Genomic DNA, 72,089 nt, shown 5'->3' with positions numbered 1-72,089 from the left:
CACGCAGGTAGTTGTGCCATGGAGGGAGGTGTCGTGCAGCACAATCGAAAAGTGACTGTTGGAGTCATTGTTCATGACTTGACAACTAGAAGATGGTTAAGAGGAGTGGGATGACGACATTTAAGGCAAAAATATTTGAAGATTTGTTGCCAAAACAACATTAGTTGTCAAAATTTGGGGGGAACAGTCGGATTTGAGTTCAAAACCCCCTATAAATTCCACATGCCGACTCAATAGAGAACACTTCCCCCCCTTATGAGCCGAGCATTTTGGGAGGAATTATTCACCCACACAGACATTTCTCTAGAAGCCTGTGAGTTGTTTATGGAAAGGATAACTGCCACCAACCCCACCAAAGCCCTAAGTTTGGACGAAGCTGTATTTGATGCTCCAGGACTGGAAGTGTCTAGTGTTGAAGCTATGCCTGCGGTGCCCATGATGCCAAGGTCACGAAGGCCAAAACAGTCCATAGCGAAAGACAAACAACTTGTCGCAAAAGAAAAGCAACCTGCAGCAAAGGAGAAGCAAAAAACACTGGTGTAGATATGCGCTTCCCCAAGGAAGCATACCGCGACACCAACACAGAAGAAAGATAAGCAGCCAACAGAAGATAAGCAGAAGGTTGTAGACCTGGAGGTGGAAGAAGGCTAGGGAACGAAGGATATTGACGCTGAAGGCGTAGAACCTATAACAAAGCTACCTAGGTATATCCCTCCGAGAAAAGGAAAGGCGAAGATCACAAAGGAGCCAGACTCAGAGAAATTCACCATTTCCATGCCCCTGCTACCTGAGTAGGTTCCTTTTGAAGGTCCATGGTGTAGAATTTTTCTACAAATCAGCTAGCTCTAATACCATGTAGAACTTTTCCTACAATTTAGTTAGCTCTGATACCATGTAGAAATTCCCACTATAGGTCACCTGGTAATGCAATATACTAAAGAAAAACACTTGATTTACGTCTACAACCAATTTAGCGGAAGCTTAATCAAACATGAGAAACATCAATAAGAACACATATAACTGATATGGAGAAATCAAACACACATAACACAGAAGATATAACTAGGGGAAAGCACCAGCCTAAAATCCCATCTCTGTATTATCATACAAGTGGAAATATGTCTGGATTACACAAAGCCTTAGCTCGGAAGCTATCCAGCTTTTAGTACAATCCCTCTACTACTCATAGACAGTCAAAGGCTTCTCACAAAGCTTCTCCTTTGCCCTCCAAGCCTCCTATTTCTATGCACAGTTTTCCTGGGTCCTCCAGCTGCAACCTGTGTGATTCTAACCTCACACACAACACTGACCTCTGAAATAACTGCACAAACCTAAAGGATATAAATCCTCATCATGGATGAGCTTCCTTTATAGGAAAAATATTCATCCAATTGATAGTACATTTTCCCTTCTCTGATCTCAACTGGGTCTCTGACAGAACTGACATGCATCAGTTATCCATGAGTGAATACACAATTATCTGAAAATAATAGTTGTCACATGCATGCAAGCATCAACAAACTATATCTCATTAATTTAACAACTTGTTAAATTAATCTAACTGAACTTGACTAATTTAAACCAAGTCAACTAATCCTCTCAATATAGAACTCATCCTTAATTCCTCAATTAGTGGAGAAAATCAAGGACACATTCCCCAATTAGTGGAGAAATAATTGCATGTTCTCACAAAGACTTCAAGTTTGCTTTTCCTTAACTAATTAACTCACGGAGAATTAATTAATCAATATTCCAAACTGCTGGTAAGACCAAATTCGAATTTACTTCCTATAGATAGACTAGGGACTGCTATAAATAGGAAGGGACCTAGAAATGCTATTTTTAGAAGATGCTATTTTTAGTAGTTTCACCTCTCACCCAAGGTGGCCAAAATGCTCATTGGCCAAACTGCTATTTTTAGAAGTGTTATTTTTAGCACTTCCTAAATTTAGCATTTCTTGTTGCACACTTTTCAACACTCCCTCTCAACAAGAAAGGCTTCCTCTTAAACTCGATACTGTAACTATGGAATGTTCTGCATGCAACATATCTACCAAGTGCGGTTGCTCCAACAACACTCAGAACAAAAAATATCCCAACTGACCTCTCTGTTGGGCTAGAAACATACTCTAATGATGAAGCTCTACCTGCTGCTGACAAGTGCTCCCTCTCTAACCTCTGTGCTACTGCAACATCTCCATGCATCTTGCACTGTTGTACCCTTCTCTGTGCTACCCTACACTGTGCAACACACTTGTGCCTCTCGCATTGCAACAGCATACATGCTCTGCGCTGTCCTGGGATTCCCTGCACTGTAGCTCTCTCTGCCACTCCATCCGCATCTATCTCTACCCAATCAGTCAGTTCCTGCTACTCCACATCGGGGCTCCCGTAGCAAGGTATCATCCAAGAGGTTGGGTACCTCAAGGATCCTGCCCCTCTTCATTGGGATGATCACTCCACATCGCCCCACCTCCTACCTTGAGGTATGACTGCATGTGATCCCTCTGCCCACCTGGCTCGAAGTTTCCCCCTACTAGAGGTCTATGCATGAGTGGATGTCTCTACTCGATCTCCACTCAGCTTCCCCTGTTGTGGCTACTCCACAACCTCCTGAAGCTGCTGCACCAATTGTGGCTCCTCCACAATCATCTGAGACTTCTTCTGGCACTGCATGTTGAGAGGTAACTTACTCTCCCTCTCAACCACCAAGTATCTAACCTTTGCCTTGCTCCTCAAGGCTTTGCATGCATCTTGTACCTCAAGTGCATACAGGTTCTTGGATAGCACACCAATCTATTTCCACTTTCTCGCCGTCATGAAATTTTCTAGAAAAAGCGTTGATTTTAAATCAGCGATATCTCCTTCATCTGAACTCCGATTCAACCGATTTTTTTTTTGATTTTGGGTATTTTTCCACAAGGAATCCTATCCTATTTGTTTATAAAAATTTTATACAAAAATTTTCAGATATGCTCTGCAAACTCTTGGCCCAAAACTCAAAACTTTGAAATCTCCTCTAGTATATTGTTCTTCCTTGATCACCTGTGCTCTAATACCATGTAGAATTTGTAGAGTTTTTTTACAAATCAGCTAGCTTTGATACCGTGTAGAACTTTTCCTACAAATCAGCTAGCTCTGATACCATGTAGAAATTCCCACTTTAGATCACCTGGTAATGAGATGTACTAAAGCAAAACACTTGATCTACTTCTACAACCAATTTAGCAGAAGCTTAATCGAACATGAGCAACATCAATAAGAATACATATAACTGATATGGAGAAATCAAACACACATAATGCAGAAGATATAACCAGGGGAAAGCACCAACCTAAAACCCCATCTCTGTATTATCATACAAGTGGAAATATGTCCGGATTACCCAAAGCCTTAGCTCGGAAGCTATCCAGCTCTCAGTACAATCCCTCTGCTGCTCATAGATTGTCAAAGGCTTCTCACAAACCTTCTCCTCTGCCCTCCAAGTGTCCTATTTCTATGCATAGTTTTCCTAGGTCCTCCAGCTGCAACCTTTGTGATTCTCACCTCACACACAATACTGACCTCTGAAATGTTTGCACAAACTTGAAGGAGATAAATCCTCATCATGGATGAGCTTCCTTTATAGGAAAAATATTCATCCAACTGATAGTACACTGACCCTTCTCTGATCTCAACTGGGTCTCTGACAGAACTGACATGCATCAGTTATCCATGTGTGAATACACAGTTATTTGAAAATAATAGTTGTCACATGCATGCAAGCATCAACAAACTATATCTCATTAATTTAACAACTTGATAAATTAATCTAACTGAACTTGACTAAGTTAAACTAAGTCAACTAATCCTCTCAATATAGAACTCATCCTTAATTCCTCAATCAGTGGAGCAAACCAAGGACACATTCCCCAATTAATGGAGAAATAATTGCATGTTCTCACAAAGACTTCAAGTTTGCTTTTCCTTAACTAATTAACTCATGGAGAATTAATTTATTAATATTCCAAACTGCTAGTAAGACCAAATTCGAATTCACTTCCTATAGATAGACTAGGGACTGCTATAAATAGGAAGGGACCCAGAAATGCTATTTTTAGCAGTTTCACCTCTCACCCAAGGTGGCCAAAATGCTCATTGGCCAAACTGCTATTTTTAGAAGTGCTATTTTTAGCAATTCTATTTTTAGCACTTCCTAAATTTAGCATTTCTTGTTGGACACTTTTCAACACATGGCTTACACGAGTCCCACTATTGAAGATGGTGTTTCAGGTGGAAGCACCTGGGCCTTCTCATAGAGGTGTATTTATACCTCTCCCAATAATTTTTTTAGTTGGGAAACAACTGGGAAACAGTTGGGCCACGGGCAATAGGAGGTAATCAATAGGTAAAACCCATGAACTCTGCCCATAATTAAAGATTTTTTTTTTTAAGTGTTTTAATACATATACGCGGGTTGGGTATTGACTGACCCATGTGTACGTGCTTTTAGCTCAGGGAAAAGTAGTGTATAGGGAATAAAACACTGTTTTTTATATATTTGGACCAAGTCTAGAAGGAGGGGATTCCCTAGGCCATAAAAAAAGCATCACAAATACCAAGAGTGGTAAATGATGCTATAACAGATGTCCACTAATATATGAGGTCAGAAGGGGTACATGATGGCCAAAATGTATTAAGTGTATGGAAAGAATCATGTCGAGACTGAGAAGGACTTCACTAGAATTCAGCCTGCCAAGCCATCAAAAGAGATCAGAAAGAAACTGCTATCTAAGGTGGGCATACCCATGCTCAGAGAAAGTAAAGAATGTATGCATATCAAGTACAAGCGGATCCAATATGTATACAAGTATAAAGGAACTGAAAGTACATAATGGATCATCTGATCGTGATCGAAAAAGTACATGTCTGAATATCACATATAAGAAGACGATCAATGATGCTGAAGAATGAAGCTGATCATTGATGTCAAAAACTAATCCCAATAGTACCAAATTAACATGATGGAATAAAATGATACTACATCGCAACTCAGATGCCAGCATATAAGATGTCGCTGTGAAAAACTGCAACATATAAGGTGGATGGTGTCAACTAGCAGCAACAGGAGCAACTGGAAAGTGAACCAAAAGATGCTGATGCAACCCGAGGTCTTCACCGACCATTGCGGTACATTTCTACATAATGGGAATGAATGATCTGAGTTCAACCACGTGAGAAATCGTTTGATTACCGGTCATTGATGTATACTGTTAACAAACGCGAGACTACTCACCGATAATGATAATGAGAGTCAAGGTACCTAGTACAATCTAACAAGTGCAAATAAATGCGCTGAAGTCGAACACTTGAAAGAATCTATCAATCAAGAGACAATGATGGTTTCCCACTGTCGATAGAGAAGGAATCTAACACTGATGACTACAAACCCCAAGGTACTACCAAATGGACTCTAGATCTTTTTCTAGGAGAAAATGAGTTGTACTCAAAAGGAAAAGATCCGCTAGAAGGAAGGCATTAAGGCATCCTTCATCAATCTAGCGTGAGTGTAACCCATAGGCCAATAATGTGGAAGGAATCAGATGAAAAATAAGTAGTAATCCAACCAAAGCACGTTTTTGGCATACAAAAGATGAAGATAGCGCACGATAGAAACCCTCTGAACCAACCAATAATGAACGATGAGATAGAGGCGAGGAATCCACCAATAGGGTAAAATGGAAACCAAGGCACTGCATGAATCCCAATGTGTGATAATGAAAGATGATGTTGAACACAAGGGAAACCACTCAGTCAAAGACCCATGATACTGATCGATGCTGAGCACAAGGTGACCTATCAATAATGAAAATAGGGCCAGGGTGCGGCTCTAGATTTTCCCTCAGAGCAATATGTCGTAGTTGATAAGGACAAGACCCGCTAGCAAGAAGTCAATGGAGACCTTCTCAAACTAGCACGAGAAAAGGACCAATATAACTGATGTGATAACAAACATGACATTGAAAACCAGGGATGGCCGACTAAAAAATAGGTCAAGAGACACTGCAGAGAGGCTGACTGAAAAATAGGTCAAGAGACATCGTAGAGAGGCCGACTCAGGTTTACTGCCCTTGAACAAAAGCATGACTCAATGATTACTATACGGAAGCATATGATAACTCTATATAAGTTTGTCATGCAAGAGGCATAAGCAAACTCTCCATATGATTTGAAGAGATAACCAATCGGAGGAGTACTGACTCAATAATAAGGTGAAGGCACACCTAAGACAAAATAAATCCCACTAAAATGGAGGGGAGACTTTATTTTGAGTGCTTTGTTCAAGGGAGACATGATTGACTCTAGCTGCCAACAAAATATGGAAATGTTGTCCCGTTCCTGCTCTTTTTGGAATATATAATTTTTTTGTCTTTTTTTTTTTTAAGTTGGAAAAAGAATAAAAGAATGCTATAGTATAGTGGAAAGAATGAGTGTCAGAGAAACAGATGATCTAGTTCCTAGGAGGGGAACATTCCTATGCTTAATGCAGGGAGGCGAAACTGGTCAAGGACACTCAAAGGGATTCTCTTTCCATGGGTAAAAGGATGCGTCAAGTTGCAGAAGCTAAGTGATTGCATGGTTGACTTTGCAGAACACATGGTCAAATAAGTGGCTTAAACATGAGTCCAAGTGAAGCTGGCTCAAGGCCAATAGGTGCAAACAGCCAAAATGCAATGCATCAGTACACCTGAACACAAAGGATCCTCTAGGGTATAAGGCCAGAAATTAGCGTGGAAGAAAGGAGAATGTGTCTTCAACAAATCAGTCATGGCGGGACTAAAGAGGACTCCCGAGCCTACTCAGTATAGCAGCATGGGCAACCAATGTTAGCGAGGTTCTAACTATGATGCCCATGTAAAGGATGGGTCTACCATCGCATCATGATTTAAAAATCGACGAGTGAAAATGGTTTTCTAATCAAGATAAGATGGGGTCAACCCTACGGCTAATGTATCGCTGAATGGAGGATAGTATGCAAGATGCAGCGGAAAATAGTTTTCCCTAACCTTAATGCCTGTAAGAGAATGATACCTACCGTGACGAGTCAGCGGTCATGGGACCAAAATAACATCTCGAAGAAGTCTCCAAAATTTCCTATAAAAACAACCCACTCTCGACAATCCAAGCCCACAGGTCAAAAAATCCATGAGACAAAAATCAATTTTTGAAAACATATTTTGCAATTTCAAAGTTATATAATGACTTTTAGACTCACACTTTTTTCATTTCTGTTTGGAGCAAAGAGCTGTGGAGTAAAACAAAGCAAGCTTTCCTCTGAACAGTTGGACTATTCAAATCACCCCAAAGTTTCCAGGTAACCCTCAAATCCTACTTGCAATGTTTTATGACAGTTTTTAGAATTTTTTTCAAAGTTTTGACCGTGGGAAGCTATGCCCAAAAATTCAAATTTTCGTACACACAGGTTGGATGTGAGCAACCCGCGTATACGATGACCCTACACATGACTCTGTGTAAAGGGAACTTGCGTGTACGCAAGTTAAAGTTTTAACATATAAAATAATGGTTGAAACTCCAATTTTTTTCAGGATGACTATCACTTGGAGGGAAAGAGAGCATACCACTATTGATAATGAGGTAATGAATGACCAAAATGCATTGGATGCTCTGAGAGGTTGTGGCTTACTTAAGTTCTTCAAAATGCCAAATATGAAAGCCAATACGTGCTTGCTAGAACTTTTGATCCACTACTGGAGCGCAGAGGATGACGCTTTCATGATAGACCAGATGCCTCTACGGATTGAGGTCGAAGATATCTATTTTATTACTGGTCTCTCCCGAAGAGGGGAGGTTGTGCATTCGACTGGCTGGATGAGAGGTACTCTTTCAGTGGAAGACTATGTCCATATATATTGTCCTGGACATCCAAAGAATATTGGAAGTCAAAATCCAATCAAACATGTGGAAAGTTTATCCCTGAGGATTTTGTTATTTACCATTGCACGGGTAAATGGGTCAGCTTCCCTGCATCAAGCATCACAAGTATCTATGAGCCTTGCAGTGGAATGTCTTACCACAATATTTGATTGGTGCATGCCTCTTTTGACTAACATGAAGAGTCAATTGACCTCTATACAGAAGGGTCAAACGAAGAACTTTGGATATGGAACCATCTTGTGTTCATTCTTCTTCAAGAAGGTACCTGGGCTACGTCCCAAAGTATCAGCATCCCTCAGTAGCCCTAGAGATCCATGAATGGGTAGATGGGTGGACTTGATGAAGTACCTTGGGGACAGAGATGTGCCTAGAACGACTTTTGATGATGAGTTTTTCACCTAGTGGGATCAATAGATCATCGAAGTCGATGACTACCCATATTCCAGCATGGATTTCCGAGGAGATCCAGACTTAATGCTACCACCAAATGCAACATGGGGAGACATAGGTAACAATTTTTAAGTTTTTATTAATTTTTAAAGATTTTTTGAAGTTTTTAAATATGAAATGAACTTAGAAAATATTTTTGATAAGACAAAATACTGACAAAATATAATGACCATGTTCTAGATGTGGGTCTAGTGAGACCTGATGGATTTTCGAGGCACAGGCGTCATGGAAGAGGGGTCAAAGAGGTGGCAGCTGAGATAGAGAGAGTCCCATATGTTGTTCAGAGAAACTTGGTGAGACTAACTCACCAAGTACCTATGATAGCCGTAGAGGATTTGCCTAAGGAGATGCAGCATCATGTGGTAGGGGTACCACAAGACTAGGTCCAGATACTTCGGTGTGTAGCCAACACTGTGGTTAACTTTTTAGCTGCTCATCTTGAGCCAGGTCAATAGATAGATCTATGTATGACTGGACATGATTATGGGCATAAGCCCAAATTTTGAGGGAATCTTGTCCCAATTTTGTATATTATTTTTTGAACACTCCATCTATATACAACTGATTTTATGACATATATACAGATTCGATTTTTTTTGATGTTATTTAATTTGATGAATGATTAATGTGCCAATATAATGTTTGATTAGCAATAGAGTCTGCGAATGAATTCTCAGATCATGGAATGTGAACATATGTGATATAAATAAATGATCGTTGCAACACTCTCACTCTCAAAAATTGGCGATATAAGTAAGGATCACAAACCTGATAAGTGTTATCTAATTACAACACCACCAATTGTGAGTCTAGATAAACTACCAACGAATCAATCCCATAACATATTGCTTCGGATAGTAAATTAAGAATGACAGTATATTTGGCAATGTTGTTCGAAGCAGGGCCAATACATACTCCCCTCAACACCATCAATTGGCCAGATGGATAATAAATCACCCAAGTAGCGGAAGCAAGATTTCGAGTGTGCCTCCTCGCACCATCGTCGAATCCAAAACATATCGAATCATCCATCAATACCTGCCAAAGCAGATAAAAAAATGTCAATATCACAAAATGACAGAAAAATATGTACAATGATACAATATATACAAACAAGCAATTGCTCGGCCGAAGCCTAAGAAAAATAATTCTTAAGGTAGAGCCCATTTCGGGGCTTCGCCAACTTGTTCCCTTCAAAATCAATTAATTCATAAGCCCCTTTTCCCAAAACTCACTTGACTATAAAGGGAACATACCACATAGATTTGAACTTACCTGCCCCTAGGGCGTCTTTGTCTTGGTCATAGACTAAGACAAGGTCGCCTTCAGAAAAAACTCGAGGACGAACAACTTTATCATATTGAGATTTTATCCTCTTCTTATGGGCCTCGTTTATTATGGCTACATCTCGATGCTGCTCATCAATATGTTCCAAATGAATGAGGCATTCCTCGATACTAGATGTCTCCAGAAGGAGTTCTACAACTAGCTTAAGGGATGGAATTTCACATTCGATAGGGAAAATAGATTCCAACCCATAAACTAGTTGAAAAGGAGTAAAACCGATGGTAGTCTTAACTGAGGTTCGATATGCCCAGAGTGTCGGGTACAATATGAAGTGCTAATTGGATCGATTTTTATCAATTGTGCTTTGCAAGATGGTCTTAAGGCACTTATTCACGATTTCAACCTGCCCATTGGCCTGTGGATTATATGGAGATGAATGCTCCTGCTGGAAGGCCAACTTGAGAGCCAATTCGGTCATCAGTTGATTTTGGAAGTGATTGCCATTGTCAGTGATAATCTCCCTTGGGATACCAAATCGTGAAATAACCTGGTTGAAGAGAAACAAGGCTACTATCTCACTGTCATTTTTGAAAGTAGGCATGTGTTATCGAGAAATCTAGTGTCCACACGGAGCTGCTAGTCCCACTAATACTGGTAGCTATCTTAGAAACAAACAAACTAAAACTACTTTCGTTTTCCTTTATGAGAAGTAGATAAGAGGGGAATGAAGGACACCAACCTCAGTCTTACGCTTGGTTCCTTGCTCAGTTCCTCTCCCTCCTTCTGACAGATCCTTGTCACTCCTCTCTCGTCAACACAGCTTCAAAGATCACCTCTGGAATGAAAGCAGCATAATACTATCAAAGAACAGAGATCTACAATCATAAACAATATAGGACCAGATATATATTGACCACACAAAAGCATATATCATCAAACATACAAGAATGTGGAGGAAAACTTGAATAGCTTTATTAATATCAAGAATAGCAAAGAGGATTACAACCAATTATTCTGACCCAGCGTCATCCTCTCAACAAGAAAGCCCTTCTTCACCTCATTAAAATCTTAGATCACCCAACACTGTGATGTTACACCAAGAAACCAACAACACTTCCTTGCAAGATACAAAATTCTAGCCCTTGGATCTCTGGGATGAGGTATCCATATATAGATGATTGTAGGGAGGTGAGTCAGCTTCTGAGATTTGATTAGTGTCCTCTCTCTGATAGTTCTTGATTCCACTTGGAGATTGATGATCTCTTACTCATCCCTGGGCGAATTTAGAGAGGCAAGTGTCACAGGGGAAGTTTTTGGAAGATTCCATGATCATCCACCTCGAAAATTGACTTTGCCATTTGTCCACTCTCGCCCATCGCACCCCATAGAAGGGATTTTCAGTATGCATCACACCTCCTGTGTGCATTTAGGTGGGATGCAGTGCACTTTGACCATGGAGCAGGTGAGATGGTACAACTTTGACCAGTTCCGAGTAGTTTTTCATGGAAAACTTCTGGGACATGATGTAATCAGCTGACCTTGTTATTTTAGGGGATGGAACAACACTTTTAGGGACTTAGGAGTCCTTGGTTTATGGACATGTTTGATTGGGGTTGCAGTGCCCAAAAATGTCTATAACAGTTGCCCCCTAAAGCATGAGGTCGTTAATCTTTTGATGTCGGGTGAAATGCTTTATCATGAGGATCCGAAGTTTTTTCGAGCTGGAAGGAGACTTGTAATAAGATACAATACAATACATTATCTTCATAATATTTTCATGATCTAGCTAAGGCGGGCATCCCCATGCTTAGCTTTATAAATTCATTTTCATGTACATAAGACAGAAAATCGTCTGAGTGCAAACTGATGATTCTGGTAGAGCCATCATCGCTTGGATTGGATGATTATCTGTGCAGCAATGATGTACATTTGATGTCTTTATTTTCCTGAATATATATTGCAGCCCGGATGGATGAAACTAGATCCGGGGTCTTCAATCTCGTTCGGTATTCACTCAAAGTACAAGTCGATCCATGTGAGAGATGTTCTCGAGTCGAACATGGAAAGACATCGCCTGATTACTAGCCAGTGATGTAAGCTGTTAACAGGCACGAGAGGAATCACCGATAATGATGATGACCCTCAAGGTACGAAAGTAAAATTCACGTGGTGTGAAAAAGTGACTTGGTGTCGAACACCACGCAAAATCTTTCGGTCGAAGGCCATTGACGTAAACCTGTTGCCGGAAGTGAGAAAATTTCCATTGAGGCATGCAAGCTTCAAAGTACTGAAAGGGTTGTTCCTAGATCGACTTCCTAGATAATGAGCTAATGTTGATAAGAAGCGATCCATCATAGGAGGGCCTTAATGAATCCCACATCTACAACATGGAACGGAGCAAATGATTTTAATGGAGGTGAAAACGATATGATGATATAAGGTTCAGGGTGGCGGTCATGAAAGAATGGAGCGTAAATGTATTGCAGTGGATGAGACACAGGTGAATTCTCTGAGTGACTTCTCTTGAACATATCGGCGACACTGAAATGATGGATTGGTAGCGTTAACCCCAAATGTGGATGGTGTGATGGACCAATGGTGATATGACCAGTGAACGGAAAAACGAGTCAGATGAAAAGAGCTTAAAGGGGACTCGTTTTTTGAGGAACGAGTGATAAATTTGGGTAGCAGCTGATTCCAGGTAAGGTTTGGAATTTTCCAATCACGACAGTGTCACAAGGATGGCTAACAGGATCACTCTTCGCAGCTGTTCCTCAAAAAGGGTAAGCAATCAAATGGAGGTGAATGATCACCAAAACAGAGTGGAGGTGATGATGAGAACACGACCAGGGCTTCAAAGGCTGATGATAATGCATTCACGATGGTTATTTACCAGAAATTGATTCATTTTTTAATGAATGAGCTTAAACTCTGGGGGAAACATTTGCTCACTGCTTATGTTTAATTTTTAATGAGCTTGAACTCCACATAAAAACTACTCGATCCAGTCGTATAATAAGGATATCTCATCTAAGATGCCATTTTTTATGGACCTTGCACCTCACAAAGCTTTGCCCCGGTGCCTCTCGCATGAAATCTAGGAACGACCAACTACGCCCCTCTACTTAACTACCAAGATCACTACCAAGGTTAGGTAGGAAACTTTTCCTTTACTTTGTCGGTGCCATAGTGGCCCCTACGAAGATGAATGGTCGATTTGACCACTCACCCGACCTAGGCAGTTGAAGTTAGTGGAATCATAGAGTTAACGTTAGCTGGTCATTTCTCACTTGCTTACAAGAGGTTTGCATGCCCCTAGGTATAGCGAAGTAGAGTTTCTGGGTTACCCCTGAATTTGCAGACAAAACAATTGTTTTATCGGGAAAGGCCTACCTTTTCCAGGTTACCCCTCAATTTACAGACAAAACATTTGTTCTGTCAGGAAAGGCCTACCTTTTAACGGAGGTACCTTATCCAGTCTAATCCCTTCTTCCTATACAAATGGGAATTGGACCAGTCATATATCCTTTGTGGAAACCTACCCTATACCCAGAGTTTTCCTGCCGAAGCAGACCAGGGTGCATGCCCCCTGGGTTTTAGTCATGTCCTCCTGAATCACTCGTGCTCATCAGGTGGACGGACTAGAGATTGATGAAACATTCCTTGCGTGAAAAGACCATTTAGGGATGGTATTTGACTATTAGCTATGTGTGAGCTGGGAAACGACAGCTGGTCTACGAGCTTAACCACTCTTCCTTCATGTGGAAAGCACATTACTCTAAAGAGTGAGGAGACAATGGCTCCCATGCTATAAATATAGTCGCACCCAAGGGGTAGATTATAATCTATGGGTCCTTGGACTACCATTACGTTCATGTAAATGGTTTTCCTTCTCAACGTTATGGGCACATTGGGAAGGATCCCTAACGGTCGACTGGTTCATTTGTCGAAACCTGTCAGATTTCTCATGTCAGGCAGAAGCGATGGCGAACCAAGTGTTTCCCAAGCAATTGAGGAAAGGATACTCACAGAAGCCCCTTCATCTATGATGGTACCGGCCATGACCATTCTGTATATTTGAGCAATGATTCGAAATGGTACACTAGCCAGTAAACGGGGTCTGCCTAGTAGATTCCAATCGAAGGAAACAACTAGGTTGCTTGGAGGTGGGACCAAATAGACGGTCGGATATGACTCTGACGAACTTCCTTCCTGCGGTAAAGGAATGGGTAGACTGCCCCCATGTTCATCGGAGTCTGTGTTTACGAAGAGAATTTGAACGGTGTCGTTCTTATTCTCCTCGATGATTATATCATCTGAGGATGGACTTTCTGAAGGCAAGACCAGGTCAACTGCCGTCTCGACCTTTTGACTTTCGTCAGGTATGGATTCAGAGGGTTCATCTTCAATGATAGATGCTTCAGCTGACCACAATGGCGTGTCAGCCGGATTTTCAACTAGCAATGGACTCAGCAAGAGTTTCTTATATCCAGGAGGGAGCCGTAGCGGTGAAGCAGGATGGTTATCCAAAACTCTTTTAGCTTCATCCAGGAAGGGACAACGATGGACAGCATGATCACCTTCACACAGTTTACAAGGAAATTTGCAATTCCTTTTCTGTCCAGATATTTCATTTTCGTTGGTTGATGGTGTACTTTCAACATGATCATCAGAGGTTGACGACACCGGACTGTGGAAACGAGGAGACCAGTCCCTTAAGATACGAGGGATGCAAGGACAATCTCGATGATAGTGGTCTCCTTTGCAAATGACACATGGAGATTTAGGCCTAGATGGTGCAATGTGTGGATTTTCATTAGACGATGCCTGGTTGCCCCTTTTCGCCTTTGGCTCCTTCTTCTTCTTCTCTTTCTTCTTCTTCTACTTCTTCTTCTCAGTTACTTGATTTTTGGCTTTACCAGCTTCATCAAGCGAAGAGGAAGGAGGATAGGGAGAATCAGATGAAGTAGAAGGTTGGGGGGTAGCTTTGGTATCGTCTAGTTGTTGACTCGATTGTTTAGGAATCACGGTGTTCTGAACAACAGAGGTCAAGAAGAGCCATACGGGTAGGCCGATTGTCAATCCTGGAAGCGACAATGTGGCCATATGGGGTGCACCAACATCTCCCCAAGAGGAGAAAGGACTAGGATTTCCTCCAAGGGGAAATCCTTGGTTGGTGGACTCCATTTTTCTCAACCTATGACCAACGTAGGAAAGGTGATATTTATTCTGATTAAAATAAATTTTAGACGCTTTGACACAACTTGTTTTTTCAATTTTTAAGAGTCGAGAAAAAATAAAAGATGACTCTAGTCACCTTCGATTTTTAATGAGCCTGAAGTGAAAAGTGCTCAGATGGACCTTTTCCTTTAAGGAGTTTGAAAAGGAAGGAAAGAGACTACTCTGGAAATCTAGACAGAGGGATTACCAAACCAATCACAAAACTGCAGAATACTTTTTACGGTACGGCAGTCAATCTTCCCGAATGTCGTGTTCAGTGCATTGTGATCGATAGGGTGGCAGACACGGCTTCTTATGGATAAAGGATATAGCCTATTGTGGTCTCTGAATATATACTCGACGGTACATGGGAGCACAAGTCCGTACTGGCACTTGTCGTCTCAAAGTGGAGGAATCACCCAACCAGTAATGAAAACAACAGTTACTAGGCTTTACGATGCCGGAATACATATCTAGCCTAGACTTCTAAATGTTGTGCGTTAGGTTCCAAAGCGTTTTTAGATTCATTAATTTTTTTTTCAGTTGATCTTGTTTAATAAATTTTCCTTTCAGGTTCACCGTGTGATGTAGATATACAATTCCTAAAATGCAATCTAAGATGATAAACAATCGTTTAATCTTCTTTTTGCAATGAAAATCCTAGCTACTAAAGAAAGAGAGATGATATTCCTTCAACATAGAGAAGAGAGCACACACTATATGCACTGTCTTAAATCAAACCAACAAATAGTCTAAATGCAAATGCACATGCATGTATTTGTTTTCAACCTTCTTAATGTGTGAATGATAAAAAGAAAGCTAAGCGCAAATCTGAATTATTTTTCAAAGCGACATTATTAGCAAGCTTCTTTTCAAGACAAAATGAAGACAATGACGACACTTTGCGATTTGGAATGGAAAACTTTCTTTCGAAACTTGAAAAACTACTAACTCAAATCAAATACAAGAGTAACAGTGTAATCGACTATCAAGAACAATCGGATTCTCTTCTATGACTGAAAACGACACTTGCGACACTTCCAAATCAAGAAACGACAGTTCAATTACGTTACTTATTTGTAAAAGAGAACTGAAAATGGCTCACAATACATAAAAAAAATTATAGTTCTTTGCACAATGGAGGTGGAATAATAGCAAGGAAGGGGGTTTCCACAGAGGCATACTGACTACAAATAGCAAAACTCCTGAATAGAGCTGAAAGGAGTGAAGAAAAACCAAAGTCTGGAGGCAAAATTAGCCTTCTCTGACCATCGCACCTGTTACACAGGGATTCCAGTATGCATCCCACCTACAACACACGGGAAGTGCGATGCATACTGATATCCTTGAAGAGAAAGTGCGATGGTACAGTGCGAGACTTTTGATCCAGTTCTTGATCACAGTTTGCAGCACAGTTCAGGGATTTAGGCCGAGCAAGTGGTAATCAGTAAATAAATCACAGGGGTAGATCTAAGGAGGTTACTAGAGCCACCACAAGGAAAATTAGAGAGTTTGTAAATCGATTGTTCAGTTCATAAAAAAAACCCGGAGATAGACTGAAGCAGCATTGATCTACTTTGCACTTGCATAGCAAATGCAGTTCGAAGGCTAGCTGGCTTGACTTCAGGCTCCGTCTGTAAGTTTATAAAGAAAACAAATATAGACAAACAAACAATCTATTCACTCCCCAGTGGAGTCGCCATTTTTTTATCAGGAAATCTAGTGTCCACTTGAAGCTACTAGTCCCACTAAGACTGGTAGCTATCTTAGAAACAAACAAACTAAAACTACTTTCGTTTTCCTTTATGAGAAGTAGATAAGAGGGGAATGAAGGACACCAACCTCAGTCTTGTGCTTGGTTCCTTGCTCGGTTCCTCTCCCTTCTTCTGACAGATCCTTACCACTCCTCTCTCGTCAACATAGCTTCAAAGATCACTTGTGGAATGAAAGCAGCATAATACTATCGAAGAACAGAGATCTACAATCATAAACAATATAAGACCAGATATATATTGACCACACAAAAGCATAAATCATCAAACATACAAGAATGTGGAGGAAAAATTGAATAGCTTTATTAATATTAAGAATAACAAAGAGGATTACAACCAATTGTTCTGACCCAACGTCATCCTCTTAGCAAGAAAGCCCTTCTTCACCTCATGAAAAGCTTAGATCACCCAACAATGTGATGTTACACCAAGAAACCAATAGCACTTCCTTGCAAGATACAAAATTCCAGCCCCTGGATCTCTGGGATGAGGGATCCATATATAGATGATTGCAGGGAGGTGAGTCAGCCTCTGAGATTTGATTAGTGTCCTCTCTCTGATAGTTCTTGATTCCACTTGGAGATTGATGATCTCTTACTCATCCCTGGGCAAATTTGGAGAGGCAAGTGTCATAGGAGAAGTTTCTGGAAGATTCCATGATCATCCACCTCGCAAATTGACTCTGCCATTTGTCCACTCTCGCCCATCACATCCCATAGAAGGGCTTTTCAGTATGCATCGCACCTCCTGTGTTCATTTAGGTGGGATGCAGCACACTTTGACCATGGAGTAGGTGAGATGGTCCAGCTTTGACCAGTTCTGAGTAGTTTTTCATGGAAAACTTCTGGGAGATGATGTAATCAGCTGACCTTGTTCTTTTAGGGGATGGAACAACACTTTTAGGGACTTAGGAGTCCTTGTTTTATGGACATGTTTGATTGGGGTTGCAGTGCCCAAAAATGTCTATAACAGCATGGCCTTAGCCCACTTCGTAAAGTAGTCGACAACCACAATGATGTACTTGTGATTCCTTACCGAAGGTGGATTACAAGTAGTAAAATCAATGCCCCACTTCGTAAATGGACCGAAAGTGATAACAAGAAAATGTGGAGCCGGATGCGCGCGCTTTTTCCAAGTGGTAGCCTCCTGCTACAACAGGTTAATCATCTTTCATGATCGACATTTTTACATGCCAAATATGTCATACTATGCATGTTGCAATGCTCCATATTTGCTACAGATGGCCAGAGAAGTATCCATGAGAGTGTGCTAGTCTAAATTCCACTGCTGTGTTCCAGTTTTTATGAGTAATCCATTTTGATTAGTTTTCAAGTATAGGGAGGTCCAAACAGCTTAAGCTTGGCCTCCCTAGGTTTCAATTTCCTGTTGTAGAATATAGATAATGAACATCTGTCCAAACAGCTTAATCTTGGCAGATTTGTAGATAGGTAGAGAAACAAGGGTGCTCAACAGCTTAATCTGAGCCCCTGGTTGAAATAAGTGTAGAAGTAGATAGGAGCACAAGCAACAAGAAAGAATGAAAAGCTGGGTATGCGAGTTCAAGTGCACCCAAACCAAAAAGAAGAGAAAATGCTAGGTGAATAGGCCGGGTAAGTAGCTTTGTGGTTGCAGAATCATGGCTTGTGATCCATTTCATATTGTCAAGTGTTATATCTATCATATCACAAGTTGAAGGTGATTTTTCAGTTGGAAGACTTCAAGAAATGCATGTCTAACTTTCCCCTTCCTCCTCTGTCCCCAAGTCACTCACTAACTTCCCCTAAAGAGGTCAAGATCTGCTTGATACCTCTTAGATTCATCATTCTCCATATCATCTGCCTTGGTGAAGATCTGCTTCACTAAAGGAATGTTCACACTTCTTCTATCAGTCATTTTCCCCCATTGATAGCCTAAGACTTCATTCTTAGCGCTTTTTCTCATCATTATCATATTAACTACTAACTTTATTATGTAACTCCCTATCTATTTCCCCTTCCCCTACTAAAACTATGTATATAACTCCCCTGTATACTTATCCCTTCCCCTTGGTTGAAAAATAACCATATATATCCTCGGGAATTGCTAAGTTTATCTGAAACTCAGCAAGAACCCTCACTGACCCCTTTAACCATCTTCCAAATGCAAAAGGACTCATTCCTTTGCATAGTTTACCTTCATATGTATAAAAATCATCCCTTTGGCCTTGGCTTGCCTTTATAAGGCATGAAACCCTCTTTGGCCACTAAACCCCTCTCAAAACCACATCACTTTCCCCCTAAGTGCCTTTGGACTCCTTCCAAGGCATAAGAATGCAAAAACCATGAAAAACCTTCAAAAAAGGATAAAATCCTCCCTTTTTTGGCTATCGGACCCCTTCCGATGCCTTAGAATCCATGCCAAACTATAAAGGAACCCTTCCTATTTCCCAAAAGGCTTGGAAGTTCACAAAGACATGGGTCCGATATAATAAAGTTTCATTTGGACCCCCTCCGATGCGATATCGCTATCGGGAGGGGGCAATCATATGTTTAAAACATCATATATAACCCCTCCGAATTCATTTGCCTTGCCTTTTCATAAAAAAAGGTGCTCCGATGAGAATAAAGATCTGTTTGATCTCCCTCCGATGCGATATCGCTATCGGGAGGGGGCAGTGGCATATATAAGCGAAAATGGCTAAGTCTCAAGGCATGGGGCATAGCGCCGATGGGCCGGACCCGAAAACATATAAAGTGGACCGGTAATAGTATATCGGGTCCGCGCAGTTCGGCGATCACATATATGTCAACCCTTTGTCCCGCCGATGGGCCGGACCCGAAATAAAATAAAGAGGGCCTGTATAACTTATCGGGTCCGATGGGTTTCGGCGTTTTTATGTGGCAACCCCATGACCCCGCCGATAGCGAATTGCCGAGTTAATCTCAGCCGCCCATTCAGGCCCAGAGATCAACGACCCATATTTAATCGCATCACTCCTATATGGCTCCGACCAGCAGAGCCAAAAAGTAATAAAGCGCGGCATAAAGGCATATCGGGTCCGAAAGGGTCCGCACTGTGTGCTCCTATATCCCGGAGCTGAAAAATATTAAAGGGCAGTTTTAAAGGATTTCGGGTCCGCATATTGATTTTGTTAAAACCCGCCGATATGAAATCGCCGACCGACCAGACCCGATCTCCATAAAGGAAGGGCATATAAGCATTTCGGGTCCGCGACATTTCGGAGGTTTTATGTGTTGGGACCAATGGTCCGCCCCGATGCGAGTTAGCGCTAGCCGTTGGATCTGCCTTTGCGCGATCCAACGGCTAGGATTTAATCTCCGCTACAGTGCCGCTCTCGCCTATGTTTTTCACGAATTTTACATAGAAATTGGTCTTTTTCTGTGTAAAAGAAAAGGCGGCATTTGTTCATATTTTCACATATATGCCCGCGCCCGGCTCCCGATAAGGGAATTCATGCATCCCTAAGCTTTCTGAGATCGCTCCAAGGCCCAGTTTTGTTTCAGATAGCCAGTTTCGGCCTCGGCACAGTCGGCAACACTTTTTCCTCTTGTTTGCACCATTTTTTAAAGTTTAATGCTATTTTTGTTTGGCCAAGCGCTGATTGCACCCAAAGGCCATGGAGGACCTTAGCAGCAGTTATTTTTGCATTAAAAGGCAGAAGGGGGCGATGGGACAGTTTAAAGAGTATCAGCGGTGAGAAAAGGCCCAGATTCAGTGCCAAATTGTATCAGGATGCGGCAAAGAGTATCAGTCCAGTTTTTCAAAGCAGATGAAAGCAAAGCAAGCCCAACAAAGTCAACAAAGCATCATTCAGCCATTAAGGCTCACCAACACTTCTTTTGTTGCTTTAAAGCCACCTAAAGGCATAGATGAAGGCTTTCAAGGCAGATTTGTTGCAGAGACATTGTTCCCAATCATATTTTTGGAGCAGCGCTGCTTCCTTAAATGCATAGTTATCACACAGAGGACAGTGCGTGGATCAAGGCACTCTTTCAGTCCATTTTTGAAGCTGCAGGACCCTGTGCATCCCTAAAGAGCCATTTTGATGAGGATGCTGCCTTATGTGCAACTGTTTTAGATATTTTATTGCATTTATTTCCAGCACAACTTAGCATTAGAAGCAGTTATTGCACACATCTCTTTCGAATCTGTTTTGATAGATATTTTGAGATATTTTCTCCCTTGACACCTGTTCAAGGGATGTTTGTAAATATTTTCTATTTAAACCACCCTCTGCACTGTTTTAAGGGTTGGTTGGTCGATAACTTCCTCTAGACTTGCATTGTATTTTCTGAGAGTCTCTATAATCAAAGATCGCTGGAATGTTTGGGAGATGAACTGGCTGTTGTGTTTTAATGACTGAAGAGTGACTATGGAATCCTAACGCTTCTACATAGCCCAATAAGTGTTTCTTATCTCTGTTTACAGTTTATATGTGTTTATGCCATCATTGTTTCACTATCTAAATAGTAGAAAGAAGGAATAGTTCAGACCTCACTTAGTTGTATTCTGTTCTCAATTTTTGTGATTTATCTATGTTTTCCTCTGAATTAGTCTTGAATATGAATACAGATTTGCTCATATTTACGCTATTTCCTTCATATATGAATGTTGTTTAGGAATCCTTGACTGCTCCTATATCGATGTTCATTCACCTTCCCTCTGTTAGCATAATTAGAGCTACTTAGTTACCTTTCATTCACTGACCTTCATTCCATCCTTATTCCAGCTTGATATTGTTTTATGTGTAGCCATCCTGCTCTGTATTTCCCTTGTGACCAAGAAAACGCAACAGCAAGCCTAATCCACGACTCCATGCCCAATGGTTTGAATTTCTCACACTATGCATCCCAACTCTGTTTGAAGGAATCCTCCATCCCACCAAAATCAAAACAAAACCCAAGAAAATCATAACTAGCCTAAAATCAACCCAAAACAAAGCTAAATTATAAAGAGAGAGCCCTCTTTGATTGCAGGTAGGCTAGGACCTGCAGTCCAAATATTGGTTTGTGGTTACCTCAGCCGTATCCTTTAAGGAGTTTTAAGGACAACCTGAGTGATAACACCGAGTATAAATTTGACAAGGATGGCAACGTTTGACCGCTTCAATACAGTCTTTGAAAATCAAAGGCCAAAAGTAACCTACTCGCAAAATTTTCTGGGTTGTTGCAAGCCCTAATAGATGACTGCCAAAAGCTCCACTGTGGCAATCATTAAGTACAAACTCAGCTTCTGCCAAAGTTAAGCAACGCCTAAGGATTGAGTCAACCCCTTTGTGATATAATGTATCACCAATAATAACATAGTTTTTGGCAAGGTGACATAACTTTCGACGCTCATCTTTGGAGAAAGCAGGTGGAAACTTCGAAGTCTGGAGATATATAATGATATCTCCGTACTAGGGATCTTGTGAAGAAATGAGGAATAAATGTTTTTCGGGAAAAATTTCATCATAAACAATAGCTTCCTCACAAGGTAGCTCCAAAATCAATTCCACAAAAACTAATGACTTCTTAGATTTAGCTGACAAGAATTCGAGATCGAACTCTTGCAAAATAACAATCCATTGATTATACTTTCCCCCAATCACTCGCCTACTGAGGACAAATTGAAAAGGATTGACAGCCGCTAAGACAAATGTTTTGTGAAGCAGAATGTAATGACGAAGCCGCTAGACAGCATGGACAGCTGCCAAGGACAATTTCACGATGGGAGAATACGTAGCTCAGGTCTTAATAAGCCTTGACTCAAGTAGTAGATTACATGCTCACTGAGAGCATCATCCTCCTGAAGCAGAACCATACAGATGGTTGATTCTTCCGCAGCGAGATACAAAAGGAAATCCCTGCCATAATTTGGTGGAATCAATAATGGAGCAGAGGTTAATGCTTTTTTCAAAGCATCAAAACATCGTTGCATGAAATCGTCCCATAAAAATGGAACTCCTTTCTTAATCAAATGCATAAATCCTTTGGTAATCTCGGCATAATTTGCTATAAATCTCCTCAAGAAATTTGCCTTTCCGTGGAGACTTTGAAGTTGGCAAATGGAAGATGGGGGAGGCAACTGAATTATTGCCTCAACCTTGAAAGGATCAACTCGAATCCCTTCAGTTGATAAAATGAATCCTAACATCCGACCAGATGTGACCCCAAAAAAACACTTATTCGGATTCAACCGGATTTTATAAAAACGAAATCTCTCAAAGACTAACCAAAGGTGGCTAGGATGATCAATTATCTTGTGAGAATGAGAAGCTAAGTCATCCAAGAATGCTTCGATAACATGTTTGATTTCGTGGAAAGCATAAGACATGGCCCGCTGAAAAGTAGCCCCATCATTTTTAAGGCCAATAGGCATCTTCTTGTATGCAAATGTGCCGCAAGGACAAATAAAGGTTGTCTTGTGTTGGTCCTTTGGACGGATAGTAATTTGATTGTAACCAAAGAATTTGTCCATGAATGAAAAAATTTCATTACTCGCACATTCATCAACAATTTAATCAATAAAAGGCATGGGGTAATTGTATTTTGGACAAGCTTTATTTAAATCCCTAAAGTCAATACATACTCAGATCGTGCCTTGCTTCTTATCTAACAGGACTAGGTTGGAAACCCACTCAGTTAGAGGAATGGGGTATATGAAACCTGCCTTAAGCAGCTTTTTAACTTCAGCTTTAATAGTTGTCGCTTTCCGAGGCTTGACCGATGGAAGTTTTTGACGAATAGGTTTGTTTTTTTCGTATGTCTTGATCTCATGCTAGGTTATAGATGGATCAATTCCAGGAATTTCCTCATAAGACCAAGCAAACACATCTTGAAACTCTTTAAAGAGATCGGTATAGATTTGGATTTCGTCAGGGGAACAATCAACTCCGATGAAGACATTTTCAATTACGTTAGGATTCCTAGAGATGTTTATAGGTACAATTCGTGAGATAACCGACATGTTACCTTCGGCAAAAAATTGTGCTGGAGCCAAGGGGTTTGAAACTGTACAAACATCACTAGTAGATAGATTGGACAAACTAGATTCAACTTCATGCAATGGAGGGAGAAAATATGAACGATGATGCAAATTCTCCCATGGTCGATCCACACCCATCATTGCCTCCAAAATTGATTCTTCAGATGGTAAGACTGCATCCAAGCAATCTAGAGCTGAAGTAGAATTCAGGGTCCAAGCCGGAGCCACATCGTCATCTAACTCCTCTTGTGAAAAAGTAGTGGGATGGTTGTCTGTAGAGTTAATGATAGATTGATAAGTGAGTTCCACTGCACACATGGGAAATGCCATTCCACCGAACTTCCCTCCATCTAATGTGGTGGTAGATGAAGGTAAGGGCCAAGGGTACGAAAAATAATGAGTTCGAGAGAACTCTTTTCAAGAAGGTCCCCTAGAGGATTAAATCTCATTAATTCTAGTTGTAGGAGGAAGGAGGTCAAATATGCCCATGAACGAAGAGTACATCCCAACTCCTAAGTTCTCAATAGGTTGATGGGGATTTTCCACCAATGGAACGGTAGAACCCAAAGTTGTGTGGGAGTCACCTGGAGAATAATCCAACTAATCAACTTTAACAATCCTCCCCTCATGAGGAAAATTGAGGATGCAGAATAATGATGAAACTATGCAATCCATCTTGTAAATCCAATTCCTGCCTAAGAGGAGGTTATAATCTAGGTTCACATCTACGATTTCTACCTCAATATTTACTACCTTTCCCCCAACAAAGATAGGAAAGGCTAGGATAATCCCGTGCGACCTATGAGAATGTCCATCAAATGCCGTCAAAAGAGTCGGTGAAGGAACAACTGAAGGTGATCCAATGGCCTTCCAACATGGCATAGACATCACATATGTGGAAGCTCACTTATCTATCATAGTCCAAAAAATATTGGTCTTTTGGTATGTGGACTTTATCTGGAAAGCCATATGGTGTGGAAGTCTCTTTTTGATATTCAACATATCAAAAGAGAGCACTAAAGAATTATTTGGATGTACTACACCGATTGCCGAAAACAAAGCACTTCTCTGAGCAGGGCACGACTGGAGTACCTCCAATGCAGACACAACACAAGGGGTTTGAGCCAGATCCACTACAATTGAGTAGTTCTGGGCTGCCCTAGCATTAGGGTTAATAGTCGGTATCTGAGGTATAGACTCAATAGAGGGCTACTCAATATGAAGTGGTTCAGTGGCTTTAGGAACATATTCAGCCTTAGATGTTTTTGATTCACCATAATCACATGCTCGTGTAGTGACATAGATATGAGAGTTCATCATATAAACATTTGACAAATTTTCCCCTTCCTGGTTGCCCCCGGAGGAGGTACCAGCATTAGCATTCGTGCCAGCAAGTAATTGTTGCCCTTGGTGTTATAGACATTTTTGGGCACTGCAACCCCAAGCATAAAATGTCCATAAACCAAGGGCTCCTAAGTCCCTAAAATTGTTGTTCCAACCCCTAAAGGAACAAGGTCAACTGATTACAGCTTCTCCCAGAAGTTCTCCATGAAAAACTACTCAGAACTGGTCAAAACAGGATCATTTCACCTGCTACATAGGCAAAGTGCGTTGCATCTCACCTAAGTACACTCAGTGGGTGTGTTGCATTTCAAAAAGCCCTTCTATGGGATGCGATGGGTGAGAAGAGACAAATGGCAGTGTCAATCCGCGAGGTGGAAAAGCATGGAATCTTCCAGAAACTTCTCCTGTGACACTTGCCTCTCTGAATTCGACCAGGGATGAGTAAGAGATCATCAATCTCCAAGTGGAAGCAAGAACTATCAGAGGGAAGACACTAATCAAATCACAAGCTGACTCATCTCCCTTATAGATATCTATATATGGATCCCTCATCTCAAAGATCCAGAGGCTGGAATTTTGCATCTTGTAAGGAATTGTTGTTGGTTTGGTGGTGTGAGATCATAGTGTTGGGTGATCCAAGTTTGTCATGAGGTGAAGAAGGGCTTCTTCTTGCTGAGAGGATGATGCTGGGTCAGAACAACTGGTTGTAACTCTCTTGGCTCTTTCTTGAATATCAATAAAGCTATTCAAGTTTTCCTCCATACTCTTGTGTGATTTATGTTTTATGCATTTGTATGGTCAATTTACATCTGATCCTAGATTGTTTATGATAATAGATCCATGTTCTCGTATAGTATTGTGCTGCTTTGATTCTACAGGTACTCTGTGAAGCTGGGTATACAAGGAAGCAAGTAGCAAAGGAATATCAGAAGAGATAGGAATCGAGCAAGGAACCAAGCGCAAGACAGTGGTTGGTCTCCTTTATTCTTCTCTCATCTATCTTTCATAAAGGAAAATGAAAGTAGTTTTACTCTGTTTGTTTCTAAGGTAGCTACCACACCTTAGTGGGATTAGCAGTTCTGCGTAGACACTTTTCCCTATAACAAAATGGAGACTCCACTGGGGAAAAATTGGGAAGAAAACTTGAAGAAACTTTATTGGTAGCAAGTTTCTCTTGAACATGACACTTTCGCTCCACATCCAAGTCGGGTTGGGTTGTTTCATTCACCGGTCACATCACCATGGTCACATCACACCATCCACATTTGGGGTTAATGCTACCAATCCATCATGTCAGTGTCGCCGATATGTTCAAGAGAAGTCATTCAGAGAATTCACCTGTGTCTCACCCACTATAATATATCTTCTTTCATGACCGCCACCCTGAACCTTATATCACCAGATCGTTTTCACCTCCATTAAAATCATTTGCTCCGTTCCGTGTCATTGATGTGGGATTCACTAAGGCCCTCTTATGATGGATCGCTTCTTGTCGACATCAGCTCATTATCCAAGAAGTCTATCTAGGGACACCCCTTTCAATACTTTGAAGCTTGCATGCCTCAATGGCAAGTTTCTCACTTCCGGCGACAGGTTTACATCATTGGCCTTCGACCGAAAGATTTTGCATGGTGTTCGACGCCAAGTCCCTTATTCACACCACGTGAATTGTACTATAGTACCTTGAGGGTCATCATCATTATCAGTGATTCCTCTCGCGCCTGTTAACAGCTTACATCATTGGCTAGTAATCAGGTGATGTCTTTCCATGTTCGACTCCAGAACAGCTCTCACATGGATCGACTTGTACTTTGAGTGAAGATCGAACGAGATTGAAGACCCCGGATCTAGTTTCATCCATCCCGGCTGCGATATATATTAAGGAAATAAAGACATCAAATGTACATCATTGCTGCATAGATAATCATCCAATCAAAGGGATGATGGCTCTACCAGAATCATCAGTCTACACTCAGACGATTGTCTGTCCTATGTACATGGAAATGAATTTATAAAGCTGAGCATGGGAATACCCACCTCAGCTAGATCATGAAATATTATGAAGATAATGTATTGTATTGTATCTTATTATAGGTCTCCTCCCAGCTTGAAAGAACTTCGGATCCTCATGATAAAGCATTTCACCCAACATCAAAAAAGATTAAAGACCTCATGCTTTAGGGGGCAACTGTTATAGACATTTTTGGGCACTACAAACCCAAGCATAAAATGTCCATAAACCAAGGGCTCCTAAGTCCCTAAAAGTGTTGTTCCAACCCCTAAAGGAACAAGGTCAACTGATTACAGCTTCTCCCAGAAGTTATCCATGAAAAACTACTCATAACTGGTCAAAACAGGATCATTTCACCTGCTCCATAGGCAAAGTGCGTTGCATCTCACCTAAGTACACTCAGTTGGTGCTTTGCATTTCAAAAAGCCCTTCTATGGGGTGTGATGGGCGAGAAGAGACAAATGGCAGTGTCAATCCGCAAGGTGGAAAAGCATGGAATCTTCCAGAAATTTCTCCTGTGACACTTGCCTCTCTGAATTCGACCAGGGATGAGTAAGAGATCATCAATCTCCAAGTGGAAGCAAGAACTATCAGAAGGAAGACACTAATCAAATTACAAGCTGACTCATCTCCCTTACAGATATCTATATATGGATCCCTCATCTCAGAGATCCAGAGGCTGGAATTTTGCATCTTGTAAGGAATTGCTGTTGGTTTTGTGGTGTGAGATCATAGTGTTGGGTGATCCAAGTTTTTCATGAGGTGAAGAAGGGCTTCTTCTTGCTGAGAGGATGATGTTGGGTCAGAACAACTGGTTGTAACTCTCTTGGCTCTTTCTTGATTATCAATAAAGCTATTCAAGTTTTCCTCCATACTTTTGTGTAATTTATGTTTTATGCATTTGTATGGTCAATTTACATATGATCCTAGATTGTTTATGATAATAGATCCATGTTCTCGTATAGTATTGTGCTGCTTTGATTCTACAGGTACTCTGTGAAGTTGGGTATACAAGGAAGCAAGTAGCAAAGGAATATCAGAAGAGAGAGGAATCGAGCAAGGAACCAAGCGCAAGACAGAGGTTGGTCTCCTTTATTCTTCTCTCATCTATCTTTCATAAAGGAAAAAGAAAGTAGTTTTACTCTGTTTGTTTCTAAGGTAGCTACCACACCTTAGTGGGATTAGCAGTTCTGCATAGACACTTTTCCCTGTAACACTTGGGGAAAAGGGTTAGTTAGAACAGCTTGGGAGCTAGAGGACCCTTTCTGTACTAATAAACGCTAAGCATCTTGCATCTTAGGGTAGAGGTGAGTTAGATGATCTCCATTTCATCACTTGCATGGAAATTTTACCTTTTTCTTGGAATCTTTCCTACCCTCTCTGGCACCATTGCCGAGTTTGTTTGCATTGCCTTTCCCTTCCTGGTTCTTCTTCTTACCTTGTCCCTTCCTCTTCCCATCGGATTTTTGATTTCCATTGGGGTTAGAGGTTTGGACGACGTTTATAGAGGTAGGTTGGGAAGGTGTAGATACAAATGATGCTGCCTGGTTAGAAGAAGCAGTTTGTAGAGGCAACTGCTATAATTGATTCAATAAGTTCACTGCGTTAATATCAATCAATCCGAATATACCATTGGCATGGGGGCTTGGTTTTGGTTTGGATAAATTGACCTTAGATCTAGGAGCATCAGGTAGAATTTTCTGAAGAGTCCCAGACTGAGAATATATCAGTTCAATTGTTGGGCTCAGAAAATAGCCTGCTCTTCTGAATAAATGCCGGAAAGAGACACATCCTTTGAGATCTCAGGTTGTAATGATTTGAGAAAACATTTGAGAAGGAATTCTGGTGGGATTTCAGCTTTGATAAGCCTTTTCATCCTCCTCCATTCCTAGATGTGATCCATAATGTGAGTTGTGGTGTCTTGATAAAAGTTAGCCAGAATTTTAGTTCAGGCTTCATATTGGACAAGAAATTGAAAATAGTTAAAAATGATATTAACCAAATCACAGAAAGAAGTAAAGGTTCCCCCTGGCAACTCTATATACCATTTGGCCACATTCTCGATTAGGGTGTGCTGAAATAACCTCAACTTGATCGAATCATCTATGAGGGAGTTGGATGAGCACCATAAGTGAAATGTGGTTACGTGGTCTCCCAGATCTTCACCACTCTTCCCTTCGAATTTTGGAATATCTGAGGGAAGTTTAGTTGGGACTGGAGGCCAAGCCAGATTGTGCCAAATCATATCAGTTATCAATTTAGTTAAGTCTGGCAAGTTCAGCGTGGCCAGAAAAGGGAGTCGTGGCGGACTTTGGGAATTCCATCCAGTGTGGGTGGGGTTCCCAAAGGTCTGAAAAGAATGACCTGGATTTTGAAAAACACCAGGTTTCCCAAAGTAACTCGTAGAGCCTACTGAAACAAAAGGTGGTCCTTGTGGTCCAGCAAAATTTAGAGTTTGACCAACTCCTGCCGAAATCCCTCCATAACTAGTGAAGTTACCCCCTAACGAAGTGTTGAAAGTAGCTGACAACCCCTGATAAGGATTCCATGCATTAGAAAAGGGTGGAAAATTTTGAAACGAATTAATTGAAGAATATGACACATTCCCTTGTTGGCCAAAAAATTGATTCCCAGCTCCTATCCCACTAACTGTAGGGTTTGTCCAACTCTGGAATGGGTTATTACCTTGACTTGTAAAAGAAAAAGGCATTGACCCTACTATCGGATTGGAATGTGGTATATGACCACTTCCAAATGGGAAACCCTGAAAAGAAGCCGATCCACTCATCATGGATGTAGAGGCAGTCGATGGTATGTTCAAAGGAATTGAAGGAATCCCGTGAGATGACATTCCAAAAGGGATAAATCCAAAACCGGATGCAGTAGCCTGAGAGCTTCCACTCGTTGACGGAATGGAAGTAGACCCAAATATAGTTGTGCTGGGAGTAATAGAAGGGATGGAAATAGTTCCTCCTCCTTGTACAGATATGGGAGTCTGCATGCTTGCAACACTCGTCGTAGATGCCATGCTTCCAGTAGTGGTCATTGAAGGAATAGATGGATGTAAACCTGGGCTCGAAGGCCTATGAGTCGGAGTTCCAATGTACAATAGAACATCTGGATGATTAGGAGGAAGAGGAGAATTCGGAGCCGCAACTGAATCTGAAAGCTCTTCAACTTCGATATTATCTTCCGATTGAAAAATTACTCGAGAAAAAACTAGTGTGTTCCTCTCTAACTCTCTATTGGTGCGAGTTCTATCTTGTGAATCAATGACCCCAAGTCGAGGATCAATCTCTGATGCGCCTGCTGCCACTGGTTGATAATCATTGGTAGAAATTCTCCTACGCCTTCTAGGAGAAGGCTTAAGACTCGTAGGTGATAGCCCACGAAGTCTCCTAGACTGTCGAGATGGTCGGTCAGCCATTTTGAATTATTTAAAAGATCTACTTAATGACTCAAAAAATTATAAAGCTAGGCTGACTAGGAGCAACGAACACTCACTAAAAAGTCCCTAAAGATATCATCAATCAAACAACTTTCGAGTATTTCCACTCCCGGTGATTAGGACCGGACACTAAAATACAAGAAATTTAATAACAAGGGCCTTCTGAAAATAGACTGGGGTAATTACACCCCGGTCCTACTAGCGAAGGTATCAGAGGTAGTTACGCTAACATCCAGACAACAGCCTTTGTTGGTGCAAGCCCCCAAGCTTCACAAGGGTACCCTCCAGAAGTATTGCTGAACGTGATACATCATCAACCTCAGGTGCCACGAGATTCTCCTTCGCAACCACCTGTGTGGTTCCTAGGATAGGCAACTATGGTCACTAACTCGTATTAGAAGCCAGGTGGAACAGTCGTGAGGCGGGATCCGACAAGTAAGAGAGGGGGTATATCTTGTTCTTATCTTCACTCTCCCTCATTCTTTACTCCTAGTTATGGAGCTTTCCTGGAATCCCTAATGGTATTGGATTTCGCTCGTTAATCAAACTTGTATGTTTTGTAATTTGGAGTGGCCTTGGAGAGTTAACTCTCCTCTCACCTAATCCAAGGCCCTAATAAACCTAAACTTGTTGGTGTATTCTGATGACAATAGAAAAGTTCTATTTTATTTTAATTAATCGCTTGATTTTAATGGTTGTTCTTTAAGTCAAGGGTATAGATGGGAGTGAAACCAATGATGTTTGTATGACACAAAAAAAATCAATGAAAAACTAACTACATGAATGCAATCATTTTTTCTTCGATGAAAATAGATCTCTATATGGGTTCTACGAAATTTCTACAAAGAAAAGTACTTTTTCTCTTCTTTTCTTGAAACGCACTTCGCACACTCAAAAACTAAAAGTCTATGAATGCTTTAACAATGCAAACTACCCTAATGCAAGGTATAATGGAGATGCAAGATCCTAAATAAAATTCAAAAAGAAAAAACAATTGTTTATGATTAATATGAGCCAACTTAAGTACTGAAGAGGACACAAATTTTGAACACAAAATTCTCTCCAAATAAGAAGGAAAAATCGTAAAAGATCGCAATTTACTTTCAAGAACAAAAAGAAACCAAAAACCAAACTTGGCAAAAAAAAAACAAAAACAAAGTTTTTTGAGATCTTTTCTTTTTAAAAGAAGCAACCAAAACAACTTTTTGAAATCACCAAAATGCTACTAAAACTAAAAAGATAGAAAAAAGAGCACAAGGAGTCTTTGCAAGTTACAAACTCGAAGATGAATGAAAACTTGAGCAAAAAGACTTCAATTTGTACAAAACGACCTAAATAGCAACAAAGAACTTGACAAAACTAACCAAGAAGCTAGGAAAGAAATACTTCCAAATTCATCAAAAAGACTTTCAAAAAGCAAGAAAATCTATGATGCCACTAAAAAAAGGAGAGCAAAGCAAGTAGATTCAAAATCCGAGCTTGACACTGAAACTGAAAACAATCTCATGTTCTGGAAGACTAGAACAATCAAGAACTTCAGGACGAAGTCTTGTGTGCCAAAAAACAAATAACAAACTTGCTAAAGAAGAAAAACTAGGCCAAATCTTTTCAATGAGGAAGAGACTTCGAAACAGTAATCTTGCAGAATAATTAAATTCTTCAGACAACAATTGACCACACAGAGACTGCAAAGACGAGGCAACATATCTATCTGGGCAGAGAGATTTGAAAAAACAATGAAAATTTTTGTATATGTGACTGTATTCAAACACAAAAGCGTGCACACGCGCTTCTAACACAGGAAACTCGCATATACGTGGGTTCACCTTACAGAAACAAGCATGTATACTCTATTGTAAACAAAGTAAAGAATGTATACAAATATTTGCAAGAAAAAATAAAAAACAAAGTCTGATCCAAATGATCAGACTTAAAGCCTGAGACTCTAGTAGACCAAATAAGACTGTAACAACAAGCAAGCCAAAGACTGAGCCCTATTTGATAATGAACAACCCAAACTAGGAATAACAAGATTGTTATCCCAGTGGAGTCGCCAATTCTGTTTTAGGTGGAAGCACCCTAGGGCTTTGGGTTAGAACCCCAATGGAGCAGAAGCAAACTACAACAAGAAATACTCATACAGCTCAGGCAAGATGCTTATATTATCAAACTACTTAAGAGAGACCGTACCCGGATTTCATTCGTTCGAGTAGGTCCCACAGGGTTCAGACCCTCTGCAACTCCTGATGTTCTTGAAACCTAAAAATCATTCAATTCGAACATACATAGCAGTATAGAAGTAAAGCATATTCACGGAATTGACTTTATATCATATAAACAAATGATTGATCATACATCAAAATGAAATTCATATATGAATTAAAACATAATTTGATGCATAAACATAGTTAATTTCGGAAACAAGACAACATTTATTTTATTGCAGTAAGCTATAAATAACATGGAGAGAATTCACCTGAGTCTTCTTCTTCTGGCTCCAAGCGGAACTATCTTCTGGATTCGTCCTATCCCAACCTTCAACAATCTTCTTCCATCACCAACACCATGATATCTCAAGCAAAAGGGAGGATATCTATAATCAAGGAAACAAGAGTTTCTTGAAGCTTGGAGAAGTGCATGAGGCACAGGGATTCATCAGACTCAGTCAGGGATAATCTCAGTATAATAACTCTATCTCTTATCCTCCTTAAGGACTTCCCATAGAGGTGTATTTATACCTCTCCCAATTATTTTTTTAGTTGGGAAACAGTTGGGCCAACAACAATAGGAGGTAATCAACAAGTAAAACCCGTGAAATCCACCCATAATTAAGGAAATTTATTTTTTTAAGTGTTTTAATACATATATGTGGGTTGGGTATTGACTGACCCACGTGTACATGCTTTTAGCTTGGGGAAAAGTAGCATACAGGGAATAAAACACTGTTTTTTATATATTTGGACCAAGTTTGGAAGGAGGGGTTGCCCTAGGCCATAAACAAAGCATCACAAATACCAAGAGTGGTAAATGGTGCTATAACAAATGGAGGATTGGGACATGCTAAGTTCCCACACTTAGAGATGGATAAATACATGAAAAGAGCTTATTATGATGAAATGGGTGTTACAACACTAAAAATAGAGGAATGGGTCAACGGTGTTGAGCAATCAGGATTGCACAACTTGCTATGGGTGCCACATTACCATCGCACCCTCGTTAACACAATTTGTATATGCCAATGGCTTACATTGGTGCACGACGGGTTCCTATGGCTAGGAGGGCCTATACCCATCACAAATATGCTCATTCATAGGATTACGCACCTGCCATATGAAGGTATGAACCTGGACAAGGAGTTTGGTAGAAAGGTGGGGGAGAAGGAGCTTGCAAAGCGAATGAAGAAAGATTACAAACTCGTAAAGAAGTCACGTGGGTACTCCATTTTATCTATCTCAGACCCCGTAGTTCAATTGGCTGCACAAATATTGATAGGAAAGGTGATGAGGAAGTACCGCGCAGATGACGTTCCAACTTCAGTAGTGTCCCTACCTGCTCAGTGTGCAAAAAGCGTACAGTTTAATTGGTCTAGATACATGTGCTAGGAATTTCTCATGAATTGCTGTGAGGCCTAGGATGAAACCAAGCCGCTTCATTACGGTTGGTTATTTCTATCTATTATGTTGGTTGCATTTGAACTATCAAAGGATAGCTAGTTTCCTTCATTGGAAGAGGGATTTACAGAGACTGTAGAGTTTGCCTCCTTATGGGCTCCAAAGGACCCCACGTGGATCATAGAGACGAAAATATTTTGGGTCTTGATGGAATCAAGTCTACGCATGGTTATTAACCAGTGTCCAAGGTTGCCCCCAAATTTGTACATGTATTTGTCAGCCTATGTAACCTTTAAGGCTAAATTTCACAGGGTGTATATCCATGCACGGAAGGATCCAACACAGAAGTGGCATGACTTGTTGTTGGGAACAAGATTCCCCAAGGACAATTTTGGGGCTAAAAGGCCATGTTTTGGGGTCAATTTTGTAATAAAGTTGTAAAGCTTCCACATTTTGTGGTCGTGGAGTTCGAAGGTGTCATGAGTCATAAAGGGTTGTCTGCCCTTATTTTGTAAAGTGTAAAGTTAGCTGTAAAGATCCACCCATGGTCCACAAACCATGGGATTGTATAAAAAAGGAGCTAAGTAAGTAAGCTCTAGGTAGTTAAGTAAGAAGACAACCTGTATTAAGATGTTATTGTCTGAAAAACGAGTTATGCAGCTACCTTGATGTTTAGAGCTACGCGATGTGGAAAGATGTACATAAAGGAAGGAAGAAAGGGTCTTGAATATAGTCCATTGATTTCACCTCCATTGGGTGATGAAGAGGGAGTAGCGCAGGCTTCTATGTGAATTGTAATTCAGTTAATAAGATAGGGATTCCCACGATTTCCACCTCCACCCACACCACCTCGAACTTCACCACCATCACCTGCGACTTCACCCATACCACCACCACCTCCACCGCAGTTCACCATGGAAAATTAGGACCCGGACCAGTTTTTGTTCGTCATGAAAGTTGTTTGGGAAGTATCCATGAAGTTTTTCTGACCAATCTCTGCTAAGAATTAAGCCATAAAATTCTAGAATATCAACAACTAAAATATCGATAACTTGACATACCTTTGGATTAGATGACAGCCTTATGGTAGCCTGATTTAGTTCGCCGATCACTTCAACTTGCGACTGATCCAGCTGCACTATGCACACAACAGATTTTTGAGGTTGAATGTTCAACTTTGCACATATCGATTTAGGTAAGATATTGGATGAAGCTCCTGAATCAACTAAACAATTATGCAAATTTTTATTGAAAATTTCATAAGTAAGAAGAAATGGCGGAGTATGAGATCTTGACCTTCCTCCAATTAGAGCGACGTCGTTAGGATCAACTTTATTGGTCATAGTATTTGGAGTTCTTCCCATCTCGTGGGAAGCTTGCGAGATTACAGCGGCGGGCAGAGGTGCAACTAGTATTGTGTGTAATTCTTTCAAAAGGAGCTTTTGTTGATTTTTTAACTTGCTCAATTCATAAAAAGTGATGTTAGCCCTAGTCTTCTTCATGTCTTCTATGATATTATACTCCATTTCATCCAAAACAACCAATGTTTTAGATGGAGTTGGTGAATCTGTTTGGATTGGGCTTGTTTGAGTCGCTTTGGATGATGTTTTCTTGGCTGCGACTTTATCCTTAAGCATTGAGCTTGCACTCTTTGGCTTAGGAGTAGGTTGAGGAGGATCGAGTTGATTTCTACTTCAAGTACTAACCGGCGATGCCTCTTGATCCTCTTCATCTGGGAGGATTAAATCCCACATACCTTGTACCTCTACAACTTCTTCTTCATCGGTAGGCTCTTCGGTAGCAATTTCCTCTTCTTCTTCTTCTGATTCAACATTTATAATAGCATTAGGAGGCTTTGAATCAGTCGAAGGATTTCTTCTATAAGGCTTGTATGGTTTTTTAGAAGAAGTCTTTGCTTCTTGTTTCTTTATATCAACCATTTTGTTAGACATGGTTTTCAAAACTTTCTGCAATCCCTCTAAATCAAATGGGTCTTTGGGTTGTTTTTTCTTTGGATCTTCTTTGAAAGAAACCTTCTCAGATTTACGTTCTTCAACAACTTTTTTCTTTTCTAAAGCTATGATGTGTTTCTCTACCGCTATTTCTTCCTTCATATTATCAGCTAATGTTGTTTTATTAGCCCTATCAACGAAGATTTCTATGTTTGATGGTAAAGCATAGATGTACCATTCACTTCGCACTTCTTCGCTAGGCTTAGAAGCAGTAGGAATTTTGTTCAATAGTTTATTGAAAGGTGAGTTAAAATCTTTGATAGGTTCCTTTGACTCAGCCCTAAGGTTAGACAGGTCATTGATTAGTGTCACAGTGGACCTAACATCGCCAAACTTAGTCAAGAATTGTTCTTGGAAAATATCCCAACTAGTAATAGACCCGGATGGTAATGAGAAATACCATGATCCGGTTGCTCCTTGCAAAGTGTAAGGAAAGAGCTGAACGACAGCGTCTTCATTAGTAAACCAATTGAGATTTATGGATAACATGAATTTGTTTATGTGTTATTCTGCTAGCATGCTTGCTTGAGGATTAAACTTAGGTAGCCATTTTTCGGGATGGGACAGTAATTGACTCAAGGGCACAGGCATTAAGACTGCCCCTGGGTTATTCCATGGCATTTGGGCCATCTCTGAACTACTAACAAAGGAAAGAACAAAAGATGATCCCTGCTGTTGGGAAGATGAGGATATTACAGTTCCAGAGGATTGATAAGGAGATGTTGAAGTTCCAGTGGATTGGTGGACAACAATCTGAAGTGGAGGGGTGGATGGTTGACTTCGCGGTGGAGAGGTTGAGATGGATGATGATGTTGAAAGAGTCTCGCTATCAGACCCTTTAGGTGATTTCCTTGCTCTCTTCCTTGTAGGTAGAGGTAACTCGGTTGGCTCAATACCAAACTTTTTGCTCTTTAATCTGGTGAGAGGATGAGCAGGGTTATATTGCGAAGTCACACTGCCTTGAGATTTATCAGATCTTTGAGGTGATATAGAAAATTGCTGAAGTTTATGAATCAAAGATTCAACTTCAGGAGGTTCAATAGTAGATTTCTCTGAAATGTCAGGGTTTGTGGCAGTGGTTGTTGTTCTTTCGACTTCTTGCTCAAGATTTAAAGATTCTAAGTGCGATGGAGAAGTTGGGGGAGATGGTGAGGGTGATTTACTCTCAGAATGGTATTTAGATTTAGACTTACTTGCCATTCATAGTTCGGGGCCCTCCTTCTAGCGCCAAATATGTTGAAGCCCCGAAAATCGGGTCTACAACAAGGGGGATACCCACCCGGTCCAGACCTTGGTTAGCAACTCCTTTTCCGTTTGGTATAGTGGGTCCGACTGGGGATATGGGACCAGTTTCCCAATATATGTGTGTGTGTGTTGAGAATTGATATTTCCTTTCTAATAGTTCCTAAGTAAAATTCTTTTATTCTAAATCTAATCTAACAACATGCAATTGCATTCTAATAAACAGAAATATCTAATTCTAAACTAACCCGGGATGTAATCTTTCCGTTATGTGATCTAAAATGATTTCAAATAATAGTTGGTAATAAATATCATTCAACTACTATGAGAAAAGAATTCAATAAAGATAAACCATTTCGTATAAAAGGTTAGATGAAATAGTTGTGAAAAACATATTGCATAATAAGCTACTCATATATTAAGCATAAATAAATTGCTATCATAGTACAAAAGTGCCAAATGTTAACTCAAGCATTTAAGCATTCATACATAAATAACTGAACATGAATATCACCTTAACACATAAGCAGAAATAGTTAAGAGATAAAAGTACCATTTATAACTAGTTCTACTCATGAGCTTCAAGCAATAATGATCTATCTCTTCTTAATCCAACATCCACTAAGAGTACAAAAGTGCAACATCAGTAGTAGACATTAAACGCAGATATCAATAAATCATGTTCCACTCATTCATCAAAACCTCTTCGGAGGGTGCAAAAGTGCATGTTCTGAGGACAAGTTTTTGATAAATTTATGGACCCTTCTCTAAATGCATGAGAAGGCTTTAAATACTACTAACTAAATCTAAAAATAATTTATTACAAAAATGTAGGATATGGTTTAAATGACCGTCCTCATTTTAGGCAAAAATAAAGAAAAACTAAAACTAAAACTGAATCTAAAACTAAAACTAATAACCAACTTTCTATGTATCTATTCCTTGTATTCGCAAGCATTCAACATTTGCTTGAGGAGAGTTGGCTAGCCGACTTCTGACTTTAGCTATCCTGTGAAAATAGAATCGGTAAGAGATGGCGCCATCTTCTCAGCAGAATTGATGATACATTTGAGAGTCATGCACTGGCTGTGTGGTTTTACCAAGTATGCCCAGTAAGAATCCCAATTCAACTTGGTTAACCTTTTGATTGACTCTGCCCTTTTTTGAGCCTTCTATCTCCAGTCTGTCTGTAGATGTTGTACATTTAGTAGATATCCCGGAGTGGTCTCTAAGATCCGATTTGCCCTGTGTAAATTTTCATTGATGCAGTCAATGGAGAAAATTGCATTTGGGCCAAATGTAGAACTTCTTTAAGTGTACTTTTCTATTGTAACATATCATAAAAAAGATCATCTTCTTTAGAAAACACCTTTATTTTTACTGCAGTAGTGAAATTCTTAACAATATTAGAAGGGTCGAACGGTCTTCCTGGAAATTTGAACAATCGTAGACATAACATGTTGTTTACTTCTTTGAATGCATGGCCTACATCAAATAGTGAAAAGGCCCCACAGGCCATAAGAAATTGTGGCCAAATGGCCTTCTTCTTGTCCTTCAAATCTTTACTCATACCTCCTTCTCTTTAAGTCTGATAAGCAATCTCTCGTGCCAGTAGTTTATCAGGAACATATAAAGGTAAGACATGAGGGGAAGCAAGACTTCCGAATACCCTGACATATGTGAAAAGTTATTCTTTGAACCATCTCGCGACAGGGAGCATATAGACCTCTGCTTCGGGAGAAAATCTTGGAGGGTCTTTATCATACAACATTTTGTATAGAGGTAACATGATTCCATGAAAAATCTTGTAGAAATACGGAGTGAACTTGGAATCCCACAATTCTTTGTGATAAATATGAATGGGTAAGGTATCTTGAGTAGTCCATTTCCAACCCATTAGAGGAAACTTGGAAATATAACAGATTGCATCTATCACATATGTAGATAAGTAGAAAGGGGGTTAAATTATCTGAGAAATAGTTCTTTTAGACCGGTAATTCAAAATGGTTGTGGCTAAATTGTTAGACAAGATCTTAGCCCAATCCACAATAGTAGCATTAGTGGTGGCATCCAATAATGGTAGCCATTCAGATGAAAATTTGTTAACATCTGGCTTTCCAAAAAGTCTACAGAGCATAGCAGCAGCAAAGCAATATGGGGAGGTGAGAGAACCAGTACTATACATATCGTGCTTATCCTTTTTTAGTGGTTCATCCCTTCTTGACCAGTCCTTGGTGCATTCTGCTAAATCTTCATTTTCTTTAGCGAACTTCTCCATGAACTGTTTGTTATAAGTTGCCTATGGATTTGGTAGATGATACATGAGCCTTAAATCTTGTGGAGTGAATGAGCCAATGAGTCCTTGACCCTGAGTCTTGAATTGTTTGTTTGTGATATCAGCACTATCTAGTATCCATTTAACCATGTCCGTGTACAGAAGAATTTGGGCCTCGTCGCTATCCTATGTAAGAATGAACATGCTAGATTTGTAATAGACGCCTCAAAAGACCCGTGTGAGCCTGCAGTAGCCGTAACCTCCATTACCTTGGGATCTTCTTCCTCAAGTAGACTGTACATGCCTTCCAAAGTAGTGATACCGGCATCTTTGTTACAGGTGGTGTCTGTGTACAAGGGTGTCATTTCTTTATCTTCAGAACTCGGAGTTTTACCCTTCTTTCCCATAATATCCTGAAGTCTGCTATGTATACTTCTCTGCTCTTTGCTCCTGCAGTTTACAAATGAGGTGAGAATAATGATAAGAAGATGGTGACGAAAAAGTTTTAAATGCGGAAAACATATAAAATATACCACCTTACGTGAAATGGCTCTTCGATTAGATCAAAACCATATTTCATTAATGATTGCCAACTAACTCATTGATTAACATTAACGCGCATAACTGGGCCTCGGTTTATGGAAAAAGGCTTTCTTGAACAACGAGCCCTGCAGATCCGCGATAAGGTGATTTTGCGATTTGCTTCGCAATATCGCAGTCACTGTATCGCAGATCGCAATATCGCAAATCCGTTGCGTGTGGTAATAATCCGTTACAATGTGTTTTCTGCGAAATGTGATTTGTGAGATTCGCCATCGCATATCGGTGGTTTAAGGCATTTCAGCGTAAGTGATGTTTGAGGCATGCGATGTGATGAGGGTCTTTTGATGCGTGATTTCACACTTTTAGAATTCCACTTATAAGAAGGCATCCATTACTTTTTTTGCAATGCGACGCACTTTAAGGAGTGATTTTATTCTAACTTATCATAAAACTTAGGTCTTTTTAGATTTTTCGAGGGTATTCTCCTAAGTTTATGATAGTAAGTTTTCTTGAAAAAGGAAATACAAGCATTAATCGATTTTTTAAATTTTTGAATAAGGGTCCCCACTTATTTAGTATTAGTGATAAAACTAAATAAGAAGGGGGGTTGTTGCTGGTCACAACAATTGGCGATTCACTTGGAAGAACCAGTCATCTCTACTTTTCTTTTGAATTTTCTAAACTTCCAAAACAATTTTTTTTTCTAGAAAATCAAACTTTATTATAGAAAGATAAAATACATTATGCTTTTCAGCCATTAATGATAGTTTGTTTCTTCTATGTTAACTTTGGTTATTTACTTCCTAGATCTAGTCATTGTATCTACATGAGTCACTACTTGGTCTATAAAGATAAAAACAAAGCCTTATCTGTAAGTCAGTTTTTTATTTGCTCATTTGTCATAGGTAGAGCCTCTACTGCCAGCAGGCGTTTATAGCCTCAACAGGGTTACCTGTTAGCCAACAATGATCCTGTATCCCACTTGGAGAAATATACAATTTTCAAAGAGAAATCCATATCTACACTTATTGTTTTCATTTTCTTTTAATCCTTAAAGAACAATGCCTTGGTTTGGTAGCCAAATTATGACAGTGCCACTCACTTGATTTATAGTTTTGCTGAACAAGCTGGCTCGTGATGAGACCCCTTGTCTTTTGATTGCAACAATCTTGAGTAATTTCCCTGTTGTGGTATGCAGTTTTGGCAAAGTCAGCAAGCTATAATATCTATGATCATGATAAGTTGGCTCGTGATGAGACCTCTTATTCTTTAAGTTTAAAGTGTATCACTGGATTATTCCTTGAAGCTCGTAATTCCTTAGGTGGGGATGAAGTCATTGTTTCCTTAAGAATAGCTCTGGACGACAATGGTAGAGTTTTTGGAAAGAGCTTTTCTACAGAGAATCTTCGTTTTGTTATTGATACCTTTCATTTGACTGATATAAAACAAATTCCTACTAAAGGTAATTTTTTATCAAAATTTACAAGGTTGAAACTAGTATCATTTTCAATCTTATAGCCCTTTGACTATATCTTTCAATAATAATGACCAATTTTTTAAATCATTTCTATTTATACAAGCGAAAAAACAAAATCTAAAAGAAATACTTGTATTTTTCGCGAATTCCAAATGTAACCATTTACAATTGGTTTTATTATGAAAATAAAGGAAAAACTAATCTACAACAATAGAAGAATGATCTCCTATGGAAAGTATTTTTTGAGGATCTGCCCATTAACAGGTAAAGATTCTCTTTTTCCTGTTAAATCCTCTAACATAAAAGTAGATGGGCCTATGATTTCTGCAATTTGGAAAGGGCCAAGCCACATTCGTTGAAACTTCGTATGTTTGCCCTTTTTCTCATGAGCCTTGTCCCATTTTAAAACTAGATCCCCTATCTAAAAGTCCTTTCTGGATATCATGTTTGAATCAAAATAAGCTTTTACTAATGCTTGGTGATGAGCATGAGTTATTTTAGCCTGTTCTCTTTGCTCTTCTAGCTTAAGGATTTGCAGCTACCTTAGTTGTAAGGAATAAGTTGGTGTTTCATCGATAAATTGAAGTAAGGCCAAAGAGGGAATCGCTAGATGAGTTGGAAGAACCACTTCTTTCCCATAAACTAAATTAAAGGGAGAAGTGCCAATAGAGGCTTTCTGCATTATTCGGTCTGCCCATAAAGCATATATTAAACACCTGTGCCAATTTTTGTGAGTTTGATCAATGGTTCGCTTAATGATTCTGATTAAGTTTTTATTCATAGATTCAGCTAACCCATTCCCCTGTGGGTAATAATTGGTAGAGTATTTAAGTTTAAAACCTCTTTTGAGTGCAAATTTAGTCATAGAATTGCCAGAAAAATATGATGCATTATCAAACATTAAAGCAAAGGGTAAACCAAACCTAGTGATTATGAACTGATCTATGAAATCAATGATATATTCGGCATTAGCTGTCTTGAGAGGAACTGCTTCAACCCATTTAGTAAAATAATCTGTAGCTATAAGGATATACCTATGCTGTTTAGAAGAATGAGGAACGATATCACCTATTATATCCAATCTCCATTGATAAAAAGGTTGTTCAATGTTGACTGGTTGTAAAGGCAACGATGGTTTCTTTTATCTCCCAGCAGCAGTTTGACAAACTTGACATTTCCTTACGTAGCTATGCACGTCTTTGAATAGTGTGGGCCAGTAATAGCCTGTGCAGAGGATTTTATGTGCAGTAGCATCTCCAACATAATGTCCACCTGCTGGTCCATCGTGGAGTTCCTGCAACACCTTTTCAGCTTCAGATTTCTCAAGACATCTAAGGAGAACAGAATCATAATTCATCCTAAAAAGTACATCATTTACGAGATGATATTGCTTAGCCTTCAACCTTACAACTCTTTTCTTTGTATAATCGAGGTTTGAAGGGGCATATCCGTTCTTTAGATAAAATATGATATCAATGTATAATGAATGAACATCGTTTAGGCTTACCTCATACATTTTTATCTCTGCAGATGGTATTTCGGAAATAAGCGATGCTCCAGCCAGCATTTTGCAAAAGCCTTGACCTTTTACAATACTTGCTGGTTTAATTTCAACGTCATATTCTTGTAATGAGGTAACCCAATTGGCTCTTTTCTCACCCACATCTTTCTGTACTAAGAGATTTCTTACCGCTGGAAATGGTACTATGATTTTTGTATGGGTTTTAAGCAGAAAGGGTCTGAAATATATTATCGCTTTGAAAACAACATATGCTTGTTTCTCTATGTCTGAATAATTTAACTCAACCCTTTGTATATTTGAACTGAGAAAATCAATTGGGGCTTCTGCCTTGTCTTGATTTGCTTGAGTGAGTATCGCAGCATATGATTTATCAGAGGCAAATGTATATAAAATGAAAGGATCGGAAAAATTTGGATTTGCTAAAGATGTAGCGTTAACAATCGCTTGTTTGATCAGATTGAATGCTTCATATTCGTCTTGCCCCATTTGAATATTGAGTTCTTTTTAATCATTGCTTGTAAATGAGATATGATTCTTGAAAAATCTGGAACAAATCTCTTTACAAAATTAATATGGCCAAGGAAAGATTGCATAGCTTTCTTGTTGTGAGGCAAAGGTATTTCGGAAATCTCCTTGATTCTGTTGGGATCGATATGGATTCCAGATTTTGACACTATGAATCCAAGAAGTTTTCCTTTACTTAATGCAAAAAAGGGATTTTTTGGGTTAAGTGAAATTCCATAACTTTGACAACGTTGGAAGATCTATTTTAAATCTCTGAGATGATTGCTTCGCTTCTTGGAATATACAGTTATATCATCCAGGTAGATTACTACTTATTTGTTTACTAATCTCTTAAATGTGATGTCCATGGCCCTTTGGAATGTGGCACCAGCATTGATCAGACCAAAAGGCATCTTTTGATATGCATAAGTACCCCATTTGGTTCTGAATGTGGTCTTTAATTGATCATCGGGATGGACCAAAACTTGGTTGTAGCCAGAGAAACCATCCAAGAAGGACATTAATTCTGATCCTGCAACTGCCTGCAATATTTGCTCCATAGGAGGCAGAGGAAAATTATCTTTTTGGCGGGCTTTTTTAAGATTTCAAAAGTCAGTGCAAATTCTAATGTCTCCGTTCTTCTTTCTAACAGGAACCATATTGCAAACCCATTTAGAATGTCGAACAGGAAAAATGATTTTGGCTTTCAATAACTTATTGAGCTCATATTTGATCTGGTTTTCTAGATTAGGGTGGATCTTTCTCAGCTTCTGCTGGACTGTTTTTTCATCGTTTATCATTGGGATAGTATGTTGGATGATAGAAGTGTCGTAAGTCTTAAGTTCATCGTAGTTCCAAGCAAAGACACTTTTGAATTGTTTCAAGAGACGAACATACGCTAATTTTTCTTTAGGAGCTAGGCCAAGGCCTAGGTTGATATTCTATGGCTTGGTATCAGTTCCTAGATTTACTAATTCATAGTTCAGAGTTGAAATTTGAAGTTTTGAATTCGTAGATCTTTTGAATCGATCTTTTAAATCATATAGGTCTTCTAATTTGACTACTGACTTTGGCATAGCATTATTAGTGCTATCTTGTTGCAATTGTCTGTCATGTTGGTCCTCATCAATTATCTGATTGGTGTAACATCCCTCAGAGGTGAGGAAGCTTACAATATTAGGATCATCGTTGAAAATTCTCCAATTGGTAATGTTATCAAGAATCGAGGGTCTAAAGATTAATTCGATGGAAAATCTATCGGGGATAAAGTCTTCTGAGGGAATAAGCTTAAAAGCTATGTTTGCCAAGAGATTAGCACTAGCATTTTGGAGTCTGGGAATTGATGAAATATTGAATGCTATAAAATGTTCAGTTAGATCTTGTACTAATGATTGGTAATGCTTTAAATGACCTGATAGACAATGTATAGTATTCTGTACCTGTCTGATAACAATTTCAGAATCTCCGAAGACTTGTAGATATTTGATGTCTAATCCAATTGCTTTGTATAATCCTTGGACTAAAGCCTCGTATTTTGCAGTATTATTGGTGCAATCAAACTCGAGTCTAAAAGTTAACATAGTTTTGTTTCCCTTTGGACTGATTAATATGCATCTTGCTCCTGCTCCTTCGTTAGACTTAGAACCATCAACAAATAACTTCCAAAATAAAGATTTATTTATAGGATTATCTATAAAATTAATACATTTAGAACTATCAATTTGAGAAAAATTTTCTACTTGAGATAAAACAGAATGTTCTAAGTAAGGTGAAGTGTGAGCATTAAAATTTCCTAAGAAAGAATCAACAGAGTAGTTGCCAATAATATTATTGCTGTATGCTACTGGTTCATTTTCTCCTTCCAATTCTGTTACTATGTATTTCTGATGTCTTTCTTGCTCAACCTTTATTTGATTTGGTTTACCATTGTAAGGGAGCCACATGTGCGATCAATCGGTTGCAAAGTATCCATGAAGTTTTTCTGACCAATCTCTGCTAAGAATTAATCCATAAAATTCTAGAATATCAGTAACTAAAATATCAATAACTTGACATAACTTTGGATTAGATGACAGCCTTATGGTAACCTGATTTAGTTCATCGATCACTTCAACTTGTGACCAATCCAGCTGCATTATGCGCACAACAGATTTTTGAGGTTGAATGTTCAACTTTGCACATATCGATTTAGGTAAGATATTGGATGAAGCTCTTGAATCAACTAAACAATTATGAAATTTTTTATTGAAAATTTCATAAGTAAGAAGAAATGGCAAAGTATGAGATCTTGACCTTCCTCCAATTAGAGCGATGTCGTTAGGATCAACTTTACTGGTCATAGTATTTGGAGTTCTTCCCATCTCGTGTGAAGCTTGCGAGATTACAGCGGTGGGCAGAGGTGCAACTGGTATTGCGTGTAATTCTTTCAAAAGGAGCTTTTGTTGATGTTTTAACTTGCTCAATTCATAAAAAGTGATGTTAACCCTAGTCTTCTTCATGTCTTCTATGATATTATACTCCATTTCATCTGAAACAATCAATGATTTAGATGGAGTTGGTGAATTTGTTTGGACTGGGCTTGTTTGAGTCACTTTGGATGATGTTTTCTTGGCTGCGACTTTATCCTTAGGCACCGAGCTTGCGCTCTTTGGCATAGGAGTAGGTTGAGGAGGATCGAGTTGATTTCTACTTCGAGTACTAAGCAGTGATGCCTCTTGATCCTCTTCATCTGGGAGGATGAAATCCCACATACCTTGTACCTCTACAGCTTCTTCTTCATCGGTAGGCTCTTCGGTAGCAATTTCCTCTTCTTCTTCTTCTGATTCAGCATTTGTAATAGCGTTAGGAGGCTTTGAATCAGTCGAAGGATTTATTCTATAAGGCTTGTATATTTTTTTAGAAGAAGTCTCTGCTACTTGTTTCTTTATGTCAACCATTTCATTAGACATGGTTTTCAAAACTTTCTGCAATCCCTCTAAATCAAATGGGTATTTGGGTTGTTTTTTCTTTGGATCTTCTTTGAAAGAAACCTTCTTAGATTTACGTTCTTCAACAATGTTTTTCTTTTCTAAAGATATGATGTGTTTCTCTACCGCTATTTCTTCCTTCATATTATCAGCTAAAGTTGTTTTATTAGCCCTGTTAACGAAGATTGCTATGTTTGATGGTAAAGTAGAGATGTACCATTCACTTCGCACTTCTTCGCTAGGCTTAGAAGCAGTAGGAATTTTGTTCAACAGTTTATTGAAATGTGAGTTAAAATATTTGATAGGTTCCTTTGACTCAGCCCTAAGGTTAGACAGGCCATTGATTAGTGTCACAGTGGACCTGTCATCGCCAAACTTAGTCAAGAATTGTTCTTGGAAAATATCCCAACTAGTAATAGACCCGGATGGTAATGAGAAATACCATGATTTGGCTGCTCCTTACAAAGTGTAAGGAAAGAGCCAAACAACAGCGTCTTCATTAGTAAACCCATTGAGATTTATGGATAACATGAAGTTGTTTATGTGTTCTTTTGCTAGCATGGCTGCTTCAGGATTAAACTTAGGCAGCTATTTTTCGGGATGGGCCGGTAATTGACTCAAGGGCATAGGCATTAAGACTGCCCCTGGGTTATTCCATGGCAATTGGGCCATCGCTGAACTACTAACAAAGGAAAGCACAGAAGATGATCCCTGCGGTTGGGAAGATGAGGATATTACGGTCCCAAAGGATTGAGAAGGAGATGTTGAAGTTCCAGTGGACTGGTGGACAATAATCTGATGTGGAGGGGTGGATGGTTGACTTCGCGGTGGAGAGGTTGAGATGGATGATGATGAAAGAGTCTCGCTATTAGACCCTTTAGGTGATTTCCTTGCTCTCTTCCTAGTAGGTAGAGGTAACTCAGTTGGCTCAATACCAAACTTTTCACTCTTTAATCTGGTGAGAAGATGAGCAGGGTTATATTGCGAAGTCACACTGCCTTGAGATTTATCAGATCTTTGAGGTGATATAGAAAATTGTTGAAGTTTATGAATCAAAGATTCAACTTCAGGAGGTTTAGTAGTATATTTCTCTGAAATATCAGGGTTTGTGGCAGCGGTTATTGTTCTTTCGACTTCTTGCTCAAGATTTAAAGATTTTAAGTGCGGTGTGTTATCACTCAGGTTTTCCCAAAAGTTGTAAGAAAGGGAAAGGAGGCCGAGGTAACCACAGACCAATATTTTAGATACAGAATCTAGCCAATTTGTATCCAGAGAGGGCTCTCTCTTTATGATTTAGCTTTATTTTTAAAGGTATTAGGCTAGTTATGAAGTTCAGGGGTTTTGTTTGAGTTTGGGTGGTGAGATTCAATAGAACAGAGAGGTAAGACAGAGTAGTTCAATCCATTAGGCTAATGGAGTCAAAGAAGATGGCTTTGTGGATTTGGTTTCTTAACAGAGGATGGCTTCACAAAGCAAGGTGGTCAAACAGGGAACAAATAAAGACTGGAAACGGATGGAATGGGCTCAAATGGGGTGAAGGGCAGTTGAGAATCCTTCAGCCTATTTAAAGAGGGAAATTGGATGATTACTAATAAGGAGCAATGAAGTATTCTTTAATAAATAATCAACATGAAAGAATTAGGAAACAGGAGCAATTAAGATTTCACTGTTTATCCTAATTCTGAAGAAAACATAGAGAACAATAATGACTTGAAAACAGAGTGCAATCCAGCATATTCTAAAATTAAATATTTCTTTATCATTCATCTTGTGAAACACAGATGATATAATAAACTAAGAAAACTTTAAAACACAAGATATAGAGGACTTATTGATCCAGTGGTTGATTCAAGAAGTCTGTGACAAGTCCTCTGCTTCAATTCTTCATTCAGTAAGCCATGCAACAGTTGATTCCAACAGCTCTTTATTCCAAAAATTCAATATTACAGCAAAGTCTAGGAATCCACACCGAATACTCCATTTGAGGGGGTATTTATGCAGAAAATTATACAACAAATATCTTAGTGAGATAATATCTAGGATGACTAAAAATAGTTTACAAAAAATAGAAACAACTAGCCTTGAAAATAGGGAAAAGATGAACTGATGTTGTGCTGGTCCTATTTTTGTTGAATGTGCTGGAGCTAGGCCCTAGGATTCGGCTTGCAGTTGTCTTCTTCAGTTACTCTATGCTGGCTGTCTATCTTAACTGAAACTCTTTAGCCCTTGATCTGACACACTTTGACCATGTTTACCTATGTTCATCTTTTTTTACCTTCCTGTGGTTGATTTCCCAAAATTCTCCTTTTACCAAGGGTAACCGCGCAGCTCTGGATAAATACCTATTGTAGGTTGTTTTGTGCCTTCCAATTCCTTTCCTTTAGACCTTTCTGTGGCTGGTATGCTAATTTTCTGTGGATATTTCTGAGAAGTCCTGGAAATTGATACATCAATAACTGATTGTTTGAGATAGTTTGAAAGGTGCCTGTGTTTATAGAGGAAAACTGTATATTACAGGTTGAATGGCTGGCTCAGAGTTCATCGTTGTAGCTTTTTTGGTTAGGTGATGTTGGGAAACTGGAGCAGATCATTTTTTGCACGAGAGTGCGATATGCAACAAAATATAGCAAAAATGACATTTTATCCTTTTATTTGACAAAACGAAGGTTTGGCGGGATTTTTGGTTTGATTGGCAGATGATGTAAGCAGTACCAGAGTGATGTCAATGGAATCAGGATGATGTGGCGGAGGGTCGGATGACGTCGACGGATGATGTGAGCAGATGATGTGAGCAGATGATGTCAGTAGATGATGTCAGCTTCAGGCAGTAAGCGGTTTTGCCCGCACCGCTTTTGGGATTGGGTGGTTTTGGGCGGAGGGCGAGTGAGCAGGTGGAATGAGCAACGCGTGGCATTTTTACAGGCGGAAAATTGTCTGTGATCACGAGTTAACGCGTAGTCAAAAGGTGGTCACGATATTGATATAGGCCATTGGATGATCAGGCATAGATCAAATGGCTGACGGGTGTCGGAGATGGCGGGGAGTTAACTGCCGTGGGCCCGGTACGATAAACCACATTTTAATTGTTTTGGGTGCATTTTGATTGGTTTGTGGGTTTGGTTATTAATTAACCCAGGTGGTTAATTAACCCCTTATAGCACGTCGCGGATGGTTTATTAACGAATTTATAATAAACCCGTGAATTTTTGTTAAACAGTGCTATGGTCGTATTCGACCGGGGGCGGGATTAAATAATATTTGGTTTTTTTTTAATATAATAATATAATACGGGGAGGGTAATAAGGCACGAGGTTTATATAATAATAAAAGTAAAAACAATTTGAATTTATGAAATGAAATGAAAAGCGCCAAGTTTAAATGTTAAAAATTTTCACATTCAAATTTAGGCTAAAGTGGGAAAAGGGGTTTATGGGTGAGATTTGTAAATTTTCCTAAGTAAAATAGGGTTTTACTTAGGCAATGTTTATGAAATGAGATGAGTGATTTATAAATGTTATTAAGAACATATCTTAATACTTTGGGGAAATTAGTGAAATCTTTAGGGAAAAGTATGAAGGGGAGTTAGTTATTGAATCTTGTCTTTCTTGAGCTGCATCAATTATAATGTCTTCCGTGTACTTGTGATAGAGATAAGATTAACACATTTAGAGACATAATCTATCACAAGTGTCATTCTGCAACACCAATCTACCTACCCCGCCTACTTGGGCCTAGCATTTTTTCCTTCTTTACTTGGGTGCACTTAGACTGGCAAACCCTTTTCAACTTTCATTTTCTTTTCATGGTAAGCCTACCTAAGTCTGCACTTATTACATCCAAGGGCCCAGATTAAACCGTTGAGCTCTTTTTTATTTACTTTACCTATCTACTTATCTACCAAGATTAAACAGTTTGGTCAGATTTTATTCTCTATCTCTAAAACAGGAAATTCAAATATGAACTAGCCAAGATTAAGTTGTTTGGCCATTCATCAATTGTGGCATAAATTAACAAGCTGCACACAATGCTTATTGCAGAAAATGAAAAAGTAGTGGCATTTTTGACTTGCACACTTTCCTGGTCTATTTTTGTTTGGGGTTCATTTCTTTCACTTTTTTGACCATTTTATTCTTTTTTACCCTTTGATTTTTCTTTTAGGGTATACCCTCTTTACATTTTTTACATTTTTTGAAATTAGTGATAATATGGAAACCTTTGCAACAAGGAAAGGAATGAACATATTATAGAGCTCAACAAGTCGATCATCACCTATTGGTATAGGAGTATATCAGTGGCTCCACTTGGGGATGGCTTTTCCTGGTGGAAAGTCAAGAACAACAGGTCAGATGGCCTTCTGAATAACTTAGAATATGCTCTGAAATCTCCTTTTGCTGGTTGCTTTATTGTATATATGACCGCACACTTGTGAAGCTTAGGGCCTTATCTTTGGGCTTCAACTGCGGCAAGTTACTATCCAATCCAAACTGTGACATTATTAAGGATATAGTATGTACATGTTAGAGTCAGAATACATTTAAAAACTAGATCAAAGTAATGTTTCAAAATTCGACCATTCACTGGTCCTTCTTCTGTTTCTATACCATCCAGGCTCTTCTGAAAGTAAGTATTGTTCCCTTGCAATGCCTAGATGATAAATGGCCCTTTCCACAAGAAGTCAAACTTCCCATGTTTTCCTTTGTCTTCTCTCCTGGAATCCCATCTTAGAACTTTGTCTCCAAGGTAGAAGTCTTCTGCTTTGGTCCTTTTATCAAATATTTTCTTGAGTTTTTCTTGTAACACTTGGGATCTTTGGTGCACTTCCTCTCTAGTCTGCTGCAAATGGATGGTCTGATTTACTCTCCTTTGAATGTCATTTGGTTCCACTTGAGCTTCTTGCAGTAATTTCATTACAGGAACTCCTAAATATGAAGGAAATACAACCTCCATGCCATAAACTAACTCATAAGGGTCAGTTCCAATAGATCTCTTTGTAGTAAGTCTGTCTGCCCATAGTGCATTTGTAAGTTTCTTGTGCCAGTTTTTCTTGTTCTCTTCCAACAATTTCTTAATAATATTAATCAAGCTTTTATTGGAAGATTCAGCTAGACCATTACCTTGAGGTTAATAGGCTGTGGAATGGCCTAAAGTGATATGGTATTTGTTACGAAATTTATCTTTTTCTTGGACTTGAAGGCAGCAACATTATCGGTTATGATCTTTTCAGGACAACCAAATCTAGACAGTATGTTAGTTTCTAAGAATCCTATAATCAATGTATCATTGGCTTGTCTAGAAGGAATGGCTTCTATCCATTTGGTGAAATAGTCTGTGGCAGTGAGGATCCATTTATGTTGGCTAGAAGAGGAAGGATGGATTTCTCCAATGAAATCCAAACCCCATTGTTGAAGGGATTTTCAGTGGAAATTGGTCTCAAAGGTAAGGGTAACAGTTTCCTTTTGCCTTCAAAAATTTTCCATTTGTGGCAAGCAGTGACAAACTTCTTTACATCAGCGAACAAGGTTGGCCAGTAAAATCCAGCCCTTAGGATTTTGTCTGCAGTTGATTTCTAGTAAAGGTGTCCATCGTAGTCCCCTACATGAAATTATTTGAGAACCTTGTTAGCTTCTTCTTTTATTAAACAATTCAATAGAATACCTTCATGATTTTTTCAAAAGAGAGCATTATCTAAAATACAAAATTTTGAAGCTTTCATCTTTAAAAACCTTTTCTTTGTTCTGGATAACCCTGGAGGAGCCTGTAGGTTTAATAATACATGAGTTATATCAGCATACCAAGGTGATTCTAAGAAGGCCTGGTTGATTTGTGGAGTCGCCATCTCCTGTTCATTATCCATTTCATTAATATCCAGGGCTTGAAATTTTGTTTCAGTCATGAGTTTAGCCAATCCTTGTCCTTTTATAAGCTTTGTAGGTTTTATTTCAATATCATACTCCAATATATTAGCTATCCATTTACCTCGTTTGCCTTCAATTCCATCCTGAGTCAGGATGTCTTTGACAACAACATTTGGTACATAAGCTATTACATGGGAGTACAATATATAGACTCTGAAGTCTTTAATAGCTTTCACAAGTGCAAAAGCCTGTTTTTCCATGATTTTGTAATTTAGAGGTGCATCTCTAAGTGCTTTACTGAAAAAGGCTATGGGTTTTTCACATCCTTGATCATCTTTTTGCAGTAAAACAGCTGCTATAGTGTGTTCTGATGCAAATGAAAAAATTATGAAGTCTCTATCGAACTTTGGACTTGTAAGGACTGGTGTTCTAGTCAAAGCCATTTTAATTTCTTCAAATGCTTGTTTGGCTTCTACTGTCCATTTAACCTTTGAATCCTTTTTTAACATATTGTTCAACAATCTACTTAATTTAGCTAAATTAGATATGAATCTTCTTAAAAGGTTAATCTTTCCTAGGAAAGCTTGAAGTTCTTTGACATTTCTGGGGTGGGTTATTTGCAGAATAGCTTCTATTCTAGCAGGATTAATTCTAATGCCATCTTTGGAGATGATATGGCCTAACAATTTGCCTTCTTTTAGACCAAATAAAGAATTTTTAGGATTTAATGAAATACCATACTTTCTGCATTTTAAAAACACTTGTCTCAAATGATCTAAATGTTGTTGATCTGATTTAGAAAATATAGTCAGGTCATCTAGATAAATAACCAGAAAATCATGAATTTCTTTTGCAAAAGCTATGTCCATTGCTCGTTGAAAGGTTGCCCCTGCATTCTTAAGTCCGAATGGAATTTTAAAATATTTGAATGTACCCCATGGTGTTGTAAATGCAATCTTTTCTTGGTCATCAGGATGAACCAGAATTTGATTATAACCTGAAAACCCATACAAAAGCGAAATCCTAGAAGCACCTACTACCCTTTGTAAAATATGATCCATCTTAGGTAAAGGGTAATTGTCTTTCAAAGAAACTTTGTTTACATTTCTTAAGTCAACACATAATCTGATTTCTCCTGTTTTCTTCCTTGTAGCCACTAAATTAGACACCCACTCTGAAAATTTGATTGGAGCAATTATCCCTGCATCATGCATTCATTTGATTTCTTTTTCAATTGAAAGAAGAAGTACAGGGTTAATTCTTTTGAGCTTTTGTTTGAAGGGTTTTTGATTTTCCTTGAGGGGTATTGTATGTTGAATTACAAAGGTGTCATAAGATTTCAGGTCTTCATGGCTCTAGGCAAAAACATCCCGGAATTATTTGATTAGTTCAACATACTTAAGTTTTTGATCAGGGGGCAAAGATTTGGATAACTTTACCATTTTTGGGTTTTCTTCGGTTCCTATGTTATAGTCTTCAATGTCTGCTTTTAGAGGTTCCATCTTGGGTTTCTTTGGAATATCATTGAAATTAAAGAGATCTTCCAAGGAGTTAATGCTTTGGGCAAATGATTGTCTTTCAAATTGATAATTTCAGATTCTCCTTCAATAATCTCATCAATGTCTATTTCTTTAAGATCCTATATTTCCTTTTTGGTAAATTTCATTGGATGGAGCATTTGAGTTGCATTTTCTGCTGAAATGTCTGTTTCTATCTGATTTGTTTGATCAAACTCGCTAACTGTATCTACATCTATGTTAGTGCTAGAAACTTCTTCTTCTAGGGTTAAAAAATTGTTGATCTGATTATCACTGTCAAACACTTGCCAGTTCTTTACATTATCAGGTATGGCTGGCCTGTGTCTAATCTCAGCTGTGAATTGATGATTTGGTTCAAATGGTAATTTACAGGTGCTGGCAAACATTGCCAGGCTATGAGCTTGCAAGTTATGTTTTCTCGGGATTTTGGTAAGTTGAGTTTCTAGAAATGTATTGAGGATCTCTATAGTTGTTCCTTTGTACTCTCTTAATCTGGGATCATTTGTTAAGAACTTCCCTTTATCTGTCGAATGATTAAATCAGAATCTCCTAGGACTGACACTCGAGTTGCTCCCAATTTCTTGACCAGTTTAAGACCTGGAAATAGAGCTCCATATTCAGCCATATTATTAGTGCACCTAAAGTTTAATCTGTAGGCATGGCCTTCAGCATGATTGTTTTCAAGATTGTGCACCCAGACTCCTGCTCCTGCTCCTAATTTGTTCACAGAACCATCAAATTCTAAGTACCAAAGGATTTCATGTTCATAATTAGTATCCGGAGTTTTAGGGATCTGTTTAATAGGGAGATCTACTTTTTTAGTTTCTTCTGGTTTATCTGGCGTTTCATGGTTTTCAGAAATTTCTTGGATTCGGACACTAGACTTTTCATTTGCAATTTTTTCTGTTTCATCTGCTAAAATTTTTATTTCATGTGGGGGATCAATTTCAGCATTGTAAAGGATAAAAGAATCCATATCTGAATGTACTGAGTAGATAGGGAAATTTTGAGGTTTCTCTTGACTACTTACTACATACTTCATTAAGGTTTCTCTGTATAGTCTCTTGGGTTGACCAAACACTGAAATAGTAGCGTAAGACATGTCTAACTGTAGAGATCCTTGAAGCTTTGCACCCCAAGATCTAGACAATAACATGCCATACTTTGGTGGAATATCAGCTACTACTATGTCCATTAGGATGGTTTTGGCAGGATATTAGACTAGTGATACACATAAGTGTTTGATTAAACCTAAACATCTGACCTGACTTGAATCAAAAGAGAAAAGGTCCTTATATGGCCTGGTGATGTCAAGGTCTAGTCTCTCCATTACAAATTTAGGCATTAAGTTATGAGAAGCACCAGAATCAAACATGGCATTATGAAGTATTTTATCATGTATGTTTAAACTTACATAGAAAGGAGGAACTTCTCCCTCTACTGTTTTTCCATTTACTCCAGGGCCAAATATCAATTCAGGATGGTCATCAAAAACATTTATTGAATCTTCGTTCACAGAAATTTTGAGTGATCTGCTGATTTGACTTCTGTAGACATCATGTTTAGCTAATTCTGATAATGGAACAACTATCTTTAGTTTGTCTACTTCTGTCTCAAGATTAAAAGGTTTTTCAGTTTGAGTTCTTGTATTTCGGACAGCTGGATTTTCTGTGTTTCTCTCCTCTTCAGGAGTGGGTTTATGGACTGAAGTTGTTTCCAAATCAAGTTCTAGAGGCTCTTCTACATTTCCTTTAGAAGAAATAGAAGTGGAAGGTTGTCTGTTAGGTGGTTGATTATCTGATACATCTTCAACAATTGGGTTATTAGGGTTAGGATCGGTTCTAGAAAGAATATGTACAGGGGGCACTGATATTACCTTTGTTTTATTGGTTTCAGGGACATCTATTCGTATGCTCCTCAGATTGTATTGTTTGTGGACTTCATAAATGGCTGTATCATATCCCTCCCTAAAGTCAAATGATTCACCTGACTGAGTTTGGAATTGTTTAATAATGTGAGCTTCCTGATCCTCTTGGGTCAAGAAAAATTGTTGTTCATTGTTGAGTCCCATCAGATTAATTTGAGTGTCTTCTGTTGGTTCACCAAAATTTGAGGCTTCAGCATAATTTTCTTGAAATGGGGGCCTAATATTTTGGTCAGGCCCTATCTTTCCAGTGTTAGGATTTTGGTTCTTCCTGAAATTTGGATTTCTCCCAATATTGCCTGGTTGACCATCCTAGGGGGATTTTCTCTCGATTTTTTCTACTCTATCTCTAAGTCTATCCATTCCTTTAATAATAGCATCTAATTTCTGTTCAAAGGCAGAAGGTTCTTCTTTGAAAGGTGTCCTCCTTTCGGCTCTGGCTCTAGATCGTTTAGATATCAGGTTGGCCTCAATACTGACAGTTATACTTTGCATCTCTTCTAAGTTTCGAGGAGCTCTTTCTCTAAGTTGGTATACCATATCAGAATCAAATGCATCAGGGAATTTGATCAAGGCCAAATCTGGAGGAGGTCTGAGATTTTGAGGAATAGCATTGTAGACATTATTGAATCTGGTACAGTAATCTTGGACAGTTTCTTGTGTGCCTCTTCTTAGGTTTTCATATTATGATAAAATGTGGAGAGGATCTTTCTTTGCTTCCCATATGTTCAATAAGGTATGATAAAGAGATTGTGGGTCATTGACAATGTTTGCAAGGATGGCTCTAAAGCATGTTCTAATATCTTCAGTCAAACTTTGAACAAATACTTTCATTCTAACATCATCAGCATCAACCTCATATATTTCAAAATAGTCGGTCATTTTCTTGGTATGTTGTTGAGCTGTGTAAGTGCCAGTACCTTCAAAAGAAGTGATTTTACTTTGATAGTCTTGGGGCATAGCCCCTGGATTGGCAGGTAAGTGCAAGGGAGTATATCAGTTTTCCATGGTTGTAGAAATAGATGTGACAACTGGAGGAGTAGGGATAACAATGGGAATGTGTGCTATAGATGGAAGAGTGAAAAGGGTAGTTTGAGGTGCTGATGATGAACTTGGAGAAGCTGTAGTAATCACAGAAAGGTTTGGTGTTCTTTTAGAGGTAAGCTTAGATTGAATGGTGTTCTGCAAATGTCTGTCAAGGTGTGAAGTAACAACTTCAATCTGCAAATTTTCAATGAATATTGGATCTTGAACTGTGTGGGTTAACCCAGATTATGAAAAGGTCACAAATAAAGAGTTTTCAAAATGCTCATCAAAAGGTTCGTTCTCAGGGTAGATCCACTTCACAGGACAGGGCCTTGATTTGTATAGAGGCCGAGAACTAGCATAATTTTCTTGGCTCTCTTGTCTTCTAAGAATCCTAGGAATCAGATTAGGGTTTTCAAACACAGGTGGGGGATTTGGGTCCAGATTCGATCTGGTGTAATGAATACTTTCTGAAGCCAGGTTTCTAGATGTGTTTTTGGTTTTTTCTTGAAATAGATTTGACAATACAACTTTAATAGTGTCTTTAAGAGGTTTTAGATGTGGGAGTTTTGAACTTTCTTAAAGACTTATTTGAAAAGAGGATCTGATCAAGTACTTGAAACCAACTGTCCAATCTATAAGCTAGACTAGAGATAGACTGAAGTAGCATTCATTTACTTCTGCAATTGCAAAGCAAAAGCATTTCAAAGGCTACCTGGCTAACTTCAGGCTCTGTCTGTAGCTTATACAAAAAACAGTAGTAACAAACAAATTATTCAGGTCCCCAGTGGAGTCGACATTGATGTTATCACTAAGGTTTTCCCAAAAGTTGTAAGAAAGGGAAAGGAGGCTGAGGTAACCACAGACCAATATTTTAGATACAGAATCTAGCTAATATGTATCCAGAGAGGGCTCTCTCTTTATGATTTAGCTTTATTTTTAAAGGTATTAGGCTAGTTATAAAGTTCAGGGGTTTTGTTTGAGTTTGGGTGGTGAGATTCAATAGAACGGAGAGGTAAGACAGAGTAGTTCAGTCCATTGGGATAATGGAGTCAAAGAAGATGGATTTCTGGATTTGGTTTCTTAACATAGGATGGCTTCACAGAGCAAGGTGGTCAAACAGGGAACAAATAAAGACTGGAAACAGATGGAATGGGCTCAAATGGGGTGAAGGGCAGTTGAGAATCCTTCAGCCTATTTAAAAAGGGAAATTGGATGATTACTGATAAGGAGCAGTGAACTATTCTTTAACAAATAATCAACATGAAAGAATTAGGAAACAGGAGCAATTAAGATTTCACTGTTTATCCTAATTCTGAAGAAAAGATAGAGAACAATAATGACTTGAAAACAGAGTGCAATCTAGCATATTCTAAAATTAAATCTTTCTTTATCATTCAGATTGTGAAACACAGATGATATAATAAATTAAGAAAACTTTAAAACACAAGATATAGAGGACTTATTGATCTAGTGGTTGATTCAAGAAGTCTGTGACAAGTCCTCTGCTTCATTTATTCATCCAGTAAGCCATGCAACAGTTGATTCCAATAGCTCTTTATTCCAAAAATTCAATATTACAGCAAAGTCTAGGAATCCACACCGAATACTCCATTTGAGGGGTATTTATGCAGAAAATTATACAACAAATATCTCAATGAGATAATATCTAGGATGACTAAAAATAGTTTACAAAAAATAGAAACAGCTAGCCTTGAAAATAGGGAAAAGATGAACTGATGTTATGCTGGTCCTATTTTTGTTGAATGTGCTGGAGGCAGGCCCTAGGATTCGACTTGTAGTTGTCTTCTTCAGTTACTCTATGTTGGTTTCCTGTCTTAACTGATACTCTTTAACTCTTGATTTGATACACTTTGACCATGTTTACCTTTGTTCATCTTTGTTTACCTTCCTGTGGTTGATTTCCCAAAATTCTCCTTTTACCAAGGGTAACCACACAGCTTTGGATAAATACCTATTGTAGGTTGTTCTGCGCCTTCCAATTCCTTTCCTTTAGACCTTTCTGTGGCTGGTATGCTAATTTCCTGCGGAGATTGCTGAGAAGTCCTGGCAATTGATGCACCAATAACTGATTGTTTGAGATAGTTTGAAAGGTGCCTGTGTTTACAGAGGAAAACTGTATACTGTAGGTTGAATGGCCAGCTCAGAGTTCATTGTTGTAGCTTTTCTGGTCAGGTGGCATCGAGAAACTGGAGCAGATCATTTTTTGCACGAGAGCATGATATTTAGCAAAATATAGCAAAAATGACATTTTATCCTTTTATTTGACAAAACGAAGGTTTGGCTGGATTTTTTGATTTGATTGGGTGGATGACATAAGCAGTACCTGAGTGACATCAGTGGAATCAGGATGATGTGGCAGATGACGTGGTAGAGGGTTGGATGACGTCGGTGGATGACGTCATTGGATGACATGAGCGGATGACGTCAGCGGAAGGCGGTAAGCAGTTTTTCCCGCATCGCTTTTGGGGCTAGGTGGTTTTGGGCGGAGGGCGAGCGAGCAGGTGGAATGAGTGACACATGGCATTTGTACGGGCGGAAAACCGCCGGCGATCACGAGTTAACGTGCGGTCAAAAGGTGGTCGCGATATTGATATAGGCCGTTGGATGATCAGGCATAGATCGGACGACTGACGGGTGTCGGAGATGGCGGGGAGTTAACTGCCGCGGGCCCGGTACGATAAACCACATTTTAATTGTTTCGGGCGCATTTTGATTGGTTCGCGGGTTTGGTTATTAATTAACCCAGGTGGTTAATTAACCCCTTATAGTACGTCAGGGATGGTTTATTAATGAATTTATAATAAATCCGTTAATTTCTGTTAAACAGTGCTATGGTCGTATTCGACTGGGGGCGGGATTAAATAATATTTGGGGTTTTTTTTTAATATAATAATATAATATGGGGAGGATAATAAGGCGCGAGGTTTATATAATAATAAAAGTTAAAAATTAATATGAATTTATGAAATGAAATGAAAAGCGCCAAATTTAAATGTTAAAAATTTTCACATTCAAACTTAGGCTAAAGTGGGAAAAGGGGTTTATGAGTGAGATTTGTAAATTTTCCTAAGTAAAATAGGGTTTTACTTAGGCAATGTTTATGAAATGAGATGAGTGATTTATGAATGTTATTAAGAACAGATCTTAATACTTTGGGAAAATTAGTGAAATCTTTAGGGAAAAGTATGAAGGGGAGTTAGTTATTGAATCTTGTCTTGCTTGAGCTGCATCAATTATAATGTCTGCCTTGTACTTGTGATAGAGATAAGATTAACACATTTAGAGACATAATCTAGCACGAGTGTCATTCTGCAACACCAATCTACCTACCCTGCCTACTTGGGCCTAGCATTTTTTCCTTCTTTACTTGGGTGCACTTAGACTGGAAAACCCTTTTCAACTTTCCTTTTCTTTTCATGGTAAGCCTACCTAAGTCTGCACTTATTACATCCAAGGGCTCAGATTAAACTATTGAGCTCCTTTTTATTTACTCTACCTATCTACTTATCTGCCAAGATTAAACAGTTTGGTCAGATTTTATTCTCTATCTCTAAAACAGGAAATTCAAATATGAACTAGCCAAGATTAAGTTGTTTGGCCATTCATCAATTGTGGCATAAATTAACAAGCTGCACACAATGCTTATTACAGAAAATGAAAAAGTAGTGGCATTTTGGACTTGCACACTTTCCTGGTCTATTTTTGTTTGGGGTTCATTTCTTTCACTTTTTTGACCATTTTATTCTTTTTTACCCTTTGATTTTTCTTTTAGGGTATACCCTCTTTACATTTTTTACATTTTTTGAAATTTTTGATAATATGGAAACTTTTGCAACAAGGAAAGGAATGAACACATTACAGAGCTCAACAAGTCGATCATGAAATATGACATCTATTGGTATAGGAGTATAACACAATGGAGAAGTCGGGGGAGATGGTGAGGGTGATTTACTCTCAGAATGGTATTTAGATTTAGACTTACTTGCCATTCATAGTTCGGGGCCCTCCTTCTAGCGCCAAATATGTTGAAGCCCCGAAAATCAGGTCTACAACAAGGGCGATACCCACCCAGTCTAGACCTTGGTTAGCAGCTCCTTTTCCGTTTGGTATAGTGGGTCCGACTGGGGATATGGGATCAGTTTCCCAATATATGTGTGTGTGTTGAGAATTGATATTTCCTTTCTAATAGTTCCTAAGTAAAATGATTTTATTTTAAATCTAATCTAACAACGTGAAATTGTATTCTAATAAATAGAAATATCTAATTCTAAACTAACCCGGGATGTAATCTTTCCATTATGCGATCTAAAATGATTTCAAATAACAGTTGGTAATAAATATCATTCAACTACAATGAGAAAAGAATTCAATAAAGATAAACCATTTCGTATTAAAAGTTAGATGAAGCAATTGTGAAAAACATATCGCATAATAAGCTACTCATATATTAAGCATAAATAAACAGCTATCACCGTACAAAAGTGCCAAATGATAATTCAAGCATTTAAGCATTCATACATAAATAACCGAACATGAATATCACCTTAACACATAAGTAGAAATAGTTACGAGATAAAAGTACCATTTATAACTAGTTCTACTCATGAGCTTTAAGCAATAATGATCTATCTCTTCTTAATCCAACATCCACTAAGAGTACAAAAGAGCAACATCATTAGTAGATATTAAACATAGATATCAATAAATCTTGTTCCATTCATTCATCAAAACCTCCTCAGAGGGTGCAAAAGTGCATGTTCTGAGGACAAGTTTTGATAAATTTCTGGACCCTTCTCTAAATGCATGAGAAGGGTTTAAATACTACTAACTAAATCCAAAAATAGTTTATTACAAAAATGTAGGATACAATTTAAATGACCTTCCTCATTTTAGGCAAAAATAAAGCAAAACTAAAACTAAAACTGAATCTAAAACTAAAACTAATAACTAACTATCTATGTATCTGTTCCTTTTATTCGCAGGCATTCAACATTTTCTTGAGGAGAGTTGGCTGGTCGACTTCCGACTTTAGCTGTCCTGCGAAAACGGAATCGGTAAGAGCTGGTGCCATCTTCTCGGTAGAATTGATGATACATTTGAGAGTCATGCACTGGCTGTGTGGTTTTACCAAGTACGCCCAGTAAGAATCCCAATTCAACTTGGTTAACCTTTTGATTGACTCTGCCCTTTCTTGAGCCTTCTGTCTCCAGTTTGTCTGTAGATGCTGTACATTTGGTAGATATCCTGGAGTGGTCTCTGAGATCAGATTTGCCCTGTGTAAATTTTCATTGATGCAGTCAATGGAGAAAATCGCATTTGGGCCGAATGCATAACTTCTTTAAGTGTACTTTTATGTTGGAACATATCATTAAAAAGATCATCTTCTTTAGAAAACACCTTTATTTTGACTACAATAGTGAAATTCTTAACAATATCAGAAGGGACGAACAGTCTTACTGGAAATTTGAACAATCATAGACATAACATGTTGTTTACTTCTTTGAATGCATGGCCTACATCAAATAGTGAAAAGGCCCCACAGGCCACAGGAAATTGTGGCCAAATGGCCTTCTTCTTGTCTTTCAAATCTTTACTCATACCTCCTTCTCTACAGGTCTGATAAGCAATCTCTCGTGCCAGTAGTTTATCAGGAACATATAAAGGTAAGACATGAGGGGAAGCGAGACTTCCAAATAAACTGACATATGTGAAAAGTTCTTCTCTGAACCATCTCGCGACAGGGAGCATATCGACCTCTGCTTCGGGAGAAAATCTTGGAGGGTCTTTATCATACAACATTTTGTATAGAGGTAACATGATTCCATGATAAATCTTGTAGAAATACGAAGTGAACTTGGAATCCCATAATTATTTATGATAAATATGAATGGGTAAGGTATCTTGAGTAGTCCATTTCCAACCTATTAGAGGAAACTTGGAAATATAACAGATTTCATCCATCACATATGCAGATAAGTAGAAAGGGGGATAAATTCTCTAAGAAATAGTTCTTTTAGACCAGTAATTCAAAATGGCTGTGGCTAAATTGTCAAACAAGATCTTAGCCCAATCCACAATAGAGAATTAGTGGCAGCATCTAATAATGGTAGCCATTCAAATGAAAATTTGTTAACATCTGGCTTTCCAAAAGGTCTACAGAGCATAGTAGTAGCAAAGAAATATGGGGAGGTGAGAGAACCAATACTATACATACCGTGCTTATCCTTTTTTAGTGGTTCATCCCTTCTTGACCAGTCCTTGGTGCATTCTGCTAAATCTTCATTTTCTTTAGCGAACTTCTCCATGAACTGTTTGTTATAAGTCGCCTGTGGCTCTGGTAGATGATACATGAGCCTTAAATCTTGTGGAGTGAACGAGCCAATGAGTCCTTGACCCTGAGTCTTGAATTGTCTGTTTGTGATATCGGCATTATCTAGTATCCATTTAACCATGTCCGTGTATGGAAGAATTTTGGGCCTCGTCTCTATCCTGTGTAAGAATGAACATGCTAGACCTGTAATAGACGCCTCAGAGGACCCATGTGAGCCTGAAGTAGCCGTAACCTCCATTACCTTGGGATCTTCTTCCTCAAGTAGACTGTACATGCCTTCCCAAGTAGTGATACCGACATCTTTGTTACAGCTGGTGTCTGTGTACAAGGGCGTCATTTCTTTATCTTCAGAACTCGGAGTTTTACCCTTCTTTCCCATAATATCCTAAACTCTTCTATGTATACTTCTCTGATCTTTGCTCCTGTAGTTTACAAATGAGGTGAGAATAATGATAAGAAGAAGGTGATGGAAAAGCTTTAAATGCGGAAAACATATAAAATATACCACCTTACGTGAAATGGCTCTTCGATCAAATCAAAACCATATTTCATTAATGATTTCCAACTAACTCATTGATTAACATTAACGTGCATAACTGGGCCTCGGTTTATGGAAAAAGGCTTTCTCAAACAACGAGCCCTGCAGATCTGCGATAAGGCGATTTTGCGATTTGCTTCGCAATATCGCAGATCGCAGTATCGCAGATTGCAATATTGCAAATCCATTGCATGTGGTAATAATCTGTTACAATGTGTTTTCTACAAAATGTGATTTGTGAGATTCGCCATCACATATCGGTGGTTTAAGGCATTTCAGCGTAAGTGATGTTTGAGGCATGCAATGCGATGAGGGTCTTTTGATGCGTGATTTTGCTTCATGATTTCGAACTTTTAGAATTCCGCTTGTAAGAAGGCATCCATTACTCTTTTTGTGATGCGACGCACTTTAAGGAGTGATTTTATTCTAACTTATCATAAAACTTAAGTCTTTTTAGATTTTTCGAGGGTATTCTCCTAAGTTTATGATAGTAAGTTTTATTGAAAAAGGAAATACAAGCTTTAATCGATTTTTTAAATTTTTGAATAAGGGTCCCCACTTATTTAGTATTAGTGATAAAACTAAATAAGAAGGGGGGTTTTTTTTGGCCACAACAGGACACTAGATTGAAGAAAAGCACAACATTTCATCCACAAACAAATGGTCAAATAGAGGTGGTCAGCGAGACAGTGATCCAGTTGCTCAGAGGCTATTGCAACAAGCATCCCAAGCTTTGGGATGAACATTTGTGTTATATGCAACATGCTTACAACCGTTCCAAGCACTCTTCTACTCAGAGATCTCCTTTTGAGACTTGTTTTGGTTTTATACCAAAATCTTCCTTGTATTTTGTCTTTAGTAAAGACATAGCAGTTGATGGACATAGTGATGTGGACAAAGCAACCAAGTTCATTGAACAGATCCATGAAATTCACCAGGTAGTGCAGGAACAACTGAAAAGAAGCCAGGCCAAGTACAAGGTAAGGCATGACAAGCATCGAATTGAGGATAGCTTCCAAGTTGGTGATCAAGTCTGGCTGTACATCAACAAAGACAGAATGCAAGGTGAAGGTAAGAAGCTGAAACCAATAAGGTATGGGCCTTTCAAGATACTTGAGAAAATTGGTGAAAATGCTTTTCGCCTTGATTTTCCAGCTTATATGCATATCTATTCAGTCGTTAATGCAGAGGACTTGAGACTATATGAACCTTCATTGATTGAATATCTCGAAGAGCAAAGTTAGTTGCCTTCTATTGATGATCTATTGCCTGAATATCTCAATGAGTTGCAGGAAGACACAGTTCTGGACAGGAAGGTGAGAAACACATGCAGAGGGGATGTTGAGTACTTGAGAATTGGACTCAAAGGTTCAAAACCAAGCAGTGCACGATGGATAGAGATTGGACAAGTGAGGAAGATGTATCCTCACTTGATCGATGTTTAAAAACCATCTTTTGGTGGTACAAAAGCTTTTTCAATGGGAAGGCGTGATCCAAAATGGATCCTAAAACCCTCTAAGTCTTCATATATTTAAAAACTATCGCAAGGGGAAAACATTAGAAAATAGCGAAAAACACTATCGAAAAGGAAAAACAAGAAAAAATGGCGAAAACAGAGTTAAATGGAGGCTTGAGCAACATCACACAGGATCCATCGGATCTGACCAATAAATGGTCCAAATCCGATCAACATATCGCAATCGAAGGTGGCAAGCAGAGGCTATTGGAGGCTACTATATGAAAGTTGCGACAGTGATCAACACGAGTCAACAAGGACCATCAATCAAGTGCACAGATCGATGGCCAAGGTTAACTCACAATATCGCATCGACAAAATACAAGGGAGTGCTTACCAAAGGCTTGGGGACTATGTGATATGTGATTGTGATATATCGCATTGGAGTGATACAAAGGAACGGGGCCGATACATATGCGACTTGCGATAAAGCTGGACCCGACAGGTTTTATGGGTGTTGTTGGCTTATAGGGGCCTGACCCAGGTTTAGAAGAGTTATATAGCCAAACAAATACTGTAGCTACCGACCCTTTCGGCAATAGCCCGTGGAGCGCGGACTGAGTTCTCACTCGAGGTAGTAGGGGAGGGTGTTGGAACTAGGTTTCTGCACCCTTGGGATGTCGTGATGTGGTCTGGAGGAGTTGTGCGCCATTCTATGGCCTCGCACTACTCTTCTTTCGCGTACATCCAGAGTAAGGAAATTCCTTAATACTTAATATTAATGAGCTGTTATAGATCAGATCTACTTTTTACGGTCTTTAAGAAAACATTTAATAGAGATAACCAGTTCTCACACCCAGAAAAGTTATAGATTTTCATAGACTCATAACATAAGCATAAGCACACAGATTAAACAGATATATCAACCATAAATTAACCAGATCCATAATATTTCAAATTCAACACTGTATTTTAGAACCAACTTATCTTTATTCAACTCTTTCGCTAATACATCCAGATCCGCCCTGCGCACTCAGCTGCCGGGGTCCGCGCACACAGCTGCGGACTCTACTAGGCCTCTACGCACACAACTGCAGAGCCTCTATCTACCCAACAACACCCTTGACTCGAACTTACAGACACAGAATATATTATCTTCACAAACCCATAGCACTAAGATTCATTCAAACCTAAGAAAAACTATTTTCTACCCTTAGAGCCTCGCTCTATTTATACATTCCCATGGTCCGCGGACCATGGGAAAGCCAACTTACTTCCTATTATTCTATACTATTTCTTGGGCGGACAACCCTTTGACTCGACCTATTCCATTTCGCGCTCCATATATTTAAGAGTTTTACAAAATTTTCATCCTAACTTATAGGCTCTAAGCCCCAAAACTGTTACGTGGGACCTCTGCTACCTAACAGGCCCCCAACACAATCATCATGACTCGTCCCAAGTCACTCGTCGGTACGGTGAGACGCGCTGCCTAAGCTTCACGGTTCACCTCCCTAGGAGTGATGCCTTCTTTGTCTCCTGCAACACTTCTTCCAGCTCTTGCTTCGTTGTTTCTACCAATTCTCGCAATCGATAATGCTCCTTCTACTCTGCTCGGTTAACACAGAACACCCCCTCATAGGATTTTAGCTCTAGCTGGGGTGCCGCATACAGGACCTCCTCATACCAACGCAGCCAATTTCCAATTTCGTATCTTCTCTTTGCACTGTCTGCTGCAGCTTGTGTTGCAATTTTGCAAGACCATTGCTTCTATCCACGAGATCCCAATCTTCAAGATACATCAGAGATGACTTGTTAACTGCAATTCCACCATTTGTCTCCGTATTTATAGCCTTTTCCTTATCCTTTATGGTTCTTCGACCAGCCCATGGGTGAGGCCACGATATCCGGACCAGTTATGCTTCGTGTCTACAAATTTCTGGCACATCCCCTCCCGTCAATTCTGAACTCTGCGTGGTGACCACAGCTGTCAACACTGTATTCTTCAAAAAGCCCTGCATCATTGGCCATATCACAACCCTTGGGCTTACTCCTTGAGCGTAGATAATGAAGAGTCCCATAGCGGCGTGAAAGCACAATAGCTTACGGTTCCCAGAAGCGCAGCTCGTTCGGTGGAGGCCCCCCTGTGATTTATAAGTGTTTTGAAATTCAAATTCGTTGGCTCCCGCCTTTTCTAGTGCCCTCATGTTAAGCCCGCAGTAGATTGTTCCAGATCTGGCTTGAACCCCGTCTCTTAATTTCCCGCCGCCCGGTCCCTTTTGCCATAACTCAGACATCTTGTCATGAATAGTGACAACAATGGTTACCTCTTTGCTTGTCAACGCAGCAACACATCCCTTTCTGCGCAACTACAACCCTTGTGATAGACCACATCTATGTGCACCCCGGTGGTCGCGCAACTTCCCCCAGACTGCTTTATCATCCTGCGCTCTCTTTCAACTGGCTAGAGCGGTGATACTGTCCTTCGGTCGGTTAGTCAGGCAATCAACCCACCCATGTAGAGCTTCAGGCGACTGCCATTTACTCTTCCCAGGAAGGGGTCTCCATTGAGCTTGGCAAGCTGAACTGCACCTCCATCTGTAACTTCTTTGACTACATAGGGACCCAACCAATGCACTCAGAGCTTGCAAGGGAATTTCTCGAACTTGCTATCATATAGTAATAGTAGATCATTCTCGTTGAAAGTGCGCACCTTGATATGGTGATCATGCCACACTTGTGTTGTTTCTGTACTAGCTGATGGAATTCGGCCAAAAATGTTCCTCCTCAAGTTCCTCTAGTTGCGTGAGCCATTCCTCCAAAGCCCCGCGGTCTGCCATGCCTATTATTGCCATGATTCACAAACTAGGTATGATGTATTCCATGGGCATGACGGCTTCCTTGCCTTAGACTAACCAGAAAGGTGTCTGGCCCATCAACTTCTTGCACGTGGTTCAGTAGGCCCATAACACAACAGGGATGCGCAAGTCCCAATTGTTTCGCTGCGCATTACAGACCTTAGTCAACGCAATATCCAAAATTTTGTTGAACGCTTCGACGGTCCCATTCACTTGTGGATGGTATGGCATGCTCTATTGATGATAGATATGGAATTCCTCAGTAAGCGTGCTGATCTTTTCATTCAGAAGTGTGTTACCCGGTCACTCATGAGAATTTTGGGTTTTGGAACAAAAAATTTGTAGCTGTAGCAGTCGTGCAGTCCTTAATCGGCTGTGCTTCTGCCCACCATGTCAAATATTCTGGCGCGGTGATGATATAGCACGCGCCCGTCTTCCCTTGAGGGGCGATAGGTCCCATGAAGTCGATTTCCCACTTCTCAAATGGTTGTAGCATCTTCTGTGGCTTGAGCGGCATTTCATCCCTCTGCGATGGTTTCCTAGTCCATTGACATACGTCATAGGCCCGACAGTACGCTTTCGAGTCTTGATGTAGAGTTGGCCACCATAGTCCTACACGAAGAATCTTCTGTGCTATGGCACGACCTGCATAATGTCCTCCAGCAACCCCCCATGCACTTCGGCCAGGATATGTCCTTGCTTGAATTCAGGTACATATCTGTGTAATATTTCATCGTTTCCCATTTTGTAGAGGTGTCCTGTAATAATAGTAAAGTTTGCTGCGCGTATCACCAATTCTTTCTTTTGCTAAAAGGAATATCCCTGCGGCGCGGTTCCTATGGTTAAGAAGTGGATTATATCCTCATAATGGCCATCTACGACGCACATTGCATACAGCTGTGCATCTGGTAGTCTTTCCTCTAAGTTTGTGGGCTCTTCGTCGTTCTCAATTCGAGATAGGTGGTCTGGGCCTACGTTCAGACATCCTGGCTTTACTACAACTTCGAAGTCATATTCTTGAAATAATAGAATCCACATAAAAATGCGCCCCCCCCCCCCAACATAGGCTTATTCACTAGGTATTTTAGTGCAGAGTGGTTAGTATACATCTTAAAGTGTCCTCCGAGAAGATAGTGGTGGAATTTCTGGAGTGTGTATACCATCGCCAATCCTTCTCGCTCAGTAGTGGAGTAGTTCTTCTTAACTTTTGACAATTGTCGACTTGCGAATGCGATCGGATGATCAATTCCCTCCACTCCATCTTGAGTGAGTACCACGCATAACGCGATACATGACACGTCAACGTGCACATGAAATTCGATGTCCCATTTCGGAAAGACCAATATAGGGGCTGATGCCATCTTTTCCTTAAGCGTTTCCAGAATTTTGTTGCATTCCTCATTCCAGTAATAAGTAGCATCCTTCTTCAGCAACTGTTCCATTGGTGCTGTGATCTGCGCGTAGCTTTTTATGAACTTCCGATAGTAACCGGTGTGTCCCAGTGTGGTGCGCAGTTGTTTGACACTTTGTGGCGCTTGTAAATTGAGTATGACAACGATCTTTGCCAGATCCACCATCAGACCTTGCTTACAAACCACATGGCCGAGCAGGTTCCTAAGGGGACGAGGAAAGTACACTTCTTCAGGTTTAGCACAATCTGATGCCGTTGGCAAGTATCCAACATTAACCGTAAGCTCGCTGTATGTTTCTTAACTAGCCCGAATATGGTCCAATCATCAAGATATACCTCTAAGAACTTGTGTATAAATTCCTTGAATGCAACTACCACAAGGAGGGAGAATATCATCGACACGTTGTTTATTCCAAAGAGCATCACCATATATTGAGAACAGCCCCATTCAGTGGCGAAAGTTGTTTTACTCCTGTCCTCTGGCACGATCTTGATCTGGTGGTACCCCAAGAAACCATCCATGAAGGAGTAGGCTTCCTCTCCTCCCACATTTTCCAGTACTTCGTCTGTAAATGGCGTCAGAAATGGATCGTTGACACATGCATCATTGAGCTTCCTGAGATCCATGCAGATGTGAATTTCACCCTTCTGTTTCTTCTCCTGAACAACCATAGGACTTACCTAGTCAGTCTCCTCTACTGGTTCAATTATTCTTGCTGCAAGCATCTTGTCCAACTCTTCACGGACCTTCGATTTGTATTTTGGATTCAACCGGTAAGGCCGCTACTTAACTGGCTTTGCATCCTGCTTCAGGGTTATCTTCATCATTCCCGGGTCACTAAGGATCCCTTTTAAATCCATGATTTTTGCTGGGAATAAATCTTGATATTTTTGAAGAAACTCGACTACCTTTTCCACCGTGGCTAAATAACTCTTCCAAACCTAGGTCAGGCCCCTATAAGCCAACAAATGGTTCCGTTGCTGGCCCTTTTGGCAACAGCTCGCAGAGTGCGGACTGAGGTCTCACCTGAGGTAGCAGGGGAGGGTGATGGAACTAGGTTTCCGCACCCTTGGGATGTCGTGATGTGGTCTGGAGGAGTTGCGCGCCATTCTATGGCCTCGCGCTACTCTTCTTTTGCATAGATCCGGAGCAAGGAAATTCCTTAATACTTAATATTAATGAGCTGTTATAGATCAGATCTACTTTTTACGGTCTTTAAGCAAACATTTAATAGAGATCACCAATTCGCACACCGAGAAAAGTTATAGATTTGCATAGACTCATAACATAAGCATAAACACATAGATCAAACAAATATATCAACCATAAATTAACCAGATCCACAATATTTTATATTCAAGACCGTATTTCAGAACCAACTTATCTTTATTCAACTCTGTCGGCCGGATAAGTCGTTCTTGCGGACAAGACCGACCTCCCTAGTATCTAATGATATCTAGCGACAAGCAAACCAAACAAATTCTATATTTCTCTAAATATGCAATTTATAAATAAAGGCAAACAAGTGTTTTAGGCCTACCTTGGGTCCAGTGCAAGTTTTGGAATCCATGCTTCGTTGATCCAAATGAGCTCCTTTGTATAGAATCTGCAAACACAAACAAACACACACATTAAATAGCACCTGAAAAGCCAATATAATAAAGCATATTTATCATGATGATCAAGGAATTCATGAAACAAATCACATACGGCAATTTATTGAGAAAAATGAATCTAATTGTATTAACTTTAATCAAAGAAGAACTTTACAACCTTGGTTCCTTGATGCTGTACAAGCTCCTCCCAGGGTCCAACAAGAATCTCCTCTACTTTGACAATTTTCACTCTCTTCCCAATGAAACCAAAAGGTATGTAATCTCTCCTCTCAATCTTAACTAGGAAGTCTCAATTCCAACAGCGTTTACCCTCAAAAATGTTTAGCTTCTAACTTCCCTAGCAACCAGCCCAATGCCTTAATTTATAGTGCAATGGAGGGAAGTTACTAGGTCCACCTTCAAAGGGATAAAGCCATCCTTCAAAGGGATAAGCTCCTCTCATCAAGGGATTAGCTCCTTTAGTTTTGGGATGCATGAACCACCTAGGAGCGAACCATCCACGTCAAGGTTCCTTCTAGAATCATCTAGAATTAACCACAAGAGAGTTTTTAAGAATAAACTTGCGCCTTGTTGACTTTCACAGGGGTCCGCACCCACTGATTTAGAGACAGAGCGGGAAGGTCCACAGGTAATATGAATAAGGGGTGCAGGACTGCAGGTAACAGTAAGAGAAAGTGCTGAACTAGAGCTTTATTGATTTTCAAAGTCTTTCTCTCATTTTTAAAGCTTGACATGAAGAGCTGAGGTTTGAGAATTGCTAAGGAGGACAGTATGAATGATGATAGACCCATACTGACTGCAAATAGTCATGGTGACAATATTTTGTGTAAAAAACTCTTTCGCCAATACATCTAGATCCGCACTACGCACCTAGTTGCAGGGGTCCTTGCACATAGCTGCGGACTCTACTAGGCCTCTGCGCACAC

The sequence above is a fragment of the Pinus tabuliformis genome, chromosome 6 (assembly GCF_031772625.1).
Source record: "Pinus tabuliformis cultivar Carrire ecotype Pingquan chromosome 6, CPIR1, whole genome shotgun sequence".
NCBI lineage: Eukaryota > Viridiplantae > Streptophyta > Pinopsida > Pinales > Pinaceae > Pinus > Pinus tabuliformis.
This window is presented reverse-complemented; position numbering follows the sequence as displayed.